The sequence below is a fragment of the Nicotiana sylvestris genome, chromosome 6 (assembly GCF_000393655.2).
Source record: "Nicotiana sylvestris chromosome 6, ASM39365v2, whole genome shotgun sequence".
NCBI classification, from domain to species: Eukaryota; Viridiplantae; Streptophyta; class Magnoliopsida; order Solanales; family Solanaceae; genus Nicotiana; species Nicotiana sylvestris.
Window position 1 is genome coordinate 185,123,586 of NC_091062.1, and position 72,089 is coordinate 185,195,674.

General features: G+C 37.4%; 1 protein-coding gene and 2 non-coding genes across 9 annotated transcripts; 1 reads left to right on the forward strand and 2 right to left on the reverse strand.

The window, feature by feature from the left end:
• Nucleotides 1–28,386: 28,386 nt before the first annotated feature.
• LOC104220082 (probable protein phosphatase 2C 51) lies at nt 28,387–33,973 on the forward strand. 7 transcript variants are annotated; one of them, XM_009770894.2, is made up of 8 exons: nt 28,387–28,467; nt 31,413–31,497; nt 31,656–32,003; nt 32,364–32,561; nt 32,867–32,946; nt 33,022–33,163; nt 33,310–33,484; nt 33,620–33,973. In XM_009770894.2, the coding sequence occupies exons 3-8, from the start codon at nt 31,733–31,735 to the stop codon at nt 33,912–33,914; spliced, it is 1,161 nt and encodes a 386-aa protein (XP_009769196.1). In that variant the 5' UTR covers nt 28,387–28,467; nt 31,413–31,497; nt 31,656–31,732; the 3' UTR covers nt 33,915–33,973. The 7 variants fall into 7 exon arrangements, with proteins under 7 accessions (XP_009769196.1, XP_009769198.1, XP_070003782.1 ...); XM_009770896.2 differs by having other exon boundaries at nt 31,740–32,003; XM_009770895.2 differs by lacking the exon at nt 28,387–28,467 and adding an exon at nt 28,488–28,643.
• Nucleotides 33,974–34,355: 382 nt separating this feature from the next.
• TRNAE-UUC (transfer RNA glutamic acid (anticodon UUC)) lies at nt 34,356–34,427 on the reverse strand. The gene has a single exon. It is a non-coding gene; the product is annotated as a tRNA-Glu (tRNA).
• Nucleotides 34,428–70,573: 36,146 nt separating this feature from the next.
• TRNAE-UUC (transfer RNA glutamic acid (anticodon UUC)) lies at nt 70,574–70,645 on the reverse strand. Its single transcript has one exon. It is a non-coding gene; the product is annotated as a tRNA-Glu (tRNA).
• Nucleotides 70,646–72,089: the final 1,444 nt, after the last annotated feature.

A 72,089-nucleotide genomic window follows, 5' to 3' on the forward strand; every position in this document is an offset into this window, starting at 1 on the left:
GGACAATACTAATTAATCAGGGCTTTTTCTGTTATTATTAGAGACAAACTAAGTAGAAAATTGTAGTTTGCTTTAGGTTGGCCTTTAAATAATAAATGAGGCGAGCCCTGCTAAACAAAAATGCATAAATTGCGGGGTCCTCTTAAATGTCTATAATAAAATACTTAGAATTCGAGATGGGCCGTTTAGCAAATTTCACAGCCCTTCCCAAAGATAATAACGCATTAGTCACTTTAGGTGCGCTTTTAATAATTTACCTTCTTAAACTCGGGTGTGCATTTCATGTGACCCAAATCAAATCCCAAAAACATTGAATAAAATGTGTTCAGGATTGCGGGTGCATTTCATGTGACGCAATCCAAAGACATGTTTTAAACGACGTTCAATTTTCTCTAAAAATAATTGAATAAAAGCGGTTGAAAGCTAAAATTGGCACATAGGTTCAACATGTATTAAAATCAGATAAATAAGTTGAATATGATAGTTGAGCGACCGTGCTAGAACCACGTAATCCGGGAATGCCTAACACCTTCTCCCGGGTTAACAGAATTCCTTACTCGGATTTCTGGTTCGTGGACTGTTAAACAGAGTAATATTTTCCTCGATTCGGGATTCAATCGGTGACTTGGGACACCATAAATCTTCCAAGTGGTGACTCTGAATTTCTTAAAATAAATCCCGTTTCGAATGTCATTTAATTAGAAAAACTCCCTTTACATATACCCTTTTTTCGGGGTGTAGGTGAAAAAGAAGGTGTGACAGCTCTGGCGACTCTGCTGGGGACAGAACCCAGAATCTCTGGTTCAGGGTTCAAGAATTCGAGCTTAGAATAATTGTTATAGTTGGCTTTATCCATTATCTGATTTTGTTACATGATTTGGGCCTAATGTGCTAATTGATTACTTTTACCGCTTTGATATTCCGTGAACTGTATATAAACTGTTGCGAAATCCCTCTTCTCTCTGAGTTTTCTAAATCATGAAGAAGTGTGCACTTCATGTGACTTCTTTTCTGTTAGAGTCATATCCCAAATTTAGAACGAGGTTCGGACAAGTTGCAAAGCCGGCGAAGCTTCTGTATTCCCGGTACGCTGCCCCCCTCGTCCCAAGCTGTCCGCTCGGGTAAGCCAGGTCTAGAACAAACACCCAGGTTCTGAACCTAGAATAACTCAACTTCATGTCGGATCCCTAGTAGGAACGCTTATTTGCATCATGTGCATTTGACTTAGGGGACTCAACATAGGGGTTGGGTCCGTCTAGGACAAGCAACCTGAAATGAAAAAGACCATCCTGATGCATCCTACTTGTTTTCTGTGCATTTATGTGTTCGGACTTGCATGCTGACCGGCTTTTGAATCTCGGGAATATCAGAAATTTGAGAAAAAGAAAAAGGAGAGAGAGGAAATAACAGTGTAGAGAGTTAATTACCTATTTTTAGAATAAAACCAATGCCCAAATACTGTCTAAACGCTGCCGAAATTTTGAGAAAATAAAAAGAAAATATTTTATGTTTTTAAAATTGTTTGTTTTACTCAAAAAATAAAAATGCGTGAAAAAGAGTCTTTTATTTTAGTTTGTCTTGTTTTAAAAAACGGAGAAGAAAAATAGTTTGTTTGTTTGTTATAAAAGGAATAAAGGAAAAAGAATCTTGTTTTCAAAAATAGCTAGTTTCTCTGCCCGAACTACGCAGGTTTGATTCTCACCGGATGTGAGATACGTAGGCAACCCTCATCGGGTCCAACTTCTCCTTTTGCAAAAATAGCCAAAAATGTCAAATTTTAATTTTCGTCAAATGAGGATAGATGCTGACAACCAACAAAGGAGTCGGTCGGATGAGCGGTTAATAAAAGGGTTGAAAAAGGAAATTAGTGAGTGCCGGGATGATTTGAAGAAATCTGAGGGTACCATAGCACAACTCCAGGCACAATGGGCAAACATAACAAAAGAGCACACACAGTACTTACAGCAGGCGAGGAAGGATTATGAAAAGACCATTGCCAGTCTAAAAAGGAAGGTGACCACCCTAGAGAGCGAGACGGCTAAACAAGCCAAGGCTTTTGAAACCGAAAGTGAACACTGCTATGATCTAATGGCCTTGATGGAAGATGAAATACAGTAGTTACATAAACAACATCTGCATGATTCTCGGGTTTTGAAGGCTAGAGGGGATCATATAGAACACCTACTCCTACAGAAAGACCGAACCAGGGACAAGATTTTGACTATTGCTCATGCTATTACCAGGAAATGTCGGGTGTGTGAAAACATGACCCGCACTACTTTCTTCTCGGTAGTGATGATATTTGTGAAGCAAATCATGTATGAATTGGAAAAGTTGGAAAGGGGCCTTACACCTAAGCCCGCAACAAGGCTGAATGACGCCCCGCAGGCACCCAAATTTAAAACTTTAATGTATTCGTAGTTCGAGTCTGCATTTTCTTTTTCCTTAGAGTCTGTTGTCTGTTAGAGTCTGTTTTTCCTTTCACATCAGAGTCTGTCAGAAGTTCTTGAGTTTGTACTTGGTTTGGTTTTGAGTCTGTTATTTTCCTTTCCGAAAGCGTCTAGTTTGCAATAGAATGTTTATTAATGAAAATCGAAAATTTCCAAAAATTGTCTCTTTGCTTTTCGCACTTATTTCGATAGAACTACGCACGGTCTGATTCATGCGGGGACATGATACGTAGGCAATCTCTATAGGATTCGACCACCACTAAAAAGAAAAAGGGGAAATAAAGAAGGATAGAATAAAAGAAGCTTAAAAGAAGGGGCACAATTATGAGAGGCCGGGATGACGCACGCAACCGAAGCAAATGCATGGTAGAAAATGGTTAATTGCCTAGGTGCATTGCATCCCAACGTGTAATTACATATGTGTTAAACTTTAAGAACTAACAAGTTTGTTGTTTTCCAGAGAGTTCAAGCAGTTTGTTTATTTAGAGGATACTGGCACATTATCATTACCAAACCAGATCAAAGGGACCAATACCAGAATCATGTCTATCCCGGAGGTCGACACTAGTGTTGAGGTAGAGGTGTTGGACGTCAATAAAATGAAAGAGGAGATGTTCAAGCTTAAGCAACAGATGGCCGAAATGTACCAGGCCTAGTCCCAAGGGCAATCACCACCGTCTTACCCAACCAACCCGGCTTTTACCCCACCATTAGCTCAGTCTCAGGATCATCCCACCACTGATCCAGGTTTTCCCATTTATCAACACTACCATGGCACTATTTCTCATACGCCACAAGCTCCACCACCAAAATCAATTCCATACCCTCCTCCGCCAATCACCCCTGTCTTTGTGGCATCTCCACCAGCTGCACTCCATAAATCCCCAAGTGAACCTGTGTTCCAAGCTCAGGACAACCAGTATTATTCCCCGGAGCCCACTTTCAAAGTTCCCGAAACCTACCCCTACGATCCACGTTCTAATCTCCCGAGAGAAGCTGAAAGACCAGCCAAAAATCCCGAACATGAAGAGATGTTTAGAAAAATGAAAAGCATAGAACAATCCTTCAGGTATATGAGAGGGCTAGGAGGTCAGGTAAGTGTGGCTTACAAAGACCTGTGTTTATTCCCAAATGTACAACTACCGGCAGGGTTCAAAATGCCCAAATTCGACTTGTACAACGGACACGGTGATCCGGTGGCTCATTTGAGAGGTTTTTACAGTAATATGAGGGGAGCCGAAGGAAAGGATGAATTGCTAATCGCTTACTTCAGTCAGAGTTTGAGCGGAGCAGCATTGGAGGGGTACACCCGCCAAGATCACGGAAGATGGTACACATGGGATGACCTGGCACAAGCATTCGCTTGTCACTTTCAGTATAATCTTGAGATCATTCCAGACCGGCTATCTTTGACTAAGCTAGAGAAGAAGCACAGTGAAAGCTTTAGAGAATATGGTTTCCGGTGGAGGGAGCAAGCAGCAAGGGTAGATCCCCCAATGAAAGAGAGCGAGATGGTTGATTACTTTTTGCAGGCTTTGGAGCCAACTTACTTTGGTCATTTGGTGTCCGCAATTGGCAAGTCTTTTAATGAGGTTGTAAAAATGGGAGGCATGGTCGAGGAGGGGCTTAAGTCCAACAAAATCATGAGTTATTCAGCGATCAAGTCAACTACTCAGGCCATTCAAAGCGGCACTAGGGGTGTACTAGGGAAGAAGAAGAAAGAAGATGTCACGACTGTTGAATCCGGTGCCTGGTACGGATCTAGAGGCCCGTCACCCTACTATAGCCAACCACGACCCTACTACAAAAATTACCCCCATACTCCATATAGCCCTCCACAACATTACTACCCACCACCAGATCCCCATTTTTTTGTCCATCATGCACAAACCTATACCCAAACTCCGGCACACGCACAATGGCGTGCGCCGACTCCACCAAATCTATACCCAGCTCCACAAAATACATATCCACCCCCAAGAGCCTACAGAAATTCCCCCGGAACGGGTTTCCGACCAAACCAAGCCTTCAATAATGAGAGGTTACAGAAGCAAAAGACTTTCACTCCAGTGGGGGAATCATATACCAGTCTTTTCCACAGGTTGAGGCAGTTGGGCATGCTGAATCCAATTGAGCCTAAAATGCCAAATCCTCCTCCTAGAAATCTTGACCACTCGGTGAGTTGTGAGTACTGTTCAGGAGCCCCGGGGCATGATACAGAGAAATGTTGGAAACTAAAAATAGTTGTGCAAGAGCTTATTGATACTCATCAGATCGAGGTTCAGGCCCTAGAAGCACCAAATATCAATCAGAACCCACTGCCAGCTCACCATGAGACCCATATGATTGAGTTGATACACAAAGGAGGGGATCCCAAGAAGCCCTCATAGACGGTAATGATGGTTCATTCCAGTGAAACCAGCTCAAAGGAAAAGGTAACTAATGGGAAATCAATAGTCCAGTTGAAAAGGGTAGACAATAAGCCAGTTGTGGTAGCCGAGAAAGGGTCGTCAAGCACTGTTGCAGTGAAACTCGAGAAAGCTAAAGTGGTAGTACTAGGGGTTGCAAGTGAACCTGTTGTGGTCGTGAAAGGGGCTCGCACAGAGCCTGTTATTATAAAACCAGTAACTCAGCTTCCAGTGATCAACATCAAAGTTGTTCCTTGGAATTATGAACGGGTGACGGTGATTTACAAAGGAAAAGAAATCAAGGAAGAAGTTTGTGAAGCACAAAGTTTGACTCGCTCAGGAAGGTGTTTTACTCCCGAGGAGTTAAGAAGAACTAAGGATGATCCAACGCCGGTGAAGAAAGTTGTAACTAAAGAAGAGGCAGAGGAATTTTTGAGGAAAATGAAAGTGTATGACTATTCTATTGTAGAGCAGTTGAGGAAAACGCCCGCTTAGATCTCATTGCTCTCATTGCTAATCCATTCAAATGAGCACCGCCGATCATTGATGAAAATCCTGAATAAGGCCCATGTTCCCGACAAGATCTCGGTGAACCATCTGGAAAAGATAGCCGGCAAGATTTTTAAAGTAAACAAAGTCACTTTTTCCGATGATGAATTGCCCATAGAGGGTACTGAGCATAACAAAGCCCTTTACCTGACAGTAAAATGCGAGGATTCCGTGGTTACTCGGGTATTGGTTGACAATGGTTCAAGTGCGAACATCTGTCCACTCTCCACTCTAAGCAAGCTGAAAGTAGAAGATGAGAGGATCCATAAGAACAGTATCTGTGTGCGAGGATTTGATGGCGGAGGCAAAGACTCAGTCGGGGACATAATGTTGGAGCTGACTATAAGTCCAGTAGAATTCACAATGGAATTCCAAGTGCTGGATATAGTTGTTTCCTACAATTTACTATTAGGACGACCATGGATCCACGCCGCTAAAGCAATACTATCAACACTCCATCAGATGGTCAAGTTCGAATGGGACAGACATGAAATAGTTATGCACGACAAAGATAATTTGTGCGCTCACAGCAACGCCATTATGCCATTCATTGAGGTGGAAGATGACAAGGGACCATGGGTCTACCAAGTTTCTGACACAATGTCAGCCGAGAAAGTTCCAGAGGGAAGTGTATCCCAAATCCGAAGATAACCGCCGCATCAGTCATGGTAGCGTATGAAATGCTGAAGAATGGTTTTGTACCAGGAAAGGGTTTGGGGTCAGATCTGCAAGGCATCATACAGCCCGTGTCTCTTCCTGAAAACTTGGGAACATTTGGTCTGGGATTCAAGCCCACAGCCGCAGACATAAAAAGAGCCAGGAAATTGAAACAGAGGACATGGGTCCTTCCAAAGCCGGTCCCACGTCTTTCCAGATCATTTGTGAAGTCCGGTACGAGGAGTCGCCCAGCGACAACAATTCCTAGTTCTGTGATTGATCCGGACAAGGAGTTAATTGAAAGATTTGAGAAGTTGTTCGACAGTGTGAACATGGTGGAAATTGGAGAAGGTTCTAGCAACGCGGAAGTGCAATTTGTCGGGCCAACAACAAAGCTTAATAATTGGAAGGCTACTCCTCTCCCTACTCGGAAGGAGTCTTGGTAGTTTGCTTTGATTTTCCTTTAAGTTTGTACGGATTATTCTAGGGTTGTAATCCGGATTTCATTTTTTTAGTCTATTTGAGTGTGCAAACCTTGTTATCTTTTATCATTCAATAAAATACAATTTCCCTTTCTTCATCATTCCTGATGGTTTTCCTTTTTGTTTTGCTTTCTTTTCTATACAGTTCTTTTTACGCTGGTTCTAATGACGTGGTATGCATAAGGAATCCTCAGCCCAGTCTTAAAAATCAATCTGATTCCGAAATGTTAGTTCAAGAAGTAGATTGTGATTACGAATAAGAATACGATGATGAGGATGAAGCCTTCGAAGAAATTAGTAAGGAGTTAATTCACTTCGAAGAAAAACCCAAACACAACCTGAATGACACAGAAGCCGTCAATTTAGGGGACATAGACAATGTCCGAGAAACTAAAATAACTGTCCACCTCTAGCCAAAAATCTGGGAGGAGTTAATCAAAACACTCATCGAGTACAAAGATGTTTTTGTGTGGTCATATGACGACATGCCGGGTTTAAGCACTGATTTAGTGGTCCACAAATTGCCCATTGATACAGCATTCCCTCCCGTCAAACAAAAGTTGAGGAAATTCAAAACTGATATGAGTGTGAAGATTAAAGAAGAAGTTACCAAGCAGTTGGATGCAAAGGTTATTCGGGTCACTCGATATCCTGTTTGGTTGGCTAATGTCGTGCCTGTACCGAAGAAGGATGACAAGATCAGAGTATACGTCGATTACCGCAATCTCAACAAAGCAAGTCTGAAAGATAACTTCCCACTACCCAATATCCACATTTTGATTGATAATTGTGCCAAGCGTGAGATTGGATCTTTTGTGGATTGTTATGCCGGGTATCATCAGATTCTAATGAATGAAGAAGATGCAGAAAAGACGACATTCATCACACCCTGGGGAACTTATTGCTACCGGGTAAAGCCATTTGGTTTGAAGAATGCTGGGGCAACTTATATGAGGGTAATAACTACTCTGTTTCACGATATGATACACAAGGAGATTGAGGTATACGTAGATGATGTAATCATAAAATCTAAGCATCAGGCCGACCACGTCGAGGATTTGAGGAAATTCTTCTAGAGGCTTCGCAGGTACAACCTCAAGCTTAACCCCACCAAGTGTGCATTTGGTGTTCCATCCGGAAAACTGTTGGGATTCATAGTCAGTCGGCGAGGCATCGAGTTGGACCCATCAAAGATCAAAGCCATACAAGAATTGGCCCCTCCGAGGAACAAGACTGAAGTGATGAGTCTATTAGGAAGGTTGAACTATATCAGCAGATTTATTGCTCAGCTCACGACAACTTGTGAGCCTATTTTCAAGTTGCTGAAGAAGGACGATGCGATCAAATGGATTGATGAGTGTCAAGAAGCATTCAATGAGATAAAGGGATACTTTTCTAACCCGCCTGTGCTGGTACTGCCAGAACCAGGGAGACCTTTGATTCTTTACTTGACTGTCCTGGAAAATTCATTTGGTTGTGTATTGGGGCAGCATGACGTCACCGGCAGGAAAGAACAGGCCATCTACTATCTTAGCAAGAAGTTCACGACTTATGAGGTTAAGTACACTCACCTGGAAAGGACATGTTGCGTCCTAACTTGGGTGACACAGAAATTGAAACATTATTTGTCATCCTACACTACTTACCTCATTTCGCGCTTGGATCCATTGAAGTATATCTTTCAGAAGCCTATGCTGATAGGGAGACTTGCGAAGTGGCAGATATTGCTCACAGAGTTTGACATCATCTATGTGACTCGGACCGCGATGAAATCCCAAGCATTGGCTGATCATTTGGCCGAAAACCCGGTCGATGAAGATTACGAGCCATTGAGAACTAATTTTCCCGATGAAGAAGTGATGCATGTCGATGAACTAGAACAGGCCGAAAAACCAGGTTGGAAACTTTTCTTTGATGGGGCTGCTAACATGAAAGGAGTGGGGATACGAGCCGTGCTTATTTTTGAAGCAGGGCATCACTATCCTGTTACAGCTCAACTTCATTTCTATTGTACCAACAATATGGCTGAGTACGAAGCATGCATTTTGGGTTTAAGGCTAGCTGTAGACATGGATGTCCAGGAAGTCTTGGTCTTGGGAGACTCAGATCTTCTGGTATTCCAAATTCAATGAGAATGGGAAACACAAGATTTGAAGCTCATACCGTACCGACAATGTTTACATGATCTTTGTTAATGGTTTCGATCAGTGGAGTTTAGGCATATTCCGAGGGTCTATAACGAGGTCGCCGATGCTTTGGCTACCCTGGCGTCAATGTTGCACCATCCGGACAAAGCTTATGTCGATCCTCTGCATATTCAAGTATGAGATCAGCATGCTTACTGCAACATGATTGAAGAAGAACTTGATGGCGAACCGTAGTTTCATGATATCCAGGAGTACATCAGAATGAGGATATATCTAGTGCAAGCCACGGGGGATCAGAAGAGAACAATTCGACGGCTGGCAAGTGGATTCTTCTTAAGTGGAGGAATTTTGTATAAAAGAACACCAGACCTTGGATTGTTAAGATGCATAGATGCTAGACAAGCTACGACTGTCATGTCCGAAGTACATTCAGGAGTTTGCGGACCATATATGAGCGGGTATATGCTGGCAAGGAAAATTCTCCGAGCAGGTTATTATTGGCTCACCATGGAGCGAGATTGTATCAGTTTTGTGCGCAAATGTCATCAATGCCAGATATATGGAGATTTGATTCATTCTCCACCACACACGATGTCGGCACCATGGCCTTTCGTTGCTTGGGGCATGGATATCATTGGACCAATTGAGCCAACAGTATCCAACGGGCACAGATTCATTCTGGTAGCCATTGATTATTTCACCAAGTGGGTTGAGGCCAAAACTTTTAAATCAGTGACCAAGAAAGCAGTGGTCGATTTTGTCCACTCAAATATCATCTGCCGATTTGGCATCCCAAAGGTGATTATCACGGATAATGGTGCTAATCTTAACAGTAAATTGATGGAAGAGGTATGCCAACAGTTTAAGATTACACATCACAATTCTACCCCATATCATCCCAAGGCGAATGGAGCAGTTGAGGCCGCCAATAAAAACATAAAGAAGATACTTCGGAAAATGGTAGAAAGTTCCAGGCAATGGCATGAAAAATTACCGTTGCGTTGCTGGGCTATCACACTACTGTCTGTACTTCAGTAGGTGCGACTCCTTATTTGTTGGTATATGGAACTGAAGCAGTAATACCTGCGGAAGTTGAAATCATGTCCCTTCGGATTGTCGCTGAGGCTGAAATCGATGATAATGAGTGGGTCAAGACCCGTTTGGAGCAGTTGAATTTGATTGATGAAAAAAGATTAGCAGCAGTGTGTCATGACCAGTTGTATCAAAAGAGAATGGCAAGAGCATACAACAAAAAGGTACGTCCCAGGAAGTTTGAAGTGGGCCAGCAGGTGCTGAAACGTATCCTTCCACACCAGGTTGAAGCGAAAGGCAAGTTCGCCCCAAATTGGCAAGGGCCATTCGTTGTGACCAGAGTATTATCCAATGGTGCTTTATGTTTAATGGATATCGAAGGAAAATGCATAGACATGGCTATCAATTCTGATGCAGTAAAAAGATATTATGTATGATTTCTTTTGTTATAACTGTTGATTGTTTGTATTTGGCATTATTTCAAAGATTGGAATGACGAAGGCAATTTGTTCTGCTATCTAAACACTTCACCCTTCGTTCCCCCCTTTTTTGAGCCTTATTTGTTTCTTTCATACCCCTTTTTTGGAATTAATAAAAAAAAAGTGAAAAGAGAAAGTATAACAACAAGGAAATTTAGGTGTGAACTACGTTTGACCTGACTCCTGTTAAAGGATGCGTAAGCAGCCTCACGGCTCGATCATAGTAAAATAAAATATTCAAAAATCCCCAAGCAAGAAACTGGGGCAGAAGTTGTACTTGTAATAAGAAATGTGATTCCAAGAGTTGTAATTTTAAACCCGTGTCGAAATTGCTTTGAGCCTTTGATACCCTTTCTTTCTAACCCCATCCAAAAGCCCACATTATGGTCCAAAGAAAGACCTTCCGATCAGTCTCTGAGATATGCCAAGTCGAGAAATGTACAGAGAATTCATATCAAGGGCAACACTCCAGTTTAAGTAAGAAAAATCAAAAAATGAGAGAGTCTTATTAGTGAAAACCCTCATGGGCACCATGAGGCGACGAAAGCTGAGAGAAAATAAAAATGAGAGAGTCTTATTGGTGAAAACCTTCACGGGCACCATCAGGCGACAAGTAATTGAGGAATCAACAAATGAGAGAGGTTTTTTGGTGAAAACCTTTCAGGGCACTGCAAGTCGAATGAGGTCCGTAAGTTGGCAGAAAGTAAAATTGGGTTGTGGAAATCTTGGAGAACAAAGTAAAACAATTGGAAAGGAGATTGGTTAAATAAACTGGGCTGATTAATCCAAATGCATACCATGATCATTGGTGTCGGTGATTCCACTCAGATAAGTCCCTTTTCCTATCTCCAATAGTCATCCAAATTTGGATTCTTTTCTTTATTCTTAAAATCCTTGCATTTCATTGCTGTTAACTTTACTTCTCTAAAGCTCTACCAAGTTTAGCCTTGTAAGAAGGAATTTCAAAACTTACTACCAGTTTCGAAATTGCACAAAGCAAAATGCAGCTAGAACATGCCAAAGATGATATGATGAAAAATGGGACCTATGGCGTAAGCAAAAGTTAAAACTGTGGAATGGTTCAGTAATGTCGTGGGAGATGTACGGTTTCAGGCAGAAAGGTTAGGAGGGAAAAATAGCAGTTAGGGATCTTGCAGTTAAGGATCAGTCAGAAGGTCAAAACAATCATTTTTGATCAGTTCAAGGCAGTTGGACGAAGCAAAGAATGACAACGAGAAAACCACCTCCAGCAAGAATGCCACGATGAACCACCACGTTTTAAACAGACCAAATTTTCTTTGATTTGAAACAGGGGCAAAAATGGCATTTGTTTTGGGAAATCATCCGTAGGAAGAGTAAGTACCAGGCAGAATTGATCGCGGAAATTCTCAGGACCCTCCTGGAAAATAGGACTTAGTTTAAAATTCAAAATAATCATGAGTAGCGGAATTTGGCATGAGTGCACCCTAGAAGATTATAAGTGGAACTTTGAAGTTTGTATGTTTGAGATACACTTTGGACATTACCCCATGAGAACAAAGATTCTGACTTCTCTTCTTTCCCAGATTAATGATTATGATTTTCTGTTTCCTCAACATTTTCCCCAAGCAGAAACGCCATCTTTTTCCGTCTTTTCCAAATTTAGTCGGAAATTTTCACGACCCTCATGTAAAATGGGACCTAGTTTTAAAAAAAATCAAAACAATCATAAGTAGCATGAATATACCCCAGGGAATATAAGTTGGTTTCAAAGTTTGCATGTCTAAGATAAGATGTAATTAGGAGTTTTCAGGACCCTCCTGGATAATGGGATAGCTTTAAGACCCTCTTAGATAACAAGATTTAGCGGAAGTCACACCTTTAGAAGATATAAGTTAGATTTAAAATTGTCGCTTAGGTAAGAATTGTCAGGATCACCCTAGATAATGGAACCTAGCTTTCGAATTCTTAGTAATATTTGGTAATATGATTCAGTTTAACACTCACATATGTGCCCAACCTCCAAACGGGGGAAGAAAGTTTTCTTTGTTTTATCTGTTTCATTGAAGTCAGGAGCCTGCCTGGAGAGCAGGGAATACTTTCAAGCGCAGCAATCAGGAGCCCACCTGGAGAGCAGGTAATACATTCAAGTTCAGCAGTTAGGAGCCCTCCTGAAGAGCATGGAATACATTTCAAGTTAGCAGTCAGGAGCCCGCCTGGAGAGCAGGGAATACATTCAAGTTCAGCAGTCAGGAGCCCGCCTGGAGAACAAGGGAGTACAATTCAAGTTTTAGTTTTCAAGTTCTTATTGATATTTGGTAATGTGATTCGTTTTACACTTACATATGTTCCCAGATACCCAAACTGGGGCAGAAAAATTTCCTTTGTTTTTGTCTATTTTGGTTGAATTCAGGAGCCCGCCTGAAGAGTAGGGAATACATTTCAAGTTAGCAGTCAGGAGCCCGACTGGAGAGCAAGGAATACATTTCAAGTCTAGCAATCAGGTACCCGCTTGGAGAACAGGGAGAAGCAGTTCAAGTTTAGCAGTCAGGAGCCCGCCTGGAGAGCAGGGAATACATTTCAGTCTTTACATTTTTCAAGTTTTGAAGTTGGGAGCCCGCCCATATAACAGAGGAATACATTGAAGTTTGAAGTCAGTAAAGCGGAGGGTTACAACAAAAATCCCCAGCAGAAATCAGAAGGAAGACCACAAGTCGAGCCAGAAGTAAAGAAACAGCGGAGGAAACACAAATCGACAAGGCAACATCAGTCAAAAGATCAAGTTTGGAAATAAATCTTTGTAAAGCATAGATTATAGCTTAGTCTAGCTTCTTCATTTTTGTCATGGTGTAATAAGGAGGTCAGTAGGCAGTATCAGCAGCAACAACAGCAGTAACAACAAAACCGTAGCTTCATGGTAGTCTCAACTACCAAAACTTCCCGAACTACATTGACATGATTCCTTTATAGCCAAGGATATGTAGGAAACCTTTGAAGCAGAGGTTCGGTCAAATCTTTCAAAAATGCTTCCCCACGGAATATTCAAATAGGAAAAATCGCTCGTATCCGCTCACTTTATCTTTGCACGAAAACTCTTCATGTTTCCGGAAAAAGAGGGGCAGCTGTGAGCACGCGATTTTTGGCCTCATACGAATTACTCCAAAAGAATTCCCAAAATTAGGTCTTTTCTTTAATTATGTGTTATTTTTAGGAATTATTGTGTGATTTCCCTGATTGTTCGCATATATTTGTGTGCATGTTTAATTTTGTTAATGTATTAAAAATACAAAAATATAGCATTTTCATTTGAGATTTGATTTTTACATTTTTTGGAATTAATTAATAATTAGATGTTTTACAAAAATGAAAATTCAAAAAAATATAACATATTTTTGTAATTTTAGTCAAATTGTGTGATTTTCTTTTAATTTGGCATTTAATTATTTGTGATAATTATTAGTTAGAATTAATTAGTATTTTTAAGTTAATTTGGTGTTTTATAATTAATTAGGATTTTAGTTTTAATTGTTGAAAAGAAAAAGGAAAAGAAAATTGAAAAGGAAAAGAGAATAAGAAGAGAAAAATCTGGTTGGGCCAATTTAGCCAGGCCCAAAACCAAAACTCAGCCAAACTCATTGAGAATAAGAAGAGGAAAATCTGGTTGGGCCAATTTACTAATTGAGAAACTTCTAATAGTGGTAGGGTAGTATTTGCATTATCAAATTAACTAAAATCACTAATTGAGTGGATGATTAAAGAAATAAAAAGTTGAATTGGTAGTAGAAAATGCACTAATTGAATGCCCATTTAATGGAGCTGAAAATCAGATTAGAGAAGAAAAAAAGAGGGGGGCGGAGAGAGCGGTATACACTCATTATACACTCTGGATACACTGGATATACAGGGGTAGAGAGCTAAGAAAACTTGGAAGAGATTCTGAGAGAGGGATAACATTCAAAGAGGGTAGAAGGCTAGGAAATTCGGAGAGGAAAAAAAAAAGGGGCGGAGAGAGAGGTATACACTCGATATACACTCTGGATACACTGGATATACAGGGGCAGAGAGCTAAGAAAACTTGGAAGGGATTCTAAGAGAGATATAGGAAGAGAGATACATAGAAATAGATACAAAAAATAAATCAAAAACGATTGCAGAATTTTAGAAAAATATACTGTTTCATTGAGTCATTTGGTATTTTCTGAAGTTTTCTTCTAGTATGGAAGCAATTCCTGGTTAGCTGATAATAAAAAGGGTTTAAGTCGAGTCGGGTTTGAGGTCTGCTGATTCACTAAGATTGAAATTAGGGTCTGACTATCGTATCACATCCCTTGGTTTCAAAATTAGTCTGCTGGTTCATTTTCAGGTGTTGAATACTACTGCTGTTGTTGGTTACTGCTGATACCTCATTTTTCTGCTTCATTCTTTCATTTCCAAGTGCACACTTGAACTCAAATTGATGTAGCTTTGAGATGAACATGAAATGAAAGTACTCCGACATTTGTTTACTGGATGATGCATGTTTGGACGACTATACATCTGTAGTTAAGTAGATATTAATGATATGTAACTGTGTAGTGTAGTCTAATTGGATTTATATTCACATGAAACTTGGACTGCGTAATTTGTACCTAATTGGACTCTTTGGGACTGTTAATTTGTGGTTATCCATTTGTAGCCTTAGTATAGCTTAGAACTTGCTTTAGTTTAACGGTTTTGTTTTAAAAATCAAAAAAAAATCAGAAATAGTTTTGGTGTTGCAATTGATTTTGAGATCAGCGTATGATATCCACATTAATTTTAATTTCAAGCTGAAGAGACATCTCAAACAACTTTGTATTGCAGTAGCTAAGATCAGTAGATTAGTTACTCATATCAACATTTGCGTTTCATTAAGTAGTTTAGTTTAGTTGTAAGATGATTAGATGTGAATAAAGTGTGAAGTTAGGCTATTAACCTGTTCGTGTTAATGTAAGTAAAATCTCGTAATTAAGTTGCTTAGCCTGCTCATCTGAGGTTTATATTCATGACTATTTTTGTTAAAATTCAATTCACGTTTCCCAGTTTGTTTTGCCTTTAGTAATATCCAGAAGTTCACTAGTAGGTAAATAGATAAGAAAAATCTGAATTTTAGAATATAAATCCAATCCAGTCGGTTTAGACGTCTAGCTGTTTTGAATTTTATTGAGATGAGCATATGAGTATGTCAAGTGTTGATTTGAATAAATGTGAAATAGCTCCATCATTTGCAAGTTAATAAGCCTGAATGTCAAGGGTGGGCCTGAATGAAGTCTGTCCGAAGCCCAACTTGAGTTTTGACTGTGTCTTATTCTTACTGGGCTGAGCTTGAAGCCCAATGGAATTACTGAAATTTTGAATAAAAGTCAAGGACGTAAGTATATTAGTTCTTGAACAATACTAATTAATTAGGGCTTTTTCTGTTATTATTAGAGACAAACTAAGTAGAAAATTGTAGTTTGCTTTAGGTTGGCCTTTAAATAATAAATGAGGCGAGCCCTGCTAAACAAAAATGCATAAATTGCGGGTTCCTCTTAAATGTCTATAATAAAATACTTAGAATTCGAGATGAGCCGTTTTGCGAATTTCACAGCCCTCCCCAAAGATAATAACGCATTAGTCACTTTAGGTGCGCTTTTAATAATTTACCTTCTTAAACTCGGGTGTGCATTTCATGTGACCCAAATCAAATCCCAAAAACATTGAATAAAATGTGTTCAGGATTGCGGGTGCATTTCATGTGACGCAATCCAAAGACACGTTTTAAACGACGTTCAATTTTCTCTAAAAATAATTGAATAAAAGCGGTTGAAAGCTAAAATTGGCACATAGGTTCAACATGTATTAAAATCAGATAAATAAGCTGAATATGACAGTTGAGCGACCGTGCTAGAACCACGGAATCCGGGAATGCCTAACACCTTCTCCCGGGTTAACAGAATTCCTTACTCGGATTTCTGGTTCGCGGACAGTTAAACAGAGTCATATTTTCCTCGATTCGGGATTCAATCGGTGACTTGGGACACCATAAATCTCCCAAGTGGCGACTCTGAATTTCTTAAAATAAATCCCGTTTCGATTGTCCTTTAATTAGAAAAACTCCCTTTACATATACCCTTTTCTGGGGTGTAGGTGAAAAAGGAGGTGTGACACTTATCAAAAGCTCGTACCCTAACCTTAGCGAAATGTTGTCCGCTTTTTTTTATCCTTTAAAATAGAGTTTACACTCGACTAAATAATCATTTAAATTTTCTTCTAATATTTAGGAGTTTTAAATCAACTAAAACTTTGAAGTGCTATATAAGAAATCCTAATACGTAGAATATTAAAATTAATTAAATCTTTACCTTATATAAATTAAAATATTCACTTATTCTTTTATTTATGTAGACCAAGCAAGGGAAGTTTAGCATCAAGACAATGTATATAGCAGCAAGGTCTCAATTTCAGAAAGTTACATGGAAGAATTTTGTGCTGGGAGATGTTACTATACCAAGGCATCTATTTATTCTGTGGCTAGCTCTCAACCAAAGGTTAGCAATAGTGGATAGACTGGCAAAATGGAAGATTGATGTGCCGAAGGAATGTGTGTTATGCACTAGCCAGAAAGAAGAGACGCTGGATCACCTTTTCTTTGAATGTGCTTATGCTAGATCAATATGGGTTGCATTAGTAGGGTGGTTGAAAGAAAAGCACAATGTTGGAAGCTGGGAACAGAAATTAAAATGGCTGATCAAGAGGACAAATAGCAGCAGACTACGAGCTCAAGTTCTCACATTTCTATTTGCAACAACAACTTATTACACATAGATGGAGAGGAACAAAAGACGATTTCAGAACCAGTGTATTACATATGCAGAAAGAGTTCGAGAAATAGCCTTGTAGCTGCATATCAAAGGCCAGAACATGAGAAAATGGAAGTCAATGTTAGAACAGTTAAATAGATATCCTAGCGGAAACAATGTATAAATCACGAAGAGATTAGAAAAAGTACATAACGGTAGTTATGAGAATAGAAAGACCGTAAAAGATCTAGCTCTAGAGGCCAATGGGCTAGCGGATGTAAATATTTCCATTGGTTAAATATAAATTTTAATTTTACAAAAAAAAACAAAAAACAAATTATGAACATACATATATGACTTTGATAACCATTTCAAAGTTCCAATTGGATGTACACTTCTTTTCTAATATTTAAATTATTGTATATATGTAAAATTATATAATTATTTTCTCAAAAAAACATACTTTTATAGTTAAATATTTAAAGTGTAATCCATATTTTGATTACCTATAAGTTTAATATTTTCTAGACAGTAAAAAATTATATCGTGCTATGAATAATTGTAAAAGACAATATTTTAAACAATATGGGAGAAAAAGATAAAAAAAAAATGAAAAACTATATATACAACCTACTGCAGTCTATCATTAAAGAATTAAACATATATAACTCTTAACTTTAATATTTTCTGATGGTAAACATATAACTCTTAACTGACCATAGTTTGACTATCTGTAACTCTTAACTGCCCATAACAATTTATACTACTATGAATAATTCTAAAAGTTTAGTTTTGTGAAAACAATAGAGAAAAGAAATAAAACAAATAAGAAACATAAATATACAACTCACTGGAAACAAGGTAAGATATTCTTAATTTGGTCATCTATATTTATGTAACTAAAATAATGTACAATTTTCTCAATATTCTTCTTAATTCTAACAAAATATAAAGATTTTTTCAACGTTAATTCTAACAAAATATAAAAGATGAATAAATTATTATTATAATCTTATTATTACTTTCTTTATAACAAATTCCGCTAATTAATCGCACAAGATAGAAGATAATCACTTAACTTAGTGAATTAGAGGTAAAACGTAAATAAAATGTCTGAGGTAGGTGGGTCGAAAGTTATTCTTTTATTAAGCTTGCTAAATCGATTAACTTCAACATTGTAAAAAACTTACCCTTATTTATATATATATTTATTTTATAGCTCAAAATAATATTTAATAATATTTACGTAATCTTTATGGATTGACGTGATACACACGTGCAACGCACATACACTAAAACTAGTTATTATAAAAATATGAATACAATATCGGTTTACAAAAATAACCTTATAATATTAAGCATAATAACCCATAATAAAAGGACATAAGTAGATATTAACCTTATAATCCTATTAGTTTTAGGACATAATACTAATATATTAGGAATCATACATGGTTACCTTTAGAAATTCTATTAGTATAATTACTTTTGGGTTGTCTAATTCATATAAAATTGAACAAGTAAATATCTTTAGTCATGTAATCCTATTACTTTTAGGATATACTTCTTAAAAATTTCTATTACTAATTTAATTAGAAAATATATTATAATGTCCTATTCCTAATTTAATTTTAAAATGTATTATTTGTCCAAATTCATATAGAAAAAAGGAGAGCTTATATTATTATAAAAGCATAAATACAATATTAATATATCAAAATAGCTCTACATTATTAAACGAAGGAACTCATAGGAAGAGACATAACTGCAATAACCTATTTTTTGGACTATAATACCTTATATGCTAAATTTTTAATATTTAATATTTTAAAATTAATAAAATTTTGTCTATTAAATTATTATTAAAAATGTAGGAAGGTTTAATAAAACCAATTCCATGAGAATCCTCTCTATTGACAATACATTACCACTCCATAATATCCAATACCAAGAAAAAATAAAAGTGCTATTAAATGGACTCCATAAAGAGTTGAAATTGAGAAAAAAAATACCACCATGATAATATATGTTTATATTATATTTGAACAATTTTTCTACTCAAATAATATTTTTTTAATCAATTTTTCGTGTAATATTGAAAAATACCCAATTGTTAAACAATAACTAAGAAAATTTAAGAATATAAATGTGTGAGAAAGAGAAAAAAATGATTGGTAAGAGTCAATACCACTAATGATTCCACAAACATAAAGATATAAAAGTAAAATGTCATATCAATATTTTGCTCTTTGAAAATAAAATTATGGTGGATAAATTATAATTAAGATCAAATATTCAAAACAAGAGATGAACTAATATTAAGATCTGAATCAACATAGAATAAATTATTTTTTATGTTAAAATCAAATAATAAATTCTTTTAATTAATTATTTAGCAAGAGAATCCAATTCAATTATTGTTTAAATTCATCATATGAGTAAAATTCTTATTCAAATAAAAAAAACTTAGGGTACATAATTTTATTCCATTAAAAGAGCGTTAGAACACAAAGTAAAAAAGTTAGTATATTATTAAGAATCAAAGTGCTATAGGAAGCACAATCAAAGCTAAATCCTAAACAAGAACAAGCTTTCAAGACTATATCTTAAAGAATGACTCTGCTATAACGGGATTATTCTTTGTAGATGTCTTCGGGTGAATCAAAATGACATTTTCATGTCATGCATTACTTTCAAATATCATATCAAGTGATATGACACTGTTAGCAATAGCAAGTGGTGTACCAACAACGATTTTATTATGAGGCAACCCACTTTAGATTTGATATACCTTTCAAACAACTTAAATAACTATCACAAATATATTAAAGCAGAGTAATAGTGCTAAATTCATAAGGAAAGCAAAATTGATAATATGGGATGAAACACTTACGCCTAAGTGTCAAACGATCGAAATAATTGTCCGAAGTTCTAGAGATATATTGGATATTAATGAACCGTTTGGTAGAAAATTAATGGTTTGGGATGTGATTTATGTCAAGTACTACCAGTAGTTCCAAAATCGACAAAAGCAGAGACTGTAAACGCTAACTTGCCAAAGTTATACTTTTAGTCTCAAATGAAAAAGATTCAACTAACAAGAAATATAAAGTAAGAACAGATCCAATATTTAGTGTCTTCTTGCTTCGTGTCAGAAACGAAGAAGAGCATCCAATAAAAGATAATTTAATTCTTCATGTACACTTGGTTATCAATTCAAATGGTAATAGTAGTGCATTTAATAAGAGAAATATTTTTATTATTAGATTAAAACCTAATTTGTGCGAATCGCATGATAGAATTACAAAGATATCTTAGCTACCAGAAATGAATATACTGATCAACTAAATAAAAGATTGATTGCCAAATTTTATAGTAGAAACAAAATATTTTTTTTATTTTTGATTCAGCAGAAAATGATACCAATAATTACTCCCAAGAAGGATACTTAAATACTTTAATACCAAATGGTCTTCTACCATACATGTTTGTTGTCAAGTTTATTATTTCTTACGTATGTTAGTACCGTTTATATAATCGACTAAGTTAAAATTGATCTTCCATTGTATATAGGTTAATTTTGAAGAAAAATATGCCTGTCATACTACTGAAAAACTTAGATACGCTGAATAGCTTATGTAATAGCACACATATAATATATAGAAGTTTTGACAATAACATGATACATGCAAAAACTATGATACTGGTTAATGTACTTCTAAGTATATTTTTATACCTGAATTCAACTTTCGTCTTCCGAAACAAAGGATATCCTTTTAAATTTGTGTGATTTTTAGTATGTTTATGTTTTGCAAATATAATAAATAAAGCACAAGGACAAACATCCTAAATATTGGACTATATTTATCGCAATATATTTTCTTGCACGAACAACTATATGTTTCAATTTTAAGAGAGATATCAAGATCGACAACAAGAGTTCTGGTTAAGGCAGAGTAGCCAAAGCATTAGGAGGAAATATACACAAAAAAATATTGTCCACGAAGAAGTGTTCATTAAGATACCATCACATTAAATACTTTTAAACTATAATACATAATTATCCAACTAATATGACAAAATCGATCATTTGTGTAAGTTTAATGATGTCCTTTTATTTTAAATTCATGTATTATGCTAATGTAATAATATTTTTCGGCATTCACATGAAGCCCTGGGTATGGAAAAATCCTTGGTAAGGAGCGCTTCCCCCCGAATGGGGCCCTACGCGGCGCGAATCCGGATATAGTCGGGCTCCAATACGGGTACCGGACACCGGGTGGGAAACCAAAAAAAAATTATTATACATAAAATTTCTCTCATTTAATTAAATTTTATTGTTCCTTCATATAAATAAATATTTAAATCATCACGTGCCATTATTAACGTGCAACGCACATTCATAGATACTAATACTATATTAAAAGCACGAAGGCCCTTAGCGAAATGTCATTCGTCTTTTTTACCCTTTAAATTTAATTTTACATTAGACGAAATGGTCATTTAATATTTAGGAATAAATATTTAATTAGTTTCCTTATATTTAAGAATAGATAATTAATTATTTCCCTAATATTTAGGATTTCTTTCCATTCCTTTTAGGTTTTGAAGTCCTTTTTCCTTTCATAGTTTAACATGTGTATGCATTCCTTTTTGGCAGAATTAGGCCCTTAAACTTGACCTTTTTTTTACATCTAGACACTTAAACTAACCTCATAATCTCTATTCAAACTGTGCCGATTAGACACTAGAAGCTGACATGGCCCAGAAGGTGGATATCACCCATTTTAAGCGCGTGAACCAGTTAAAAAAGAGCTGAAATAGTCTTCTTCTTCGCCATTGGGGTCACACCTTCCTGATCTCCCATGATTCCTCCGTATCATTTCCTACTAAGAAGCACCACTAGCCACTGATTTTTATCTTATTTTCTTTCCTGAAAACAGAAAATTTCTCTCGACACCTACAAACCACCATGACCATGGCCATTGACCCCCCCCCCTCTCTCTTCAATAACATAACTTCATCAAATTAAAACAACTACAAACAGAATACTGCACACAAATTTCGCAGAGAACTTCAAGAATATACCCGGCAATAAAGAAAGAAAAATGTAAAGAACAATTTTCTTCTCATCACACTTTTAAATTTTTATTTTACTTTCATAATTGTTGAAGAATTCTCGTTGTTCTCTTTGGGGCTGGTGATGTAAGATTTGTTGGTTTATTTCCAAAATACTAACTGGTACTTCCATTATAAGTAGACCCAGAAGCGTTTTTTGCAATTAATTGTTTGATATTCCATAACAGATTCAATATTGTTCCCCGAGTTAGAAAATAAAAACTTTGACCAATATCTATGGAACTTGGCCATAATTCGGCGGATGACACGTGACGATCTCGACGAGAATAATCTCCGATATGGTCTAAGAAGTCTTTAAAAAAAAAGGAAAATCATTCTGGGAAAGAAGACCAATGGAGAAAAAAATCATGAACTAACAAAATAAACTACAAATTAATTGAGATTTGAAAACAACTGCGTAATTTTCTAGGAAGAAGAAGATGAACGGGGGAGTAGAGTTGGAAAAACCAGAGTTGCGTTCTCTTTTTTAATACTCTTTTTTTTTTTTTTTTTCTAAAAAAGAAATTGCCTTAAAGTCTTTTGGGGAAAGAGCCACATGTCTATTTTCATTGGTTTTGCCACATCACCAGAGGGTGAATTACACGCATCTTATTTTCTGGATTGCTTCAGCTTCTAGTGTCTAATAGGCACACTTTGAATAGAGATTGAGTGCTCAATAGGTCATGAGGTTAGTTTAAGTGTCCAGACGAAAAAAAAGGCCAAGTTTAGGGGCTTATTTATGTATTCTGCCTTCCTTTTTCTTATTAAATTTTCACGGATTACATGTAAGCATGCCCACTTTTAATTTTTTTATTTTTATTTTTATTTTATGATTTGGAGACCTTTTTCTCCCCTTGTTGTAGCATGAGAAAACTTTTCGCCAATGTAGCTAACTAAATACAAGAGATATGCATACTATGTTATTTCCTTGCCATAAATAATTATTTCTCTATTATAATTGTATCATTAAATTTGAATAATATACCGTATATAGCATGAACACGAAGACGTCATATTTGTAAACTTTAAATCACAATTTTTGAATGCTCTTCTCCTTTCTTTTTCCAGTTATTTTTTGGTAATTAAAAACTTTTATTACCATTGAAATTATAAACAACTCACAAACAAAATCTATGCACGGGACAGTAGCCCCGGTGCTATAGAGATAACAATCTCGCTACCATACAACTGCTACATAACTTGGATAAAAGTTCAATTCCTATATTTTCCTAGCCGATTTTTTTTCGCGTCCCCGTTTTCAATATAGTTTAAAAAATTAAAATATTCTTTTAATTAAATTAGGCTTACATTTAAAAAGTCCCAATTTAAATGAAAATTGATTATACAGACACAACAAAAATTAAAAACCAAATTCATAAGACCTGGTTGAAAGAATAAATTATAGACACTTCAAAGCCAAGTACACACTTTCAATTCTAATTTTAGTCATTGGTATAAATTTTAAGTTGAATTATTAACTGATATTTATGTTGGACAATTCTTTCATTATAAAGTTAATTATATACGATCATATTAATTATTTTTAGGAACTTAAACTTTTATTAATTTTATAATTCAAAGATAAATTTTAAAAAAGTTTTTACTTTTGAAATAGGGTACACGCGCAAAGCGCGTACACTAACACTAGTATATGATAAAATGATAGTGTAGTTGCTGAATTTATTATCCAATATCCATAATTTTTCGACAACTTTATATTCAGATTTAATGTTTACTCAAACAATTTTCAGTTTGCTGCCAAAACATTAGACTATAGTTTAAGGTTTGCAATAATTTATAAAATTTTAGACCGTAGTTTAATATTCCTAATAAAATTTTAAATTCAATAAAAAAAATTTTTAGACTGTGCTTTAAAAGGTCATTAGTTACTAGACAAATAAAAAGATGATCATTTACTGAATAACTGATACAAAAGTGGACAACCAAGCGAAAATTTGACGGGAAAATGACATTGTATAGCCGCTCTCAAAATATAATATATATATATATATATAATACTATATTATTAGCATGAACACTTTTAGGTGAAGTTAGTTTACTAAAATGTCCTTCAAAAGTTGAAAGACCATTTTACCCTTCAGTAAACACTACTCCTATAAAATTATGTTTTTGTTAAATTATTTTTTTTCCCAACTATTAAATCATAAATCTAAGTTACAATGAACGTGGCTGGAATCCTACTACTAAATGCTTCTATTGCTAAAGTGAGTACAGTAAAAAAGAACATATGTATTCAGTAAAGATTTTTGGGTTCTGTTTATCATTATGTCTTCTCTATCTTATCCGTTAAGAAAGTCCTATGTTACCAATTTAAAATGATAATTAATTCTCTTATCTACTAAACAAAATATATTATTAACCTATTCTCCTAAAATTCCTCTATTTTTCTTCTTTTACATTATGTTTCTCGGGTTTCCCTTTGTAAAATTCCCCCATCCTCATTTTCATTATAACTCCTATTTTATGTCTCCCCCTTCCCCTGTCCCTTTTCCTTCTTTATGATACGTATTTTTCCCTCCCATTAATTACCCTTTTAAATAACATAAATGTATTTTATTAATTAAACTAAATATCCTATTTAATAAAATAAAAAACTAACGCCTAGGAAGAAGGCAACGTTGTTAAGAAAGATTGTTTCTAAGTTGCCACCGTTCCAAATACCTACAAACAACTCTCAATGTTTCATAATCCTTATTGACTATCAAAATTGTAAGTTAATTAAACACTACTCTTTATCACTTCAAACAGTCATTTCTTTCTTCACTTGCGTGCTTGATACAACGGGGTTCTGCTTATCAATTTTTCATGGCTATTGAGAGTAGCAGTTAAGAATCATAATGGAACAGAACTGTACTTCTCTTTTGTGCGAATTACTGAAAATTTCTTGGTTCATTCTTTTCAATTCCTAAATCTGGTAATTCATTTTATTCTCTTCCCGTTCTTTTCAGTTCTTGGCATCCAAAACTTACTTAGTTTACAAGGTAATAGATATTCAAACTATTCAAACATCTTTCTTTTTTTTATGTGTAATTGTTTACTCAACTATTTTTTTAACATTATTTTGCAAATACATGATTTGGCATACACGTGCAATGCACGTGCCGAGAAACTAGTATAGAGAAAATGCATAATTACCCCCTAACCTATACCCAAAGTTCCAACTACACACTTTTTCTTCACGGGAATCCTAGTACCCCCAAAACTATTTTTTACCTTAATATCTTGGACCTTTTATGTTGAGCTGGACTGGAACATGAACACACCTTCCCCAAGCGCGTAGTAAATTAAATAAAAAGGTTTTAGCCTATAAAAAATGGACACGTGTTGTTCTCAAAGCTGATTTGGAAGACCCCTTCTTCTAAACATAAAACGTTCTTCTTTCCCATTATGTCAGCCATTTTCAAGACCTTTGAAGGTGAGTTTTAATTTGCAATTTTCTTTGGTTTGAAGAAGTAAGTGATTTTTTTGTGTAAATTCCTCCCTTTGACTCTTTTTTCTGTTAAGGGTTTTTTAATTTCTTCCCCAATTTCGGTCTATAAAATCTTAGAGTTAGGAATGGCAAACACCAAGTTGAATAAATTGTGCATGGACGAAGATGATCCAATGTTCAATGCTGAAGTGCGATGCAAATATGGTATTTTGCTGCAAATGCAAACTTCTTGGTCAGATTGGAATTCCGGAAGACGATTTTGGTCTTGTCCTCACTATGAGGTATGTGTTCATGTTCTAAGCCTATCGATTAACTTGAAAATTAATGTTAATTGGGTCGTTATTGAATTCTTTAAATTTCAAGCCACAAATTGCAAGTTTTTCAAATGGAGAGACAACGAAAGAGTTGATGAAAGATCAAAGTTTATTTGTCACGATCCAGATTTTCCCCCCTCGGAAGTCGTGATGGCACCTACTAATGTGATCTAGGCAAGCCAATCCTTGACCGCTTACTTCATTACCAAATTACTTCTTTTAGCTATTATCAGTAATATCATGAAAACAACAAAATTAAATAAATATGCGGAAGACTTAGATTTAAAGAAACTGAACAATAATGCGAAAATCAACATATTCCTCTACCCAAGAACTGGTGCCACATTACTCACGAACTTTTAAGAGTACTAAATACAACCGTTTGAAAGAAAGATATAAACTATTTGTCTCGAATACATGAGATAACAGACTGAAATAAAAGATAGAGGAGATGTTGGGTCTGCGAACGCCTGCAAGGCTACCTCGGGTTTCATTGGACTGAAGACTGGCTCCCACACTACTGCTGCTGTCCAAGATCTGGATCTGTACAAAAGAGCACAGAGTGTAGTATCAGCACAACCGACCCCATGTGCTGGTAAGTGTCCAGCCTAACCTTGGTGAAGTAGTGACGAGGCTAGGACCAGACTCCAAATAACCTGTGCAGTTCATATATATATATGCAGAGGAAAAGAGATACAGAAATAATCAGTCAATGTGGGAGGGGAAAACATGTTGTGGGGGAACTAATAGTTCCGAATAGAAAGGCATCAAGTAAGCAAAGAAACAACATAACTAGAATATCAACAATGAAACAGAAATCAACAAATTGGCACGGCATCACCCTTCGTACTTTTACTCTCGTCCTCACCAAAACAATACACGACATTACCCTTCGTGCTTTACGCTTTCCTCACCCAAACAACAATCACAAGACAAGTAGGGTAAGAGAATCTTTAACCTTGAAGTGAATCAAATAACACCAAGTAATGAAAGAAACAACATAACTCGGATATCAACAAAGAATCAGAAATCAACAAATGCACGGCATCACCCTTCGTGTTTTTACTCTCGTCCTCACCAAAATAATCATATAATAAAAATGTGCACGGCATCACCCTTCGTACTTTTACTCTCTTAATCATATAAATCATATAACGAATCACTAGGCATGACCAGCACAAAAGGTCCAAGATATTAAGGTAAAAAATAGTTTAGGGGGTACTAGGATTCCTGTGAAGAAAAAGTGTGTAGTTGGAACTTTGGGTATAGGTTAGAGGGGTAATTATGCATTTTTCCTATATACATATATACATATATACATACATACATATACATACATATATATATATATACACACACACACACATACATACATATATATATATATATATATATATATATATATATATATATATATATGTATGTGTATATGTATATGTATATGTATATATATATATATATGTATATGTATATGTATGCGTATATGTATGTATGTATATATATGTATATGTATGTATGTATGTACATACATTATGTATGTTATAGACAAAAATTATGTGGGGGTAGCCACTTTTTAAAATGGTATTTACTTTTTATCCAGCATTTTAATGCTGAGCAAATGTAGCCACTAGTCTATTAAAATTAATATGAAAAGACAGTGTTACCCTTTCTTTTATCTCTTTTCCTTCCTAAACGGCGTGAGTGAAGGCATCGGATTTTCATGAGTTGTAACTTGGCTATAGTCTATTCTTTGTCAACAGTCTTCCATCCCACATAAAATTCCCGCAAGCTACTGTTATGCTCGATCTTTAGGACTTTTCTTTTTAGGATAAAGATTGAGGAAAAGTAAGTATGTAGCTTAAAAGGTTGAGTGTGAAGAAGAGGGAGTGAGACATGCAGTTGTCTGAAAAAATGGAGGAGGGTCGTCAAAAGTAGGGAGGTTATCGGAATAGTTAAGGACAAGTAATTCTTAACTTAGACTTACAAGCTCATAAATTAAGGACAGCTAGTCCTGAACTTACAGTAACAAGCTCATAAGTTAAGGACACTTGGTCTTGAACTTAGAGTTGGAAGTTCAAAAATTAAGGACACTTGGTCCTTAACTTAGAGTTACAAGCACAGAAATTAAGGACAAGTGATCCTTAACTTAGAGTTGCAAGTTCAAAAGTTAAGGACAGGTAGTCCTAATCTTAGACTTACAAGCTCATAAATTAAGGACGACTAGTCCTGAACTTACAGTAACAAGCTCATAAGTTAAGGACACTTGGTCCTGAACTTTATGAACAGAAGGGTATTTTCGTCCGGATGGGTAAAAGTTTATTAAAGCAGTAACTAAAGACTAAAGACATTTTAAACAATGACTTAAAAGTAAATACATATCTTATTACTGGCTAACTGTGCACTTTCCCTTGATAATACCCCTTTTGACAAATTAAGAGAGTCCTTCAGATATTGGGCCGCTTTAAGGTCCAAATTTATTACCCGGCCCATAAATGCAATTTCCTTGCCGAAAGTTGAAATTTTCCTCTTTTGCGATGGAATCTTGTCCCTTCTCCCATTAACAACAATAACAACACACAGGCAATGCAAGACTGGCACCTGGTAATATGCACAAAATTAAGTTATATTAAGAAAATATTGCAGTTTTATTTATCTGCTAGGCTGCTACATAATGCTTCAAATTTTATGCAAAGTTAACTGCTCGTTAGCAGATTGAGTTAAAGCTTGCGTTTTTCATCTGTGGATTTTCGGCACTGACTTCTTCTTGCTTGTTTTGGGTATGTTAGTAATTAATCAACAATTTTAGGAGAAAACGAAAAATAAGAGTATGTTTGATTTTTTTTGTTGGTAAAACTGGGATGTATTACCATAAGACAAACCAAACTTTACACCTATCGAGCATTTAGGAGAAGCAGCAGTATGTCAACCCCTCAGAACAGAAAAAAAAAATAGTTACAAAACTGTTGGATCAGATATTTACATTTGCTTGCTTTCCTATAGTTTTTCCTACATTCTATTCTCTCCACTATTTCTTTCTTTATCTGTTCTGTTGCTATAAATGTAGTAATATATGTCCCTCTGAATTACTTCCAGTTCCTCGCCTGCCAAGTATGATAAATTCTTGCTCCCAGTAATGCAGCTGCTATTTCCTTCTTGAATTGTTTCTAGTGCCTCCCCTTGATCCATTTTAAGCATCGTATAGTATCTTGCTTTTTGTGTTCTGATGCCCGTCCATCTTTCCAGTGCTTCTTTTACTTCCAGTGTCCAGCTACATTCATGAAATAGATGATTATGTGTTTCCCTCTTACTATCAGTGCATAGACAGCATGTCGCATCCTCCACTTGGATATGCAGCCTTTCCATCCTCTCCTTTGTAAGCAATTTGTCTTGACTAGCCAACCACACTATAAAACTATGTCTTGGCAGCATAATTGAATTCCATATCATATCTGCTTCTTGAAGACTGTCCATCTCTCCCAGTAGTGCAATGTAGCTCTTGCTAACAGAATAGCACCCATTTGAGGTCAGATTGTAGACGTCACCTGTGTACCAGCTAGTCATCACATCTTTGAGAGAATTAAGTTTCCTCCAATACCAGCTACTATCCACAGGAGGTACATGAGTCCAGATATCTTGGTTGCCTCTCATATACAGTCCATGGATCCATTTAATCCACAATGTGTCTTCTTTGCATGCTATTTGCCATATTAGCTTTCTTACAGAAGCAATGTTCCATAGTTTGCAACTTTTCACATTGAGACCTCCATACTTCTTCAGTTCTTTGGTCTACAGATTTTTTCCCATGAAACCAACGTAACTTTCCTCTTTCCTTCAGTACTTCCCCATACGTATTCTCTGCACTTCCTGTCTACTTCTTTTAGTATACTCTTGAGGCAAAACAAAGACTGCACCCCAAAAGTTATAAACTGAAAACAACACTGCATTAATAATTTGCAATCTCCCTGCATATGACAATGTTTTGCATAGGCACTTGTAATCCTGCTTGTTATCTTGTCCACAAGCTGGTGGCAATCAATCTTACTCCACTTCTTAGAGGAAAGAGGCAATCCCAGGTATCTTATTGGCAAAGTGCCTACTGAGAACCCTGTTAGCTGTACCAATTGATTCTTGATGTCATCCTCCATACCTGCCATAAAGATGCTTGACTTTTCCATGTTTGATTTTGAGGAAAGTGTTTTCCATATCATAATTTACTTCACGAAATCATGATTTGGATGATTTTCCTGTGTTTGGATTGAGTATAAGAGTAAGTGGCGATAAAGTGATCATGTAAAGTAGAATATAGGATATGATGATAGTATTTTGGTACGTAATATTTTGAGTGTTAATTGAGGACAATATGTAAGTATTGATGGAAGCAAAGTAATATAATCTAGAGTTTGTATATTTGTGAAGTCTTAAGGAAAATGACTTGTGCCGGCAAGTGAAAGAGGTCCCTTTCTATTCCTAATTCTCGGTATGGTACGAAACCAGTTTTAGGCAGGGAAAGTGCTTTCATGGTTGGTCTTAGGATTTCTTATTGTTTCTAGTTCCAATTATGTGTGTTGAAATTGGCAAAATGTTTGTCCCACATCGGTGGGAAAACAAAAGTTGGGGGGATTTTCCCCCTATAAAAGAAGGCTTAATGTTTAGGATTTAAACACACCTCTCATTTGCCTTCTCATCTGTTTAAGGCATTTGTATCTTCTCTCTTTAGTATTATTTCACTTGTATTTTTGGAGTGGAATAAAATATTGGTTGTGTCCGAGGAGTAGGCAAAATTAGCCGAACCTCGTAAATTCTGGTGTTCCCTTTATTGTTGCTTTGTTGTCTTATTTATTATTTGGTGGCTGTCATAAATTTTGGTATAGTAGTTGTGACTTATTCACACTCTATACATTTGGCTTCCGCAACAATGTGTAAAGGTGAAGTATGTTTCTCCTACGCTAGGATCAATGTAGCATGGTGTAATGCCCTGCTACACTTATATATTCATCTGTTTTTGGTATAAAAAGTATAGCCCACCTAGAGCTGAGTTTAATTGGAGCGAAGAAAAGAGCATTAAAAATGATTTGAGCAAGGACAATATTTCTAACGAAAAAAATTTCCATCATATGAAAAGTAAAAAAGAGATGATCTAAATGCCGTAGCGTGGTCAGGGAGGATTTACATAGCTAATCCCAGCTTGTTTGAGACTGAAGCGTAATTGTTATTGTTGTATAACAAAAGTAAAAAAGAGCAATATGGAGAGCAGCATTGGATGTGTTTGCAATCACAAAACCTTTTGGTATCAATTCCATTTGTGCTTGTGAATCTGTTTACAGTTTTGATCGCATCTGTTGGCAACGCAGAGTGTCCTCTACTTGGTCAAACTGCTTCTGTTTTATCTTCTTTTCCTGTTTCGGAAGCTACATCCTAGTCTCCAGTATTCTATATCATGGCCGAATAGTATCCGACTGTGTTTATTACAATATTGATTTATTTTTTCCTTCTTTTTTTGTTTTGTTTGTTTTGCCTCTTATTTTATGTCTTTGCGATGCGTGCAGTCAGGTGAATTTAGATTTTATCCACCGACAGTGTAAAATACTTTCAGTTGACAGGCTTCAACAGGCTAGGCACCCTCTTTTCCAGGTTACTATGCTACACCAAGATTGGTTAAAAAGAGCACTTTGATAAGATTTTTCAGCAGTTAATTGTTAAATAACCTGATTATGTAAATATTTGCTGGACCAACCAGACAGTGTGTGTTTTACTTGGGCAAAACTAACTCTCAAATTTTTTGTCTCCAGGAAGTTGGATATGTAAATGGACTCAAAATTTCCATGTCTGTTTGAAATATTGTGTCATAAATTACGGCTTGGTTTTGATGGCAGAGTTTGCAATGGAAGGAGAAAAGGTTGCACTTCTCTTTGGAGCATTTCTTTGCTCGAGTTACGCTTATGAGGTCTCAGTATCCTGTATGATAGCTTATGATGAGGGTGGTGCTTCAGCAGTTTTTGACTCACCTGAATGTCCTCAGTGGGAATTTTCTGCTGCTATTGGAACAGATAACTGCCTGGTAGCTACGCATCAGGGGCGTAGGAAATACCAAGAAGACCGTATTATATGTTATCCTCGTGTTATTGTTCCCGTTTTAGGTAATTTCAAACTCTACCCTCTTGGCTTATTCAGATTTCTCAGTTTAATAAAAGAGCTACAGCTACTGCCTTTCCTATTGCGTGAGAGTTAACTTGGACTTGTTGGCTATATATCTATCTCAAACTACCAAGGTAGTACCTATTTGGGACCCTTCTTTCTTTGAAGGCCCAAAAATAGGGTAGCCACTATTGCATGAGAATTGAGAACTCTTTGGTCAGTCAAAATGTTGAATGCATTATGATGACCATTCCTTTTGTTGCAGAAGATGTTGAACACATCAACACAAACCATGTAATGTACACGTAAAATATCCCAAGTTCCTGGTTCATCCTGCTCATCTTTTTCTTCATGATCACTAGGTGAAGATGGGCCTAACGAAGCTAGCCTGGGTATAGCGGCAGTTTTTGATGGACATGGAGGCAAGGAAGCTAGTGAGAAGGCTTCTCAAAAGTTTTTAGATTACTTTTTATTGCATGTGGTTTTCAACACATACAAGAAACTCTTCTCACACAGTAAGGAGCATGAAGAAGCAGGTCAATATAGCTTGAAATTCAAAGGTTTGTAACCTGTCATACAGAAATTTAGAATTTCTTTCTAGAACTTGTTATTAGTATCTCTGGTTATTTTCTGCAACATTACTTTGCCAAGCCCCTCAATCTGTCTGTTGCCATGTAAATGGTATGAAACACCTCTAACATTGCATCTGCATATGAGTTGGTAATTGCATTAAAACGAAAAGCATGTGAATATACTTTTATGCATCACAAACTATAGGAAAGTATTTCTACCTATAAATCTACTCTCAACAGTACAAGTATTGATGTTTGTTGTTTACACAGTTCTAATGGTGCATTATGTGTAGTTGATGAGGAATCGACACATGGCATCCTAGAGAAAGCCTTCTTGAGAACAATCCAAGATATAGATTCAGAATTTTCCCAGGCACATACAATTTTTCTTGTGTTTGTTATTCTCTTGAGCTGCCCTTCAGATTTTCAAGTCAAATTCTCTGTGCAGGAAGCTTTGAACAATGACTACATTTCTGGATCAACTGCAACAGTTGTTCTTTGGATGAGTGGGCAGATATTAGTTGGTAACCTGGGTGACTCAAAAGCACTCTTATGCTCGAGGAGAACTCACTTTGATCAGGACAGTGAAGGTCTAAAATCTTCCAACTATTGTTCACTAAAACTTGTCTGTTGATTAGCACATTGTTGCTCCCGGCTAAAACGCGGATTATTTATCGTCAGTTTTCCAGTTCTCTTGCTATCCTTTTACTCTGTCTGCTCTGCTTGAACATCTCAGATAATTTGGTGACAAGACTTCAAGCTGAAGAACTAACAAGGGATCACCATCCTGATAGAGATGATGAAAAGGTTAGAATTGAAGCAGCTGGCGGGGTTGTACTTGTTATTGGTGTACCTCGTGTCAATGGTATATTGGCTGTCTCACGGTCTATTGGAGATATTCGTCTGAAAAGGTCCATCCTTAACCCTTTGCCATTAGTTGTTCTTTTTGACTCAAACTGCATGCTCAGCAGTCCTTGTGTTATGCCATGAACACAAAGCAGTGAGTAGAGCGTTTCCGCTGATCTATTTTCTTTTGGTATTTCTAGGTATGGAGTTATTGCTGAACCAGAGGTCATGAGTTGGAGACATTTGACAACTGACGACTGCTATGTGGTGATAGGATCTGATGGTATATTTGAGAGAATGAGTCCCCAGGATGTCTGTGATATTTTACATGGAGGAAATGCTAAAGAGAACGCGACGTCCATTGACTCATCTTTCTGTCCATCTTCATCCTCTTTAGCCGACTGCATTGTCCAAAATGCATTTAGTAAAGGTAGCAGTGATAACTTGTCTGTTATTGTGATTCCAATGACAATGGAACACAAAGAACAGACATGAACTCTGTTCTACATTCAAGTATTCCTTGCAAGTTGAAAAGAAGGTTGATAAATGACTTATTGCTCACTTGAAAATAAAAGTGTCCTGCTAAAATTTGCTATTCCCAAATCATTTTTCTTCAGTTCTACTCATTTGGAGGAAAAAGAACTTTTAATGGAACTAGTCCAAGGTAAAACTGCAAATAACAATGATATAATATGAATTTGAGTGTTGATCACTTTGATACTATAAATGGTCACCCAAATCAAGTGATAAAAAGGAAGAGCTTTGGAGAATTATTTCCCTCCCTTTCCTTACTAGAATCAAAATTTCATTCCACACACAGGCACACGCCAAACATAAGCAAAAAAGTAAGGATTTTGAGCGCCGAATGCTACTACTTTGTTATATAACCAATTAAGGCTGTTATATTCAAAATTTTGAGTAAGGAAAGAAAAAACGTTCCGTTACCGGGAATCGAACCCGGGTCTCCTGGGTGAAAGCCAGATATCCTAACCGCTGGACGATAACGGACTTATGTGTTAGACTTGTAAACATAGCTTATTATCGGAGATTTGATAATGAGAAATAGTGAACTAAGCAAACAGTGGGATGTCAGCTTCATTTATGTTGGCTGCACTACGTTTAGTTTTGTACGCTTACCATATTGCGAAATTAGGATGCATGTTTCTCTAATTTATAGCTCTTTGAGCTACTAATAAACATCATCACCAAGTACTCCCCTTTGTTTATTTTCTTTCCCCAGCAATCTACTTCTAGTTTGCTTTTCCCATCCTTACCATACGTTAAGCAAGGTGTTTGATCTGCTTTTTGTTTCTTGCAAGCATGATCAGATAAAAAATGTAAAAAAGAAAGAGGAATCATTGCTGACCATGATTAGGTCATGCTCTGACAACCTCATACACTGGGCCAAGTAGGATTTTTACCAACAACAACAAAATTCAGTAAAATCTCATAAATGGAATTTGGGGAGGATAGTGTGTGCGCAAACTTTATCCCGACCCAAAGGGTAAAAGATTTTTACCATGAGGATTCAAACAAATAAAAAAAAAGTAAATACGTAAAAAAGCTAAATAAAATTCAACATTCAATATATATATGAAAAGATTTAACCTTATATACACGACGATAATTTTCGGGTGAAGGGGTTTCGGCCACTTCCGTCCACCTAGCTTCGCCCTTGGCCTCGTAAGTCGTTCCCTTCCTCTTTTGAGCCTCAACGGTTTCAAAAGTATATATACCTCGACACAATATATATTTTTACTATAACTATGAAACTAAGTTAGTAGACGGAGCAACAACAAAATCACTATGTAATAGTAAGTAATCTTTGACTCCTCCGATCCGACCATATTATTCTCTTTTCCATGTGCAATGACTTCTTATCTTGATAGCTCTTATATAATTTGTTTATTACTTTCGCTTTGACTTTTTACTTCATTATTTTAACTCTTTTAAGTATAAATAACGCAAATATTGGTGAAGGATTCACTATCTCTGTTACATTTCGTGTTTTCGTACGTTAAAATTTCGTTTTCAGTTAACCGACATAGACTCGGGGATGAGATCATCTTGATGTTAACATACTTACGCTATTTATAACAAGCGATAAATAAGTGTTATGAAGGATAAAGGGGTACACGGATTAAATCAAACGAGTTTCATTGAAAGTGTCCAATTTGAAATAAAATACGGGTCGAGCGATAAAACCCGATAATTATGAACTAGTACCATGCAAGGTACCATATGACCACGGTAGTATAATATATAAGGTATATATGAAGTAATTTAAAAATAAATAAAATTTTAATTAATTTATGATAATTGATTAATTACCGAGTAACAGAAAATTACCCAGTTAACTAATAAGTGGATAAAAAATTAATAAATTAACCCTCCAAACGTGGCAAGAAGCCAATAACCTAGAAAATGACTAAGTAGTTATAATTCTAGGTGGCTACCTATGAATAACATAATCATGACTTAAAGATTAAATCTTAGAAAGACTTGTAAAATCTTATACATTCTGTCTTTAGCTTTAATTCACGACTTTGGCTTGAAACCAAGAACCTTGAAATAGAAAAACATTTCGTCCAAAATCTTGCCAAAATTTCGATTGAAATTTCAAAGAGCAACCACAATTTTGTTTCAAAATTTCAAGAGATTCAAGCAGAATTTCATTTTCGTTTCAAAATTTCAAGAGATTCAAGCAGAATTTCATTCAACATATTTCACAGAAGCAGAAGCTTCATTCTGTTCAAATAATTCCAGGAACAGGTATGTTAAGGCCCTCCCTTCTTTCTTTTGGCATGGTCCATATGATACTGAAGAAACGAGCAAACACATAGTTTCCATAAATTACTCTATTTATAGAAATAGTAGGGGTGTCTATATTCTTGATTCCCCAAGAGAATTATTATTATCTTCTGTTCATGGGTTTCAGAATAATACGCAGTTGGAAAAGTTTATCTGGAAGGAATACTGAGATTATTACGTATTTTTCATGCATTTCACTCATTTATACATGTGCATTGACTCATTACCAGATGGCGTTATATACACGTATATATATAAATATATGTATATGGGATATGGAAAAATTTTACGGCATTATATACGCACCACCATCTGATCAGTGGTATATGTTGATGATGTTGCCCATAGTGGTCGAGACGATATGATGTGATGCCCTCAGTGGCTTGATGATATTGTGTACACCCACACCTATGCATGATACGACATTTATACGCATGTGCATGACGTTATAAACGTTTTAGAATTTACAAAGTTATTCAGATTTAAAGATGTGTTTTTATATGTCATGTTTTATTTATGTCTTTTACGTACAAATTTTCATGCCTTACATACTCAATACATTTTTCGTATCGACGCCCTATTTCACAGGGCCTGCGTTTCATGCCCACAGGTGCAGGTAGGCAAGCTGACGGTCCCCCTTCTTAGGATCCCTGATCAGCGAGAGTTGGCGTGCTCCATTTGATCCGGAGCTGCTTTTGATTTTGGTACGATACGTTTGTATATATATATATATATATATATATATACATATATGTATATGGGTATGACGTGGCTCAGTCCCGTCTTTGTACAGTTATGTTTCTGTTAGAGGTCTGTGGACACTATATCTAGTTGGGTTGTATGTGGCCTTGTCGGCTTTCAGTTTTGGATGTATAGTTGTCTATAGCAGCCTTGTCGGCTTGCCCACTGTATTCTGTATGTATACGTACATATGCCTTGATGGTAGGTTTTCTTCACATGTATTATTTTCGTAATCAGCAGATGTTATTCAGGTTCATATCTTAGACGCGTGCTTAGGGGTGTTTGACAGGTAGGACTCAGGAACCCGTCGCGGTCCATCAGTTTGGGTCGTGACAAAAGTGATATCAGAGCAGTTCTGTCATAGGGTTGTCTACAGACCGTGTCAAGTAGAATCTTGTTTATGGGTGTGTTGTGCACCACACTTATAAACAGGAGGATACATGACATATAGGATGTTATCCTCTCTTTTTATCTCAGATCGTGCGATACAATAATTTATGTTCCCAACAATATGCTATATTTTTAGCGATGCCTCCAAAGAGTACGGTCGCCCAGAAGGGAAAGTCCATGGCTGGTGATACTACTAGTCGAGCGCCAATAGTTACCAGGGCTCGGGGAGAGTCTCATGATGAGGTTTCATCTCAGACTTCACATACCTCGCCCTTTCCAGAAGAGTTCCGAGGGGCACCAGCTCCAGCGCCCGCCCTGTACATTCAGCACCTCAGCCGGATGCACCTGGTCAGGAGATGAGAGATCCTATTCAGTTATTGACCCAATTAGCAGCCGTAGACGCTCGGCGTTAGGAAGTAGGTATTGGTCATGCAGATAGGTCCGTGAGTACGAGGGTTCGTGACTTTATTAATTTAGATCCTCCAGTATTCACTGGAGCAGATCCAAATGAGGACCCTCAGGTATTTATTGATAGAGTGTAGAGGACGTTACGGGTAATGAAGGCCAATGCGACTGAGTTAGTTGAGCTAGCTTTCTATAGACTCCAAGATATTGCAGTTAATTGGTATGAGTCTTAGGAATTGTCCAGAGGTGAGGATGCCCCTCCAGCGGTATGGCAGGAGTTTACAAAAGCTTTTCTTCGTCATTATCTGACACCAAATCTTAGACGAGCCAAAGTTGATAGGTTTTTAACACTTCGACAAGGTAACATGAGTGTTCGGGAGTACAACCTCCAGTTTGATTTGTTGGCTAGGTATGCTCCTACTATTGTATCTAAGATAGAGGATCGGGTAAACCAGTTTGTGATGGGATTAGAGCCTCACTTGCTTAACGATTGTATGTCGGTCTCACTTCAGCCAGACATGGATATTTCTCGTATTCAGGCATACGCTCAGGGTGTAGAGGAGCGTAAATAGAAATAGAAGGCCGATCGTGAGCATGATAGGGCCCAGAATAAGAGAGCGAGGTTTTCGGGTCCTTTTGGTGAGTTTCGAGCTGGTCAGATGTAGCAGTACTCGAGGTATCCATCCCAGCCCTCGACTAGAGCACCCCCTCAGTTTGGCGGTAAGAGATTTGATCGTTCTACATATTCAGGGTCTGGTCAGAATTTTAGGGCCTCAGGTTCTCAATATAGGGGTGAGTCAAATCAGATGAGGCCACCCTTGCCATGATGTACTTAATGTGGTAAGCAACATACCAGGCAACGCCGTATGGGGTTAGGTGTTTGTTATACTTGTGGTTATCTAGGCCACGTTATGAGGGATTATCCGATGAGAGGTGATGCAAGCATAGCTCAGCCGTCGGGATCTACAGCTAGTTTGTCATCATCAGTACGCCCCCCTAGGCAAGGTCCCCAAGCACCAATGAGTCGTGGTAGAGGCGGAGCATCTAGCTTGAGCAGCCCTCAGAACCGCATTTATGCCTTGGCAGGATGACAGGACCAGGAGTCATCGCCTGATGTTGTTACAGGTATATTATGAGTCTCCTCATATGATTTATATGCACTGATTGAACCAGGTTCCACCTTATCATACGTTACTCCATTAGTTGCTGGTAAGTTTAGAATAAAACCTGAATTGGTTAACCCTTTTGAGGTATCTACACATATTGGGGACTCGGTAATAGCTAAGCAAGTATATAGGGGTTGTATAATAGTACTTCATGGTCGAACTACCGTAGCAGACTTAATCGAGTTAGATATGGTAGAATTTGATGTTATAATGGGTATGGATTGGTTGGCTTCTTGTCATGCCAACGTTGATTGTAGATCAAAGATAGCCCGATTTCAATTTTCGGGGGATCCTATTTTGGAGTGGAAAGGTAATACAGCATCGCTGAGAGGAAGATTCATTTCCTATTTCAAGGCAAGGAAGATGATCAAAAATGGTTGTATTTATCACTTTGTTCGGGTTTAGGATGTGGAAGTGGAGTCACCAACCATTCAGTCCATCCCTATGGTGAATGCGTTTCCCGATGTTTTTCCCAATGAGCTTCCGGGTCTCCTGCCAGAGCGAGAAGTTGAGTTTTCTATTGACCTACTACCAGATACTCACCCAATATCTATTCCTCCCTATAGAATGGCCCCCGCAGAGCTGAAAGAATTGAAAGGATAATTAAAGGACTTACTTGAAAAAAGATTTATTAGACCTAGTACGTCATCGTGGGGAACACCTGTTTTGTTTGTGAGAAAGAAAGAGGGTTCCTTATGAATGTGTATTGATTATAGGCAGCTGAATAAGGTGACGATCAAGAATAAGTACCCGCTCCCGAGAATTGATGATTTATTTGATCAGTTGCAAAGTGCCAAGTATTTTTCAAAGATGGACTTGAGGTTTGGGTACCATCAGGTAAGGGTTAAGGATGAAGATATTCTGAAGATAGCATTCAAGACTAGATATGGGCACTTTGAGTTTCAAGTTATGTCATTCGGTCTGACCAATGCCCCAGTAGTATTCATGGATTTGATGAACCGTGTGTTCAGGACCTTTTTAGATATATTCGTAATTGTATTTATCGATGATATATTGGTGTATTCTCGTTTAGAGGATGAGCATGTTGATCATCTACGTACTGTGCTCAGAGTTCTACAAGAAGGGAAGTTGTATGCAAAATTTTCTAAATGTGAATTCTGGTTGAACTCTATAGCTTTCCTTGGGCATGTTATTTCGGGTGAAAGTATCCGGGTGGATACACAAAAGATTGAGGCAGTAAAGACTTGGCCTAGACCCACAACACCGACGGAGGTTCGTAGCTTTCTTGATTTGGCAGTACTACAGAAGATTCGTGGAAGGATTTTCTTCCCTTTCAGCACCTTTGGCAAAGTTGACTCAGAAGGGAGCAAAGTTTCAATGGACTGATGCTTCTAAACGGAGTTTCTAAGCATTAAAGGATAGATTAATGTCAGCACCGGTTCTAGCGCTTCCAGAAGGGACCAATGGTTATGTGATCTATTGTGATGCTTCAGGCGCTAGATTGGGTTGTGTGCTAATACAACATGGTAAGGTTGTGGCTTATGCTTCTAGACAACTAAGAAAGCACGAGAAGAACTATCCGACCCACGATTTAGAGTTAGCCGCGGAGATTCATGCACTAAAGATGTGGAGGCACTCCTTGTATGACATTCATGTTGATATCTATACGGATCATAAAAGCCTCCAGTACATCTTCAAGCAAAAGGAATTGAATCTACGTCAAAGAAGATGATTGGAGCTACTTAAAGATTATGACATTGATATTTTATACCATCCAGGGAGGCGAACGTAGTAGCCGACGCCCTTAGCCGTAGATCTATGGGTAGCCTGTCGTATTTACGGCTATAAAAGAGGGGAATAGCCAAGTTCATCAACTAGGTAGCCTTGCAGTTCAGTTACTGAACTCAGGTGATATTGGAATTACTCTTCAGGATACGGCAACATCCTCTTTAGTAACTGAAGTAAAGGGACGCCGGTACGAGGATCCTGTGCTAGTTCATTATAGGGATACCACTATTCAGAAGGAGAAGACACCATTTGAAATTACAGAAGATGGGGTCCTCAGATATCAAGGGGCATTATGTGTGCCTAATGTTGCAGAGCTACGTCGGCAGGTTATGGGAGAAACTCACTATTCTCGTTATTCTATCCATCCATGAGCAACAAAGATGTATCATGATATCAAGGAAGTGTATTCGTGGGATGGAATGAAAAAGGATATAGCAAAATTTGTTGCTCAGTGTCCTAACTGTCAACAGGTTAAGATTGAGCATCAAAAATCCGGTGGATTATTGCAGGCTATGAAGATTCCGACGTGGAAATGGGAAATAATAAATATGGACTTCATCGTAGGCTTACCTCGTACCCATCATAAGTTCGATTCAATATGGATGATAGTTGATAGGCTTACAAAGTCAGCCCATTTTCTGCCTGTTAGAACTACATATATCTCAGAAGATTATGCAAGGCTTTATATTAAGGAGATAGTACGACTGCATGGTGCCTGTATCTATTATCTTGGATAGAGTAGCTCAACCTAACTTATGGAGGTCCTTCCAAAAAGGATTGGGGACTCAAGTAAGTCTTAGTACGACATTTCATCCCCAGACAGACGGACAGGCTGAGCGTACTATTCAGACATTAGAGGATATGTTACGAGCTTGTGTAATAGACTTCAAAGGTAGTTGGGATGATCATTTGCCGCTTATTGAGTTCGCATATAATAATAGTTACCATTCCAGTATTCAGATGGCTCCATACGAAGCTCTTTATGGATGGAAGTGTAGGTCGCCTATAGGGTGGTGTCACACCTCCTTTTTACCTACCGCAAGGGCATAAGGGAGTTTTTCCAATTAAAGGACAATCGAAACGAGACTTATTATTAAAGATTTAGAGTCGCCACTTGGGAGATTTATGGTGTCCCAAGTCACCGGTTGAATCTCGAATCGAGGAAAGATTGACTCTGTATTACAGTCCGCGAACCAGAAATCTGAGTAAGGAATTCTGTTAACCCAGGAGAAGGTGTTAGGCATTCCCGAGTTCCGTGGTTCTAGCACGGTCGCTCAACTGTTATATTTGGCTTAAATTATCTGATTTTAACAATTATGAACCTATGTGCAAATTTTAACCTTAACCGCTTTTATTCATTTTTAAAGAAAATTGCAACGTCATTAAAACAAGTCTTGAACCACGTCACATAAATGCACCCGTGGTTTTTGGACATACTTTAACATCGTTGGGATTTGGATTTGGGTCACATAAATGTGCACCCGAGTTTAGGGAGGAAATGTTATTAAAATACGCGCCTAAAGAGACTAACGCGTTATTATTTTGGGGAAGACCGTGAAATTCGCTAAACGGCCCGTCCCGAAATCTAAGTATTTTAATATATACAATTATCGAGGGCCCCGCAATTTATGTGTTTTGTTTAGCGAGGCTCATCCCGTTTTATTATTTTAAAGTGCAAACCTAGAGCAATCTATAGTTTTCTACTTAATTTGTCTCTAAAATAAAAGAAAGACCCTAATTAATTTGTTACTGGACTGATGCAAACTAAGTAATATTTTATCACCAACATCCGACCATTGGGCTCCGATGTGAGCCCAGCAGAGGAAATTTAAAACGAGATATACACCATAAAATCGGCCAAAACAGACCTTGGCCCAGGCCTAAATGAGAAAGGGGCCAAAACTGGCCTGGGTCGTGCATCAATTATCCTGAGGCCCAAATGTTTAGGGACTAGCCTGTTAAGCCCTGTCTTTTACACTAAATGGAATTTCAATTTAATTAAGAACACAAATCTGATGAATCTACTACTAAAATTAACTAGCCAGTAAAATAAATTCAATGCAACATTAAACATGAGTTGGAAAGAAACTGATTTCAGATTTCATGACCCACGTAAACTGCCTATGATCACAATTTCAAACATGGTGCATACTAGTTCAAATTTTAAATTCCCTACTATGACTCATTTTTATTAAAATGCTGACTCATGAACTTTGATTAAACACTAACGTGACCACATATGAGAATTGAAACTCGAGAATTAAGGATGCTGGATGAAATGGATTGCCTAAATTAACCTTACGAATTACATATCCCATATCTACTTTTAACTTTCTGATTTCGAACCCACACACAACCACTCAAACTCAGAATTATAGATTAACTCACATCATCACTACTAAATATAAAGCTCCCATGATCAAAAGAAGTATCATACTACTTTAACAGTCTACGGCCTAATTAATCACAGCTTGAAAATACCATTTATACAGATCTAGGAAAACCGGAAATTAACTAAACTAATAGAAACTATTCTGTTAGTCCAGCATGAAATTATTACAACGAATACTCAACTAAACTCATATGTATTTATAAATATCTAACACACACTTAACGTTTCAAATGCACAAACTTATAATTAACAGTCCATCAGTATGGTTATTACAGTATAATGAAAGCAGTAAATCAACAATAGGCCTCCACTTCAACAACAATAGGCATCCACTTCATTCATTTTCAACTGGATATTTTCATACATCGAGTTTCAGGACATGTACCTGGTATGTAGAATTGGGTTATTGAAATCGTGGAGAACAAAGTAAAACAAATTGGAAAGGAGATTGGTTAAATAGACTGGGCTGATTACTCCAAATGCATACCATGATCATTGGTGCCAGTTACTCCGCTCAGATAAGTTCCTTTTTCCTATCTCCAACAGTCATCCAAATCTGGATTTTCTTCTTTATTCTTAATTCTCAAAATCATCGCATTTCATTGTTGTTAATTTTTATTCCCCTAAAGCTCTTCCAAGGTTAGCTTTGTTCCGACACATAAGAAGGAATGTCAAAAGTATACTAGCAAGATTCAAAATTGCACAAAGCAAAATACGGCTAGGATATGTTGGAGATAATATGATGAAAAATGAGACATAGGGTGTAAGCAAAAGTGGAATCGGTGGAATGGTTCAGTAATGTCATGGGATTTATACGAGTTCAGACAGAAGGGTCAGAAGTGAAAACAACAGTTGGGGATCCTGCAGCTGAGGATCAGTCATGAGGTCAAAACAGTCCTTTCGACCAGTTCAAGGCAGTCTGTTGAAGCAAAGCAGGGCAAAGAGAAAACCCTCCCCAGCAAGGATGCCACAACTAACCACCACGTTTTGAACTGACAAGATTTTCTTTGATTTGAAATAGGAGCAAAGATGACATTTGTTTCAGGAAGCACCCTGTGAGGGAAGCAAGTACCATGCAGGTTTGATCGTATAAATTCTCAGGACCCTCTTGGAAAATGGGACCTAGTTTAAAATTTAAAACAATCATGAGTAGCAGGATCTAGTATAAATGTACCCCCAAAAGAATATAAGTTGGCTTTAAAGCTTTTATTGCTAGGATAGGATTTAATTTGAAGTTTTCAGGACCCTCCTGGAAAATGGGACATAGGTAAACCCTAAAACAATCATAAATAGTAAAAATAGGACAAATATGCACCAAAAGGAATATAAGTTGATTTCAAAGTTCGCATAAGAGTTGTCAGGACCCTCCTGGATAATGGAACATAGTTTAAAACTGGCTTAGATAATAAGATTTAGCAGAAGTCATACCTTTAAAAGATATAGCTTAGATTTAAAATTGTCGTTTAGTTAAGAGTTGTTAGCCCCCCCGGATAATGGGACCTAGCTTTAAAATTCTTAGTAATATATGGTAATATGCTTCAGTTTAACATTCATGGATGCGCCCAGCTACCAAACTGGGGCAGAAAATTTTCTTTTGTTTTGGATATTTTTGTTGAAATCAGGCGTCCACCTGGAGAACAAGGAACAACAGTTAAAGTATCAGCAATCAGGCATCCACCTGGAGAACAAGGAGCAACAATTCAAGTTTCAGCAATCAGGCGCCCACCTGGAGAACAAGGAGCAACAATTCAAGTTCCAGCAATCAGGCACCCACCTGGAGAACAAGGGAGTACAATTCAAGTTTCCGCTTTCAAGTTCTTACTGATGTTTGGTAACATGATTTAGTTTACACTCATATATATACCCAGCTACCAAACTGGGGCAGAAATTTTCTTTGCTTTTGTCTATTTTTTTGAAATCAGGAGCCCACCAGGAGAACAAGGGAATACAATTCAAGTTTCAGCAATCAGGAGCACACCTGGAGAACAAGGGAATACAACTCAAGTTTCAGCAATCAGGAGCCTACCTGGAAAACAAGGGAATACATTTCGAGTCTCAGCAATCAGGAGCCCACCTGGAGAACAAGGGAATACAATTCAAATTTCAAGTAGTTAGGAGCCCGCCTGGAGAACGAAGGGAAGAAGCAATTCAAATTTCAAATAATCAGGAGCCCGCCTGGAGAACAGAGGAAAGGAAACAATAGTCAAAGGAAGATATTTAAAGGGTCAGCGATCAGGTGCCCGCCTGTAGAAGAAGGGAAGGCATTTCAAAGAATACCATTAAAGTCAGCCACAAAGGAACTTATGAGGAAGATACAAGTCAACAAGGCAACATCAGTCACAAGATCAAGTTTGGAAATAAACCTTTGTAAAGCATAGATTATAGCTTAGTATAGCTTCTTCATTTTTGTCATGGTGTAACAAGGAGGTCAGTAGGCAGTATCAGCAGCAGCAACAGCAGTAACAGTAAAACCGCAGCTTCATGGTAGTCCCAACTACCAAAACTTCCCGAACTACATTGACCTGATTCCTTTATAGCCAAGGATATGTAGGAAACCTTTGAAGCAGAGGTTCGGTCAAATCTTTCAAAAAATGCTTCCCACGAAGTGTTCAAACAGGCAAAAATCGCTCGTATCCGCTCACTTTATCTTTGCACGAAAACTCTTCGTGTTTCCGGACAAAGAGGGACAGCTGTGAGCACGTGATTTTTGCCTCATACGAATTACTCCAAAATAATTCCCAAAATTAGGTCTTGTCTTTAATTATGTGTGATTTTCCTAATTGTTTGCATATATTTGTGGGCATGTTTAATTTTATTAATGCATTAAAAATACAAAAATATAGCATTGGCATTTAAGGTTTGATTTTACATTTTTTGGAATTAATTAATAATTAGGTGTTTTACAAAAATGAAAATTCAAAAAAAAATAATAACATATTTTTGTAATTTTAGTCAAATTGTGTGATTTTCTTTTAATTTGGCATTTAATTATTTGTGATAATTATTAGTTAGAATTAATTAGTATTTTTAAGTTAATTTGGTGTTTTATAATTTAATTAGGATTTTAGTTTTAATTTTTTTGAAAGAAAAAGAAGAAAAGAAAAGAAAAAGAGTTAATAAAAGAGAGGAAATCAAATTTGGGCCAAAAGATCCCCAAGCCCAAACAAAACCCGTCCAAACCCACCCCAAACCAGCCCAGACCCGTCTGCCATACTCGGTCCACCCCTACCAGAACCAAACGACATCGTTTGGACACGTTTTGATCAGGGCCATCAATTTCATTTGATCGAACGGCCCAAAAGCTTTGCCCGTTACCCGACCCCGACCCATTTTCCGGTCTTTAAATCACTCAAACGACGTCGTTCCAATTAGTCAGATGATCCAAGCCGTTGATCTCGTTTGATCGAACGACCTGGATCCAATTTCACTCCAGTATATATTTGACCAAACAGACCCCACCCCCTCATAACCCCCCATCTCATCTTCCTCACCCAAACCCTAGAGACCAGCCGCCACCATTCCCCACCGCCTTCCGGTGGCGGCGCCGGCTCCAATCACTCCCAAAAATACACCCCAGAACCCCCTCGATCCCCTCTTCCCGGATCCGTAACCCTTTACCTTTGAACATGCCTGAATCCCTTCGAATATCGATTCAGAAGGATGAACCCTAGCTCCGCCCTAACTTTCTCCGGTGGCGGCGCCGAATCCAATCCCTCCCAAATTAACACCACACAACCTCCACAACCCCCTTAGGCCCAATATATCATTAGTTTCCCTCGAATGTATCCAGAACTCCTCGAATATCGAATCTGAGTTCGAGCCTTAGAACCTTAAAATTCCGACCAGTGCATGAAAGATCGTTTGGTTGGATTTCTGGGCTTATTCAAACTTGTTTCATCAAAAAATAATAATGCTCGTTTGTTCTGCATCATGAACAAACGTTTGGTATTATTTTGGGCTGATTCAGAGTGCCAAATCCAAGTTCGAGCCTATCCAGTGAGTTCTTTCCTAGTTTTTGTTTATTTTTATTAGTGTTATTCTAATATTCGTCTTCCTCGTCTCTTTTTCTTTTTCTAGTCAATTTCATTTGAAATTCGATCAGTTCTTTGGTGTGAATTATTTCTGTTCACTGTTGTTTCTTTAAGATTTGGTTTTATAGATTTGTTTCGTATAATTAGGATATCAACTTGTTGTAAGACTGTGAAATTGTATCTCGTTAATCACTCAGTCAAAATAATTAGGATTAGTTCAATAAGTTTAGTATTAAGTTCTTGTTTAATTGTGTCAATAAGAACTGATTAATATAAGTAATTCAAGGGTTTACCTATTTAAGAAATTTCTAGTGGATAGTAGGGTTAGGACTGCACTAATGGATTAAATAATTAAGTGGATAATTGAGTGGACAATGGAGTGAAGGATTAAAGAATTGAAAAGTTAAGTTGGTAGTGGAAAATGCACTAATTGAATGCCCATTTAAGGGAGCTGAAAATCAGAAAAGAAGGGGGCGGAGAGAGCGGTATACATTCGATATACACTCTGGATACACTGGATATACAGGATATACAGGAGCAGAATTCATTTTGGAGAGAAAAAAAAGAAGATAAAACCAAATTTTCTGAAATATTGAGAGCGGAAGAACACCAGAGAGAGTTCAAAGCTATAAAGAGAAAACAAAGAGAGATTTTCGGACTATTTTTCTTCTCCATTTTTACTGGTTTTCTGGATTGAGGTGTTGAAACTACTGTGTTGGGCTTTCTACTGATGTATTTTGCTGTTTGCTGTTGCTGATTGTTTACCCCATTTTTTTGTTCTACATACCAGGTACATGTCCTGAAACTCGATGTATGAAAATATCCAATTGAAAATGAATGAAGTGGAGGCCTATTGTTGTTGAAGTGGAGGCCTATTGTTGATTTACTGCTTTCATTATACTGTAATAACCGTACTGATGGACTGTTAATTATAAGTTTGTGCATTTGAACCGTTAAGTGTGTGTTAGATATTTAGAAATGCATATGCGTTTAGTTGAGTATTCGTTGTAATAATTCCATGCTGGACTAACAGAATAGTTTCTATTAGTTTAGTTAATTTCCAATTTTTCTAGATCTGTATAAATGGTATTTTCAAGCTGTGATTAATTAGGTTGTAGACTGTTAAAGTAGTGTGATACTTCTTCTGATCATGGAGCTTTATATTTAATAGTGATGATGTGAGTTAATCTATAATTCTGAGTTTGAGTGGTTGTGTGTGGGTTCGAAATCAGAAAGTTAAAAGTAGATATGAGATATGTAATTCGTAAGGTTAATTTAGGCAATCCATTTTCGTCCAGCATCCTTAATTCTCGAGTTTCAATTCTCATATGTGGTCACGTTAGTGTTTAATCAAAGTTCATGAGTCAGCATTTTAATAAAAATGAGTCATAGTAGGGAATTTGAAATTTGAACTAGTATGCACCATGTTTGAAATTGTGATCATAGGCAGTTTACGTGGGTCATGAAATCTGAAATCAGTTGCTTTCCAACTCATGTTTAATGTTGCATTGAATTTATTTTACTGGCTAGTTAATTTTAGTAGTAGATTCATCAGATTTGTGTTCTTAATTAAATTGAAATTCCATTTAGTGTAAAAGACAGGGCTTAACAGGCTAGTCCCTAAACATTTGGGCCTCAGGATAATTGATGCACGACCCAGGCTAGTTTTGGCCCCTTTCTCATTTAGGTCTGGGCCAAGGTCTGGTTTGGCCGATTTTATGGTGTATATCTGGTTTTAAATTCCCTCTGTTGGGCTCACATCGGAGCCCAATGGTCGGATGTCGGTGCAAAAATATTACTTAGTTTGCATCAGTCCAGTAACAAATTAATTAGGGTCTTTCTTTTATTTTAGAGACAAATTAAGTAGAAAACTATAGATTGCTCTAGGTTTGCACTTTAAAAATAATAAAATGGGATGAGCCTCACAAAACAAAACACATAAATTGCGGGGCCCTCGATAATTGTATATATTAAAATACTTAGTTTTCGGGACGGGCCGCTTAGCAAATTTCACGGCCTTCCCCAAAATAATAGCGCGTTAGTCTCTTTAGGCGCGTATTTTAATAACATTACCTCCCTAAACTCGGGTGCGCATTTATGTGACCCAAATCCAAATCTCAACGATGTTAAAGTATGTCCAAAAAACCACGGGTGCATTTATGTGACGTGGTTCAAGACTTGTTTTAATGACGTTGCAATTTTCTTTAAAAATGAATAAAAGCGGTTAAGGTTAAAATTTTCACTGGGTTTATAATTGTTAAAATCAGATAATTTAAGCCAAATATAACAGTTGAACGACCGTGCTAGAACCACGGAACTCGGGACTGCCTAACACCTTCTCCTGGGTTAACAGAATTCCTTACTCAGATTTCTGGTTCGCGGACTGTAATACAGAGTCAATCTTTCCTTGATTCGGGATTCAACCGGTGACTTGGGACACCATAAATCTCCCAATTGGCGACTCTAAATCTTTAATAATAAGTCTCGTTTCGATTGTCCTTTAATTGGAAAAACTCCTTTTTGCCCTTGCGGGTGTAGGTAAAAAGGAGGTGTGACAGCTCAGCTGTGAGCACGTGATTTTTGCCTCATACGAATTACTCCAAAAGAATTCCCAAAATTATGTCTTTTCTTTAATTATGTGTTATTTTTAGGAATTATTATGTTATTTTCCTGATTGTTTGCATATTTTTGTGTACATGTTTAATGCATTAAAAATACAAAAATATAGCATCTGCATTTAAGATTTAATTTTACATTTTATAGATTAATAAGGTGAATTGTTGTTTTACAAAAATGAAAAAATTCAAAAAAAATAGCGTATTTTGCATTTTAAGTGTTTAATGTCGAATTTTCGTGATTTTTTTTGATTTGGTAAATAATATTTGGGATAATTATTATTTAGAATTAATTAGTATTTTTGATAGGATGATTTGATTTTATTATTTAATTTAGGATTTTGGTTTTAAATTTTCGAAAAAAGGGAAGTATCAACACTGTATTGTGTTCAAGTGAAGCATTTTATTGAACTGAGTTTGGGAGATTTAGTTGTCTGAAAGGATTCAAATCCCAATTGTGGTTGGAAGTAATTGGAAATCCTTTAAGGGGTAGTCTAGGGATTGTTTAGATTGAAGGAACTTCACCTAATTGAGAAGCTTCTATAGTGGTAGGGTTTAGATTTCACTATTGAAAAATTAATTCAATAAGGGTTGAGTGAAATAAAATTTTTAAATGTTGAAAGGCCATTTTGTGAATCAAAGGGCATTCCCCATTGCCTATTTAAGGGGTTCAAAAAAGAGGAAAAAGGAAGGAGAAGAAAAAAGAAGGGGGCGGAGAGAGTGGTATACACTCGATATACATTCTGGATACACTGGATATACATGGGCAGAATTCATTTTGGAGAGAGTAAAAAAGATAGAACCAAATTTTCTGAAATATTGAGAGCGGAAGAACACCAGAGAGAGTTCAAAGCTAGAAAGAGAAAACAAAGAGAGATTTCCAGACTATTTTTCTTCTCCATATTTACTGATTTTCTCCGTGTTGCTGGGATTTCTGGATTGAGGTGTTGAAGCTACTGTGTTGGGCTTTCTGCTGCTGTATTTTCCTGTTTGTTGTTGCTGATTGCTTACCCCACTTTTCTGTTCTACATACCAAGTACATGTCCTGAAACTCGATGTATGAAAATATCCAGTTGAAAATGAATGAAGTGGATGCCTATTGTTGTTGAAGTAGAGGCCTATTGTTGATTTACTGCTTTCATTATTCTGTAATAACCGTACTGATGGACTGTTAATCATAAGTTTGTGCATTTGAACCATTAAGTGTGTGTTAGATATTTAGAAATGCATATGAGTTTAGTTGAGTATTCGTTGTAATAATTCCATGCTGGACTAACAGAATAGTTTCTATTAGTTTAGTTAATTTCCGGTTTTCCTAGATCTGTATAAATGGTGTTTTCAAGCTGTGATTAATTAGGCTGTAGACTGTTAAAGTAGTGTGATACTTCTTCTGATCATGGGAGCTTTATATTTAGTAGTGATGATGTGAGTTAATCTATAATTCTGAGTTTGAGTGGTTGTGTGTGGGTTCGAAATCAGAAAGTTAAAAGTAGATATGAGATATGTAATTCGTAAGGTTAATTTAGGCAATCCATTTTCGTCCAGCATCCTTAATTCTCGAGTTTCAATTCTCATATGTGGTCACGTTAGTGTTTAATCAAAGTTCATGAGTCAGCATTTTAATAAAAATGAGTCATAGTAGGGAATTTGAAATTTGAACTAGTATGCACCATGTTTGAAATTGTGATCATAGGCAGTTTACGTGGGTCATGAAATCTGAAATCAGTTGCTTTCCAACTCATGTTTAATGTTGCATTGAATTTATTTTACTGGCTAGTTTATTTTAGTAGTAGATTCATCAGATTTGTGTTCTTAATTAAATTGAAATTCCATTTAGTGTAAAAGACAGGGATTAACAGGCTAGTCCCTAAACGTTTGGGCCTCAGGATAATTGATGCACGGCCCAGGCCAGTTTTGGCCTCTTTCTCATTTAGGCCTGGGCCAAGGTCTGTTTTGGCCGATTTTATGGTGTATATCTGGTTTTAAATTCCCTCTGTTGGGCTCACATCAGAGCCCAATGGTCGGATGTTGGTGCAAAAATATTACTTAGTTTGCATCAGTCCAGTAACAAATTAATTAGGGCCTTTCTTTTATTTTAGAGACTAATTAAGTAGAAAACTATAGATTGATCTAGGTTTGCACTTTAAAATAATAAAACGGGATGAGCCTCGCTAAACAAAACACATAAATTGCGGGGCCCTCGATAATTGTATATATTAAAATACTTAGATTTCAGGACGGGCCGTTTAGCGAATTTCACGGTCTTCCCCAAAATAATAACGCGTTAGTCTCTTTAGACGCGTATTTTAATAACATTACCTCCCTAAACTCGGGTGCACATTTATGTGACCCAAATCCAAATCCCAACGATGTTAAAGTATGTCCAATAACCACGGGTGCATTTATGTGACGTGGTTCAAGACTTGTTTTAATGACGTTGCAATTTTCTTTAAAAATGAATAAAAGTGGTTAAGGTTAAAATTTACACATAGGTTCATAATTGTTAAAATCAGATAATATAAGCCAAATATAACAGTTGAGCGACCGTGCTAGAACCACGGAACTCGGGAATGCCTAACACCTTCTCCTGGGTTAACAGAATTCCTTACTCAGATTTCTGGTTCGCGGACTGTAATACAGAGTCAATCTTTTCCTCGATTCGGGATTCAACCGGTGACTTGGGACACCATAAATCTCCCAAGTGGCGACTCTAAATCTTTAATAATAAATCCCGTTTTGATTATCCTTTAATTGGGAAAACTCCTTTATGCCCTTGCGGGTGTAGGTAAAATGGAGGTGTGACAGCTCTGGCGACTTTGCTGGGGACGCGAACCCAGAATATCTGGTTCAAGAATTCGACCTTAGAATAATTGTTATAGTTGGCTTTATCCATTATCTGATTTTGTTACATAATTTGGACCTAATGTGCTAATTGATTGCTTTTACCGCTTTGATATTCCGTGAACTGTATATAAACTGTTGCGAAATCCTTCTCCTCTCCGAGTCTTCTAAATCATGAAGAAATGTGCACTTCGTGTGACTTCTTTTCTGTTAGAGTCATATTCCAAATTTAGAATGTGGTTCGGACAAGCTGCAAAGCCGGTGAAGCTTCTGTATTCCCGGTACGCTTCCCCCCGTCGGCTCGAGCTGTCCGCTCGGGTAAGCCAGGTCTAGAACAATAAACCCAGGTTTAAACCTAGTATATCAATGCCTCATGTCGGATCCCTAGTAGGAACGTTTGATTGCATCATGTGCATTTTGACTTTGGAGTCTCAACACAGGGGTTGAGTCTGTCTAGGATAGGTGCACCCGAAAAAAAAGACCATCCCGATGCATCCTACTTGCTATTTGTGCATTTATTTGCTTCGGACCTGCATGCTGACCGGCTTATGAATATCGGAAAAAGTTGAGGAAAGAGAAATAACAGTATGAGGGATAAAGAGAGTTAATCGCCTGATCTAAAAAAATGTCCAAATAGTGCCTAAACTCTCCCGAATTTTTTAGGAAATGAAAAAAAGGGGGGGTTTGTTTTCAAAAATAGTTTGTTTTATGTGCCAATGAAATGAAAAAGAAAAAAAGGGGGTTTTGTTTTCAAAAATAGTTTTATTTGCCAATAAAAAAAAGGGAGGCTTGTTTTTCAAAAAAAAAAGTTTTGTTTTAGCTGCCCGAACTACGCAGGTTTGATTCTCACCGGATGTGAGATACGTAGGCAACCCTCATCGGGTCCAACCTCCCCTTTTGCAAAATAGCCAAAAATGTCAAATTTTATTTTCGTCATAAATAAGTCGGGTGATGCCGTTTTTGTCAAAAATAGACGAATATCCCCAAAAGGGACGCCGGAAGGCCGATTTTGCATAAATAGCCACCTTTGGTCATTTTTAAGATTTCGATCGGTTAATCCACACAGCCTTAAAATCTTCGTCTCCGAAGTGCTGAAAGGTCGTGTTTGAAAAATCGGGTCTTTCATTTTAGTTTGGAAAAAAAGATAGTAGTTTTGTTTTGAATCAAATAAATTTACCTTTTTCTTAATCACCTTAATAAATGTGCGGATGAGCACAAATGCAAATGAATCTTTCACCATACTTAATGAGGCCACCCTCCAGCTCCACATGTGGTGGAATGATCTGGGAGAAGGCAATAAAGAAATAGTGGCTAGAATCCTGGGAGGTCTTGTCGGTCTACTAAATGTCAAGCCAAAGTCGGATGTCATCGAGGCCTTAATATCATTTTGGGACCCGACCCGCAATGTGTTTCGCTTTGGGGGTTTTGAGCTTATGCCCACGCTGGAGGAAGTAGCGGGTTATGCGGGTCTGAATGGAAATCTGATGGGTCAATATTTGCTGTCACCAAGACCGGTATCTCCGCACAAATTTTTGGATTTGCTAAACATCAGCCGGAGTGTTCAGAATGATGATATGTCGGGAGGATGTTGCGCTCTTCAGTTCCTGTATCAGCATTATGGTAATCCTCGGGGTTTCGAAGAACCAAATCTGGGACTAACCCATGCTGGGAACAGAAGTAAATGGGAAGCAAGATGAACCTTGGCGTTCATAACGGCATTCTTAGGAATCGTGATTTCTCCACGAGAAGATAAGAAAATAGAGACAGGTCTCGTGGGGATGGTTGATGTTGCAATTAAAAGGGCAGATAGCACTATAGTTCCCCTGATTTTATCAGACATTTACCGAGCATTGACTATTTGCAGGGAGGGAGGACATTTTTTCCAAGGTTGCAATTTATTACTTCAGTTGTGGATGCAAGAACATCTGTGCCACCGGGCAGGGTACATGAACTATGGGCTGACTGGGTTAAGCTGTATCAAAGAATTTGAAAAGCGGGTAAGGGGTATTGCATTTCCTGAGGGTACCGAAGCTTGGCTCATATGACTGAGGTCATTGACTACCGATCAAATTGAATAGGCATTTGGGTGGTTGCCCGTTACCGAGGTGCTATATATGTCAGCAGGAGAGTGTCATATTCTTTTAATGGGTGTTCAGAGTATCCAACCGTATGCTCCCCATCGGGTACTACGCCAGCTGGGAAGGTTTCAAGTCATCCCCAAAGATGAATACTTGAGTAAGCACATAATTGAGTTAAGTCCGAGAGCCGCATTCCCGGAAGATAACATTCGCAAATTGTGGAACGAATGCCGATCCCTCGGGCCTAAGACTATGGTCCGACATCTGGCTAAAGGTGAGGTGGTCCCGAAGTATAATGCGTGGTTTGGGAAAAGATTCCAGATTCTCCAAAGGCCCGCCAAAAGAGCCCATGTCCAACAGTTTACTAATGATTCACAAGAGCAATGGGATTGGTTAGCAAAAGAAGAGAGTTACAGGGCAGAAATAGGCAAGCTGAAGCAACAGATTAGAGACCTGGAATTTGAAAATAGTCTGCAAGTTGATGCCGATCAGGGAGAAAAGAACAAATTGGCCCAAGAAAATGAGGCATTGAAAGCCCAAATCCGACAAATGAGGATAGATGCTGACAACCAACAAAGGAGTCGGTCGGATGAGCGGTTAATAAAAGGGTTGAAAAAAAAAATCAGTGAGTGCCGGGATGATTTGAAGAAATCTGAGGGTACCATAGCACAACTCCAGGCACAATGGGCAAAAATAAAAAAAGAGCGCACATAGTACTTACAGCAGGCGAGGAAGGATCATGAACAGACCATTGCCAGTCTAAAAAAGAAGGTGACCACCCTAGAGAGCGAGGCGGCTAAACAAGCCAAGGCTTTTGAAACCGAAAGTGAACACTGCTATGATCTAATGGCCTTGATGGAAGATGAAATACAACAGTTACAGAAACAACATCTGCATGATTCTCGGGTTTTGAAGGCTAGAGGGGATCAGATAGAACGCCTACTCCTAGAGAAAGACCAAACCAGGGACAAGATTTTGACTATTGCTCATGCTATTACCAGGAAATGTCGGGTGTGTGAAAACATGACCCGCACTACTTTCCTCTCGGCAGTGATGATATTTGTGAAGCAAATCATGTGTGAATTGGAACAGCTGGAAAGGGGCCTTACACCTAAGTCCGCGGCGAGGCCGAATGACGCCCCGCGGGCACCCAAATTTAAAACTTTAATGTATTCGTAGTTCGAGTCTGCATTTTCTTTTTCTTTAGAGTCTGTTGTCTGTTAGAGTCTGTTTTTCCTTTCGCATCAGAGTCTGTCAGGAGTTCTTGAGTTTGTACTTGGTTTGGTATCGAGTCTGTTATTTTCCTTTCCGAAGGCGTCTAGTTTGTAATAGAATATTTATTAATGAAAAATCGAAAATTTCCAAAAATTGTCTCTTTGCTTTTCGCACTTATTTTGCCAGAACTACGCTCGGTCTGATTCATGCAGGGTCATGATTCGTAGGCAATCTTCATAAGATTCGACCACAATCAAAAGAAAAGAATAAAATGAATGAAAAGGGGAGGGAAATAAAAGATAGGCGTGAGTGACAATAAAAGGGAAAGATCAGGAAAAGCTGGGATGACACAAGCAACCGAGCAAATACATGATAGAAAATGGTTATTTGCCTAGGTGCATTGCATCCCAATGTGTAATTGCATATGTGTTAAACTCTAAAAAACTAACAAGTTTATTGTTTTCCAGAGAATTCAAGAAGTTAGTTTATTTAGAGGATACTGGCACATTATCATTACCAAACCAGATCAAAGGGACCAATACCAGAAATCATGTCTATCCCGAATGTCGACACTAGTGTTGAGGTGGAAGAGTTGGACGTCAACAAAATGAAGGAGGAGATGCTCAAACTTAAGCAACAGATGGCCGAAATGTACTAAGCCTGGTCCAAAGGGCAATCACTGTCGCCTTACCCAGCCAACCCGGCTTTTACCCCACCATTAGATCAGTCTCAGGATCATCCCACCACTGATCCAGGTTTTCCCATTTATCAACACTACCATGGCACTACTTTTCATATGTCGCAAGCTCCACCACCAAAATCAATTTCACACCCTCCTCCGCCAGTCACCCCTGTCTTTGTGGCATCTCCACCAGCTGCACTTCATAGATCCCCGAGTGAACCTGTGTTCCAAGCTTAGGACAACCAGTACTATCCCTCGGAGCCCACCTTCAAAGCTCCCGAAACCTACCCCTATGATCCACGTTCTGATCTCCCGAGAGAAGCTGAAAGACCAGCCAAAAATCTCGAATATGAAGAGATGTTTAGAAAAATGAAAATCATAGAACAATCCTTCAGGGATATGAGAGGGCTAGGAGGTCAGGTAAGTGTGGCTTACAAAGACCTGTGTTTATTCCCAAATGTACAACTACCGGCAGGGTTCAAAATGCCCAAATTCGACTTGTACAACGGACACGGTGATCTGGTGGTTCATTTGAGAGGGTTTTGCAGTAAGATGAGGGGAGCTGGAGGAAAGGATGAATTGCTAATGGCTTACTTCAGTCAGAGTTTGAGCGGATCAGCATTGGAGTGGTACACCCGCCAAGATCACGAAAGATGGTACACATGGGATGATCTGGCACAAGCATTCGCTTGTCACTTTCAGTATAATCTTGAGATCATTCCAGACCGACTATCTTTGACTAAACTAGAGAAGAAGCACAGTGAAAGCTTTAGAGAATATGGTTTTCGATGGAGGGAACAAGCAGCAACGGTGCGTTCATTGGGGGATCTACCCTTGATGCTTGCTCCCTCCACCGAAAACCATATTCTCTAAAGCTTTCACTGTGCTTCTTTTCTAGTTTAGTCAAATATAGTCGTTCTGGAATGATCTCAAGATTATACTGAAAGTGACAAGCGAATGCTTGTGCCAGATCATCCCATGTGTACCACCTTTCGTGATCTTGGCGGGTGTACCACTCCAATGCTTATCCGCTCAAACTCTGACTGAAGTAAGCCATTAGCAATTCATCCTTTCCTCTGGCTCCCCTCATCTTACTGCAAAACCCTCTCAAATGAGCCACCGGATCACCGTGTCCGTTGTACAAGTCGAATTTGGGCATTTTGAACCCTGCCGGTAGTTGTACATTTGGGAATAAACACAGGTCTTTGTAAGCCACACTTACCTGACCTCCTAGCCCTCTCATATCCCTGAAGGATTGTTCTATGATTTTCATTTTTCTAAACATCTCTTCATGTTCGAGATTTTTGGCTGTTTTTTCAGCTTCTCTTAGGAGATCAGAACGTGGATCATAGGGGTAGGTTTCGGGAGCTTTGAAGGTGGGCTCCGGGGGATAGTACTGGTTGTCCTGAGCTTGGAACACAGGTTCACTCGAGGATCTATGGAGTGCAGCTGGTGGAGATGCAACAAAGACAAGAGTGACTGGCGCAGGAGGGTATGGAATTGATTGTGGTGGTGAAGCTTGCGGCATATGAAAAGTAGTGCCATGGTAGTGTTGATAAATAGAAAAAAATGGATCGGTGGTGGGATAATCCTGAGACTGAGCTAATGGTGGGGTAAAAGTTGGGTTGGCTGGGTAAGGCGGCGGTGATTGCCCTTTGAACCCGGCTTGGTACTTTTCGGCCATCTGTTGCTTAAGTTTGAGCATCTCCTCCTTCATTTTGTTGACGTCCAACTCTTCCACCTCAACCCTAGTGTCGACATCCGGGATAGACATGATTTCTGGTATTGGTCCCTTTGATCTGGTTTGGTAATGATAATGTGCCAGTATCCTCTAAATAAACTAACTTCTTGAATTCTCTGGAAAACAACAAACTTGTTAGTTTTTTAGAGTTTAACACATATGCAATTACACATTGGGATGCAATGCACCTAGGCAAATAATCATTTTCTATCATGTATTTGCTCGGTTGCTTGTGTCATCCCAGCTTTTCCTGATCTTTCCTTTTATTGTCACACACGCCTATCTTTATTTCCCTCCCCTTTCTTTCATTTTATTCTTTTCTTTTGATTGTGGTCGAATCTTATGAAGATTGCCTACGTATCATGACCCTGCATGAATCAGACCTTTGTGTATTTCTGGCAAAATAAGTGCGAAAAGCAAAGAGACAATTTTTGAAAATTTTCGATTTTTCATTAATAAACATTCTATTACAAACTAGACGCTTTCGGAAAGGAAAATAACAGACTCGATACCAAACCAAGTACAAACTCAAGAACTCCTGACAGACTCTGATGCGAAAGGAAAAACAGACTCTAACAGACAACAGACTCTAAGGAAAAAGAAAATGCAGACTCGAACTACGAATACATTAAAGTTTTAAATTTGGGTGCCCGCGGGGCGTCATTCGGCCTCGCCGCAGACTTAGGTGTAAGGCCCCTTTCCAGCTGTTCCAATTCACACATGATTTGCTTCACAAATATCATCACTGCCGAGAGGAAAGTAGTGCGGGTCATGTTTTCACACACCCGACATTTCCTGGTAATAGCATGAGCAATAGTCAAAATCTTGTCCCTGGTTCGGTCTTTCTCTAGGAGTAGGCGTTCTATCTGATCCCCTCTAGCCTTCAAAACCCGAGAATCATGCAGATGTTGTTTCTGTAACTGTTGTATTTCATCTTCCATCAAGGCCATTAGATCATAGCAGTGTTCACTTTCGGTTTCAAAAGCCTTGGCTTGTTTAGTCGTCTCGCTCTCTAGGGTAGTCACCTTCCTTTTTAGACTGGCAATGGTCTTTTCATGATCCTTCCTCGCCTGTTGTAAGTACTGTGTGCGCTCTTTTGTTCTTTTTGCCCATTGTGCCTGGAGTTGTGCTACGGTACCCTCAAATTTCTTCAAATCATCCCGGAACTCACTGATTTCCTTTTTCAACCCTTTTATTAACCGTTCATTCGACCGACTCCTTTGTTGGTTGTCAGCATCTATCCTCATTTGTCGGATTTGGGCTTTCAGCGCCTCATTTTATTGGGACAATTTGTTCTTTTCTCCCTGATCGGCATCAACTTGCAGACTATTTTCAAATTCCAGGTCTCTAATCTGTTGCTTCAGCTTGCCTATTTCTGTCCTGTAACTCTTTTCTTTTGCTAACCAACCCCATTGCTCTTGTGAATCATTAGTAAACTGTTGGACATGGGCTCTTTTGGCGGGCCTTTGGAGAATCTGGAATCTTTTCCCAAACCACGCATTATACTTCGGGACCACCTCACCTTTAGCCAAATCTCGGACCATAGTCTTAGGCCCGAGGAACCGGCATTTATTCCACAATTTGCGAATTTTATCTTCCGGGAATGCGGCTCTCGGACTTAACTCAATGACGTGCTTGCTCAATTCTTCATCTTTGGGGATGACTTGAAACCTTCCCAGCTGGCGTAGTACCCGATGGGGAGCATACGGTTGGATACTCCGAACACCCATTAAAAGAATATGACACTCTCCTGCTGACATATATAGCACCTCGGTAACGGGCAACCACCCAAATGCCCATTCAATTTGATCGGCAGTCAATGACCTCAGTCGTATGAGCCAAGCTTCGGTACCCTCAGGAAATGCAATACCCCTTACTCGCTTTTCAAATTCTTCGATACAACTTAACCCAATCAGCCCATAGTTCATGTACCCCGCCCGGTGGCACAGATGTTCTTGCATCCACAACTGAAGTAATAAATTGCAACCTTGGAAAAAATGTCCTCCTTCCCTGCAAACAGTCAATGCTTGGTAAATTTCTGACAAAATCAGGGGAACTATAGTGTTATCTGCCCTTTTAATTGCAACATCAACCATCCCCACAAGACTTGTCTCTATTTTCTTATCTTCTCGTGGACAAATCACGATTCCCAAGAATGTTGTTATGAACGCCAAGGTTCATCTTGATTCCCATTTACTTCTGTTCCCAGCATGGGTTAGTCCCAGATTTGGTTCTTCGAAACCCCGAGGATTACCATAACGCTGATACAGGAATTGAAGAGCGTAACATCCTCCCGACAAATCATCATTCTGAACATTCCGTCTTATGTTTAGCAAATCCAAAAATTTGTGCGGAGATACCGGTCTTGGTGACAGCAAATATTGACCCCTCAGATTTCCATTCAGACCCGCATAACCCGCGACTTCTTCCAGTGTGGGCGTAAGCTCAAAACCCCCAAAGCGAAACACATTGCGGGTCGGGTCCCAAAATGATATTAAGGCCTCGATGACATCCGACTTTGGCTTGACATTTAGTAGACCGATAAGACCTCCCAGGATTCTAGCCACTATTTCTTTGTTGCCTTCTCCCAGATCATTCCACCACATGTAGAGTTGGAGGGGGACCTCGTTAAGTATGGTGAAAGATTCATTTGCATTTGTGCTCATCCTGCACATTTATTAAGGTGATTAAGAAAAAGGTAAATTTATTTGATTCAAGACAAAACTACTATTTTTTTTCCAAACTAAAATGAAAGACCCAGTTTTTCAAACACGGCATTTCAGCACTTCGGAGACGAAGATTTCAAGGCTGTGCGGATTAACCGATCGAAATCTTAAAAATGACCAAAGGTGGCTATTTATGCAAAATCGGCCTTCCGGCGTCCCTTTTGGAGACATTCAGCTATTTTTGACAAAAACGGCATCACCCGACTTATTTATGACGAAAATTAAAATTTGACATTTTTGGCTATTTTTGCAAAAGGAGAGGTTGGACCCGATGAGGGTTGCCTACGTATCTCACATCCGGTGAGAATCAAACCCGCGTAGTTCAGGCAGAGAAACTAGCTATTTTTGAAAATAAGATTCTTTTTCCTTTGTTCCTTTTATAACAAACAAACAAACTATTTTTCTTCTCTGTCTTTAAAAACAAGACAAACTAAAATAAAAGACTCTTTTGTACGTATTTTTGCTTATTGAGTAAAACAAACAGTTTTAAAAACATAAAATATTTTTTTTTTATTTTCTCAAAATTTCGGCAGAGTTTCGACAGTATTTAGACATTGATTTTATTCTAAAAATAGGTAATTAACTCTCTACACTGCTATTTCCTCTCTCTTTCGGCAGAGATTCAGAAGCCGGTCAGCATGCAAGTCCGAACAAATAAATTCACAGAAAACAAGTAGGATGCATCAGGATGGTCTTTTTCATTTCAGGTTGCTTGTCCTAGACGGACCCAACCCTTGTGTTGAGTCCCCTAAGTCAAATGCACATGATGCAAATAAGCGTTCCTACTAGGGATCCGGCATGAAGTTGAGTTATTCTAGGTTCAGAACTTGGGTGTTTGTTCTAGACCTGGCTTACCCGAGCGGACAACTCGAGCCGAGGGGGCAGCGTACCGGGAATATAGAAGCTTCGCCGGCTTTGCAACTTGTCCGAACCTCGTTCTAAATTTGGGATATGACTCTAACAGAAAAGAAGTCACACGAAGAACACACTTCTTCATGATTTAGAAGACTCAGAGAGAAAAGGGATTTCGCAACAGTTCATATACAGTTCACGGAATATCAAAGCGGTAAAAGCAATCATTTAGCACATTAGGCCCAAATCATGTAACAAAATCAGATAATAGATAAAACCAACTATAACAATTATTCTAAGCTCGAATTCTTGAACCCTGAACCACAGATTCTGGGTTCGGTCCCCAGCAGAGTCGCCAGAGCTGTCACACCTCTTTTTTACCTACACCCGCAAGGGCATAAGGGAGTTTTTCCAATTAAAGGACAATCGAAACGGGATTTATTATTAAATATTTAGAGTTGCCACTTGGGAGATTTATGGTTGACTCTGTATTATAGTCCGCGAACCAGAAATCTGAGTAAGGAATTCTGTTAATCCGGGAAAAGGTGTTAGGCATTCCCGAGTTCCGTGGTTCTAGCACGGTCGCTCAACTGTTATATTTGGCTTAAATTATCCAATTTTAACAATTATGAACCTATGTGCAAATTTTAACCTTAACCGCTTTTATTCATTTTTAAAGAAAATTGCAACGTCATTAAAACAAGTCTTGAACCACGTCACATAAATGCACCCGTAATTTTTGGACATACTTTAACATCGTTGGGATTTGGATTTGGGTCACATAAATGCGCACCCGAGTTTAGGGAGGTAATGTTATTAAAATACGCGCCTAAAGAGACTAACACGTTATTATTTTGGGGAAGGCCGTGAAATTCGCTAAATGGCCTGTCCCGAAATCTAAGTATTTTAATATATACAATTATCGAGGGCCCCGCAATTTATGTATTTTGTTTAGCGAGGCTCATCCCGTTTTATTATTTTAAAGTGCAAACCTAGAGCAATCTATAGTTTTCTACTTAATTTATCTCTAAAATAAAAGAAATGCCCTAATTAATTTGTTACTAGACTGATGCAAACTAAGTAATATTTTTGCACCAACGTCCGACCATTGGGCTCCGATGTGAGCCCAGCAGAGAGAATTTAAAACCAGATATACACCATAAAATCGGCCAAAACAGACCTTGGCCCAGGCCTAAATGAGAAAGGGGCCAAAACTTGCCTGGGCCGTGTATCAATTATCTTGAGGCCCAAACGTTTAGGGACTAGCCTGTTAAGCCCTGTCTTTTACACTAAATGGAATTTCAATTTAATTAAGAACACAAATCTGATGAATCTACTACTAAAATTAACTAGCCAGTAAAATAAATTCAATGCAACATTAAACATGAGTTGGAAAGCAACTGATTTCAGATTTCATGACCCACGTAAACTGCCTATGATCACAATTTCAAACATGGTGCATACTAGTTCAAATTTCAAATTCCCTACTATGACTCATTTTTATTAAAATGCTGACTCATGAACTTTGATTAAACACTAACGTGACCACATATGAGAATTGAAACTCGAGAATTAAGGATGTTGGACGAAAATGGATTGCCTAAATTAACCTTACGAATTACATATCTCATATCTACTTTTAACTTTCTGATTTCGAACCCACACACAACCACTCAAACTCAGAATTATAGATTAACTCACATCATCACTACTAAATATAAAGCTCCCATGATCAGAAGAAGTATCACACTACTTTAACAGTCTACAACCTAATTAATCACAGCTTGAAAACACCATTTATATAGATCTAGGAAAACCGAAAATTAACTAAACTAATAGAAACTATTCTGTTAGTCCAGCATGGAATTATTACAACGAATACTCAACTAAACTCATAAGCATTTCTAAATATCTAACACACACTTAACGGTTCAAATGCACAAACTTATGATTAACAGTCCATCAGTACGGTTATTACAATATAATGAAAGCAGTAAATCAACAATAGGCCTCCACTTCAACAACAATAGGCATCCACTTCATTCATTTCCAACTAGATATTTACATACATCGAGTTTCAGGAGATGTACCTGGTATGTAGAACAGAAAAATGGGGTAAGCAATCAGCAACAGCAAACAGCAAAATACAGCAGCAGAAAGCTCAACACAGTAGCTTCAACACCTCAATCCATAAATCCCAGCAACACGGAGAAAACCAGTAAAAATGGAGAAAAAAAATAGTTCGGAAATCTCTCTTTGTTTTCTATTTCTAGCTTTGAACTCTCTCTGGTGTTCTTCCGCTTTCAATATTTCAGAAAATTTGGTTCTTTCTTTTTACTCTCTCCAAAATGAATTCTGCCCCTGTATATCCACTGTATCCAGAGAGTATATCGAGTATATCCTTCTCTCTCCGCCCCCTTCTTTTTTCTTCTCCTCTATTTTTTTCCTCTTTTTTTTAACACACTTCTTCCTAAATTTTCTCTTTTATTTATAGCAAATTTTCGAAATTTTTCAGATTTATTTTTTTAATATTTTATTATTTTTCAATTAAAAGAAATCCCACTTACAAATTGCTTTTATTTTTTTAGAAAAAGAAATCTCACCTTTATTTACTTTTATTTTTAAAATTCCAACTTTAATTACTTTTATCTTATTTAAAATCCCACTTTTTTATTGTTTTAAAAGAGAATCTCACTTTATTTAACTTTTCTTTAAAAAAACAAACCACTTTCTTTTCCTTTTCTTTTAAAAATGCTACTTTCATTTACTTTAAAAATTTTAAATTTTCAGATACCTTTATATTTATTTTTTAATTCCAACTTTCTTTTACTTTTTATTTTTTTTAAAATTTCCACAAAACTTTTTATTTTTTTAATTTTCTATATTCTTTTACCTTTTTAAAAAGAGAATTCCACCTACTTTTACTTTTATTTTTTTATTCAATACTTCCCTTTTTTTATTTTTTAAATCACTCCCGAAATTTTTCTTTTTTTAAAAAAAATAATATTTTCGGATTTTTTTATATAAATAAAAATAATAATAATAATATTAATAGTAATACTACAACAACAACAACAACAACAACCCAGTATAATCCCACTTAGTGGGGTCTGGGGAGGGTAGTGTGTATGCAGACCTTACCCCTACCCTAGGGTAGAGAGACTGTTTCCAAATAGACCTCCGGCATCCTTCCCTCCAAGAACATCCCACCTTGCTCTTGGGGAGACTCGAACTCACTAATATTAATAGTAATAATTCACCTTTTAAATTTTTTGTATTTTTATCCTATAATAAAAAGTGTAATAAATCTAAAATAATAGTAGGTTAAAACCCCCTAAAATATTTATATAAAAGAAGTGATAAAAAATTAAATGTTGTCAAAAATTAGGTGTTCACAGCTACAGAGCTGTCACACCTCCTTTTTACCTACATCCGCAAGGGCATAAGGGAGTTTTTTCAATTAAAGTACAATCGAAACGGGATTTATTATTAAAGATTTAGAGTCGCCACTTCATTCATTTTCAACTGGATATTTATATACATCGAGTTTCAGAACATGTAACTGGTATGTAGAACATACAAATGGGGTAAGCAATTAGCAACAACAAAATACAGCAGCAGAAAGCCCAACACAGTAGCTTCAACATCTCAATCCATAAATCCCAGTAACACGGAGAAAACCAGTAAAAATAGGGAAGAAAAATAGTCCGGAAATCTCTCTTTGTTTTCTCTTTCTAGCTTTGAACTCTCTCTGGTGTTCGTTCGCTCTCAATATTTCACAAAATTTGGTTCTATCTTTTTACTCTCTCCAAAATGAATTCTGCCCCTGTATATCCAGTGTATCCAGAGTGTATATCGAGTGTATACCGCTCCCTCCGCCCCCTTCTTTTCTGATTTTCAGCTCCCTTAAATGGGCATTCAATTAGTACATTTTCCACTACCAACTTAACTTTTCATTTCTTTAATCTTCCACTCCATTTTCCACTCAATTATCCACTTAATTATTTAATCCATTAGTGCAATCCTAACCCTACTATCCACTAGAAGCTTCTTAAGTAGGTAAACCCTTGAATTACTTATATTAATCAGTTCTTATTGACACAATTAAACAAGAACTTAATACCAAACTTATTGAACTAATCCTAATTATTTTGACTGAGTGATTAACGAGATACAATTTCACAGTGTTATAACAAGCTGATATCCTAATTATACGAAACAAATCTATAAAACCAAATCTTAAAGAAACAACAGTGAACAGAAATAATTCATAACAAAGAACTGATCGAATTTCAAATGAAATTGACCAAAAAAAGAAAAAGAGACGAGGAAGACGAATATTAGAATAATACTAATGAAAATAAACAAAAACTAGGAAAGAACTCACTAGATAGGCTCGAACTTGGATTTGGCACTCTGAATCAACCCAAAATAATAGCAAACGTTTGTTCCTGATGCAGAACAAACGAGCGTTATTATTTTGTGATGAAACAAGTTTGAATAAGCCCAGAAATCCAACCAAACGATCTTTCATGCACTGGTCGGAATTTTAAGGTTCTAAGGCTCGAACTCAGATTCAATATTCGAGGAGTTCTGGATACATTCGAGGGAAACTAATGATATATTGGGCCTAAGGGGGTTGTGGAGGTTGTGTGGTGTTAATTTGGGAGGGATTGGAGTCGGCGCCGCCACCGGAGAAAGTTAGGGCGGCGCTAGGGTTCATCCTTTTGAATCGATATTCGAAGGGATTCAGGCATGTTCGAAGGTAAAGGGTTACGGATCCGGGAAGAGGGGATCGAAGGGGTTCTGGGGTGTATTTTTGGGAGTAATTGGAGTCGGCGCCGCTACCGGAAGGCGGTGGGGAATGGTGGCGGCTGGTCTCTAGAGTTTGGGTGAGGAAGATGAGATGGGGGGTTATGAGGAGGGTGGCGTCTGTTTGGTCAAATATATAATGGAGTAAAATTGGATCCAGGTCATTCGATCAAACGAGATCAACGGCTTGGATTATCTGACTAATTGGAACGACGTCGTTTGAGTGATTTAAAGACCGGATCGGTCTCAGATGAAATGGGTCGGGGTCGGGTAACGGGCAAAGCTTTAGGGTCGTTCGATCAAATGAAATTGATGGCCCTGATCAAAACGTGTCCAAACGACGTCGTTTGGTTCTGGTAGGGGTGGACCGGGCAGACGGGTTTGGGATGGTTTGGGGTGGGTTTGGACGGGTTTTGTTTGGGCTTGGGGATCTTTTGGCCCAAATTTGATTTCCTCTCTTTTATTAACTCTTTTTCTTTTCTTTTCTTCTTTTTCTTTCAAAAAAAATTAAAACTAAAATCCTAATTAAATTATAAAACACCAAATTAACTTAAAAATACTAATTAATTCTAACTAATAATTATCACAAATAATTAAATGCCAAATTAAAAGAAAATCACACAATTTGACTAAAATTACAAAAATATGTTATTATTTTTTTTTGAATTTTCATTTTTGTAAAACACCTAATTATTAATTAATTCCAAAAAATGTAAAATCAAACCTTAAATGCCAATGCTATATTTTTGTATTTTTAATGCATTAATAAAATTAAACATGCCCACAAATATATGCAAACAATCAGGAAAATCACACATAATTAAAGACAAGACCTAATTTTGGGAATTATTTTGGAGTAATTCGTATGAGGCAAAAATCACGTGCTCACAGGTGGTTCGATGTTGGAGAATCTGAATTACATGGGCCATACCTAGTTCAGTAGGCCATAGAAAAAGTAAAGCTTATTCGGGATCGAATATTGACAGCTCAAATTCGTCAGAAGTCATATTCTGACGTGCTGCGACGAGATTTAGAGTTCGAGGTTGATGACTGGGTATTCTTAAAGGTGTCACCTATGAAGGGTGTGATGAGGTTTGGCAAGAAAAGCAAACTTAGCCCACGATATATTGGGCCTTATAGGATCATTCGGAAAGTGGGACAAGTAGCTTATGAGTTAGAATTGCCCTCAGAGTTGGAGTCTGTCCATCCGATTTTTTCACGTATCTATGTTACGAAAATACATTGGCGATCCTACCCGAGTGGTACCCACGAATGATGTAAAGGTTACAGAGGACTTGTCATATGAGAAAATTCCGGTTTCCATCTTAGACCGACAAACCCGCAAGCTGCGGAATAAGGAGGTAGCCTCCGTGAAAGTACTTTGGACGAACAACAATGTGGAAGAAATGACTTGGGAGGCCGAGGAAAACATGAAATCTAGATATCCCTACCTATTTCCTCCTTCAGAGAAGGGTCCGACTGAGATGTCATAATCATAAGGTACGTGTATAAATTCTTGTGTTTGTTATTGTCGTTGGTCATGTGAGGCCATTGTCGTTATTAATAATTATGGTAAGGTGTGGGGTTGGATTATTAAGCTTCTACAGGGAGAGTTAGTATTAGTGTTGTTACAAAGGCGACCCTGTCAAAGTTATATGGATCACGGGGAGTTGAACATTCGAGGACAAATGTTTCTAAGGGGAGGAAGGATGTTACATCTCGCATTTTCGTACGTTAAAATTTCGTTTTTAGTTAACCGACGTAGCCTCGGGGATGAGATCATCTTGACGTTAACGTACTTACGCTATTTATGACAAGCGATAAATAAGTGTTATAAAGGATAAAGGGGTACACGGATTAAAGAAAACGAGTTTTGTTGAAAGTGGCCAATTTGGAATAAAACACGGGTCGAGCGATAATACCTGATAGTTATGAACTAGTACCATGCAAGGTACCATATGACCGCGGTAATATAATATATAAGGTATATATGAAGTATTTTAAAAATAAATAGAATTTTAAGTAATTTGTGGTAATTGATTAATTACTGGGTAACAGGACATTACTCAATTAAATAATAAGTGGATAAAAAATTAATAAATTAGCCCCCTCCCCAAACGTGGCAAGAAGCCACAAACCTAAAAAATGACTAAGTAGTCATAATTCTAGGTGGATACCTATGAATAACATAATCATGACTTAAAGATTAAGTCTTAGAAAGACTTGTAAAATCTTATCCATTCTGTCTTTAGCTTTCATTCATGACTTTGGCTCGAAACCAAGAACCTTGAAACAGAAAAAACATTTCGTCCAAATTCTTGCCAAAATTTCGATTGAAATTTCAAAGAGCAACCACAATTTTGTTTCAAAATTTCAAGAGATTCAAGCAGAATTTCGTTCAACATATTTCATAGAAGCAGAAGCTTCATTCTGTTCAAATAATTCCAGGAACAGGTATGTTAAGGCTCTCCCTTCTTTCTTTTGGCATGGTCCATATGATACTAAAGAAACGAGCAAACACATAGTTTTCATAAATTACTCTATTCATATAAATAGTAGGTGTGTCTATATTCTTGATTCCCCATGAGAATTATTATTATCTTCTGTTCATGGGTCTCAGAATAATACAGAGTTGGAAAAGTTTATCCGGAAGGAATATTGAGATTGTTACATATTTTTCATGCATTTCACTCATTTATACATGTGCATTGATCCATGGCCAGATGGCATTATATACACGTATATATGTAAATATATGTATATGGGATATGGAAAAAGGTTACGGCGTTATATATGCACCACCACCTGATCAACTGGTATATGTTGATGATGTTGCCTATAGTGGCCGAGACGATATGATAGGATGCCCTCAGTGGCAGTACACTCATACATATGCATGACACGACATTTATACGTATGTGCATGACATTATAAACATTTTAGAATTTACCAAGTTATTCAAATTTATAGATGTGTTTCTATATTCCATGTTTCATCTATGTCTTTTACGTACAAATTTTCATGCCTTACATACTGAGTACATTTTTCGTACTGACGCCCTATTTCACGGGGCCTGCGTTTCATGCCCGCAGGTGCAGGTAGGCAAGTTGACGGTCCCCCTTCTTAGGATTCCTGATCAGCGAGAGTTGGCGTGCTCCATTTGATCCGGACCTGCTTTTGATTTTGATACGATACGTTTGTGTGTGTGTGTGTGTGTGTGTGTGTGTGTGTATATATATATATATATATATATATATATATGGGTATGATGTGGCTTAGTCCTGTCTTTGTACAGTTATGTTTCTGTTAGAGGTCTGTGAACAGTATATCTAGTTGGGTTGCATGTGGCCTTGTCGGCTTTCAGTTTTGGATGTATAGTTGTCTATAGCAGCCTTGCCGGCTCGCCCACTGTATTCTGCATGTATACGTACATATGCCTTGATGACAGGTTTCCTTCACTATGTTATTTTCGTAATGCAACAGATGTTATTCAGGTTCATATATTAGACGCATGTTTATGGGTGTTTGACAAGTAGGACTCAGGCACCCTTCGCGGCCCAGGAGCAAAGTTTTAATTTTATTAATGAGGTTTACTTCTCCCGTCTTTGTATTTTACCAAACTACAAGACACAAACAAACAAACAATAATGTCACCCGTGCTAAATGAATAAAAGCACGGCTCACACACCATCTAGTAAAAATATATAGCTTTATTTTTTTCTGTTTCACTTCCGGAATATGATATGTAGTTTTTTTTTTTTGCAAAATTAACTGTAATCCGTGTCCCTCTTAAACTCTCTCTATCCAGAAAATTAAGGATTTTAGACTGCAGAAACAAATTGGTGGCCTTAAGCGAAAAGTCATTTAGGCTGTTATATTTTCCAAACTTTAAATAAGAAAAAGAACTTTCCGTTACCGGGAATCGAACCCGGGTCTCCTGGGTGAAAGCCAGATATCCTAACCGCTGGACGATAACGGATTTGCTTGTTTAGTTTGTCATATAATTAAACAAGTAGATAATTAGCTACTCTATAAGTGGAACTCTATTTTAATTTGTGATAGGAAACTGGATAGTGGGAAGCAAAATGGTAGAGATCTTTTAGATTGTCGGTCTAATTTAATATGTTCTAGTAAGGTAATTATCTAGTTGTACTACATTACAATTAATAATTATTATAAAGACGTATGTACTATTACCTTATAAGTAATATGATATGATTGTGTAAAAAAAAAAACTACAATGTCAATGAATAAAACTCTAAGATTCGAGACCAGTTTCATTTTTATAGGTGTTGACGCGTTGTCTTAATTGGTACTTACTATTTTTTCTATCCTAATTTATATGTCATACTATTCTTTTTCAGTTTTGATCTTGTTTAAAAATATTTTTAAGTTTAAATTTTATATTTTATCGTTAATTAGATGACCTATTGATAAATGGCTAAAAGTGCATGATTTTGAGTGTATTTTCATCCTATTTGTCGTGTGAATTGCGGGAGATTATATGATATTTGAAGTGAATTATACTCATTACATATTTCTTATTTGTAGGAGTAAGCTTGAATGATAATGGAGCAAAAGATATCAAATTATTGCAAAAAAAGAGGAGAAAAATAGAAGGATTGGGAGCTCGTCTATTCTCATGTGTGGCACGAAAACGGATGCGAAAAAGGAGAAAAGAGAAGGCACTAAATAGCGAAGCAAAGCAAAGGCATAGATCGGTTCGCGAAATGGAAGAATTTCAAAAGCTAAATCCGCGTCCATGGGCGCGCGAAGGCAGACGCGGATTACAGCTTCTCCTAGCCAAAGTTGGATTGGAAAATTCTTCCCCTTAGCAACCCTAAGTGATATAAATACATCAAAGAATGACTTTTTAAGGGTTACACAACATCTTTGAAGGCAAGAACAATCAAGGAGCAAGACGGAAGATTCGAAAACGAGTTTTTATCTTTCTTCTTCCCTTTTTCTATTATTATTGGTGATGAATTCTTATATTGTAGTTGTGAAAATAATTATGAGTAGTTAAACTCTTTATTCTAGGTTTGATGGAACTCTTGGAGGATGAATTTTTGTTGCGTTTAATATAAATTTGCCATGGGATTTTCTCTACTTGTTCAACTACGTGATTATTGTGGTTGATTGAAGGGCCCTCATTCGTCTATGCCTATTTAGTGTGTATTACTTGGAAAAGAGTACATATTTAGATAGTTGTTGAACAACATCACTCCTAACGTATATGAGGGATTAATACGGAGGGTTGAAAGGTGGGATTATGAATAACGAAACCTTGGTGCAATCTTAGTGAGCGGTAAACTAGTACTAGCTAGCGTAGTTCGGAAGAATGCGTCTAATAAATTGTTGTAATTGCTCAGAAGAGAATTACGACACCTAAAGTGCTCACGATCGGTAAAGAGTATCTAGGA

What these genes read in the sequence shown, in the direction of transcription:
- LOC104220082 (XM_070147681.1), top strand. Translation starts at nt 31,733, where the DNA reads ATGGCAGAGTTTGCAATGGAAGGAGAAAAGGTTGCACTTCTCTTTGGA. An exon ending in TAGATTCAGAATTTTCCCAG is followed by an intron (nt 32,947 to 33,021) that starts GCACATACAATT and finishes TTCTCTGTGCAG; the next exon opens with GAAGCTTTGAACAATGACTA. An exon ending in GGAGATATTCGTCTGAAAAG is followed by an intron (nt 33,485 to 33,619) that starts GTCCATCCTTAA and finishes TGGTATTTCTAG; the next exon opens with GTATGGAGTTATTGCTGAAC.